This window comes from Nicotiana tabacum, chromosome 17 (genome assembly GCF_000715075.1).
Source record: "Nicotiana tabacum cultivar K326 chromosome 17, ASM71507v2, whole genome shotgun sequence".
NCBI lineage: Eukaryota > Viridiplantae > Streptophyta > Magnoliopsida > Solanales > Solanaceae > Nicotiana > Nicotiana tabacum.
The window spans coordinates 104623672-104695358 of NC_134096.1; the positions used below are offsets into that span (position 1 = coordinate 104623672).

The following is a 71687-nucleotide window of genomic DNA, read 5'->3' on the forward strand; positions in this document are numbered from 1 at the left end:
GGAGGTTTCTGTAAGTGAGAGTGAAGGAGGTGATGACGAGAGTGAGGAAGAAGAGGGAAATGTGAGTGAGGAATCTGAAGGTTCCATGACAATTGGAAACACTGTCATTGATAAGTGCATTTTACTTAATTTTTAAACATATAATTTCTTTGTAAAAATACAAAGAAAACTATCATATTTCTTCTATTCTTTTATTTAAATCATGCAGGAAAGGTTAAAGAAGGATTGGTCTGAGAGCGAGAAGATTACAGGGGAAAAGGTAGAAAAACAGACAAGCTAAAGCAGAGTAAAATATGGTGCTAAAGAAAGACATTGTATAAATGTGATCTACCATGACAAAGGACAACCGAATCACTAGCGGCTACAACAAACTATAACTGATCCATAACTAAGCTACAACAGAAAATCATAACCAAGCATAACAAGGCCACAACCAGCCATGACAAGTTCATATCCAGAAGTGTAATGAAAACTTTGTCATGGCTCGCCTATAAAAAGAGGCATCAATCGTGAGATGAGGAGGGACGGGAAAAAAAAGAAATCTTAGAAGTGTAGTATCGAAAATTAAGTTTTAAGCAGAAAGTTGTTTCCTTTATCTTTCTTCTTTAGTTTCTCTTCTTTTTCATCTTTTAGCCATTATATTGGCTTCATCTCTAGTTCCGAATAAATTGTAGTGTCGAAAATTACTCTAGTTCTTGTTTTTAATTAAATAGAGAAAAATATTCTTCTTGAATATTTCTTTCTATTTTCTTATTTAATGGGCAAGAATATTTCCGTTTTTGGTATTAGCTCCAATATGGAGTAACTTTTCTTATGTTGGGAGAATGACAGATCTTAATATTTCTATATAAAAATAGATATTATTCTATAATTTCACATGCTTGAGCTAAATTCTATTTTATATTTATCTGCTTCAGTGATAGATGTTCATATTTATGTAGTGATATCTATCTACATTATTTTATAATGAATTCTATATTTATTTGTAATCGAGAGAGGCAAATACTGTAGTAATCTATTATAACAAGTAGGGTAACCGAAAGGGACTTACTAAAATGAGCATTACTCAGTTCAAGCTTTTATTTCTGGTTCTTTAATATTACTATTTTTATGATTAATTTGTATAACCGAAAGAAGTGCAACTAATTGTTCAAATTAAGTAATAATATATAAGTGTAATCGTGAGAGACATTTATACATTCGCGAGAAATAAAAATTAAAGAATAAATATATCTAGTATATAATAGAAATATTAAGTGAAGTCACGATCCCAACATATTTTTATATTTGAAAAAACAAATATTTCTCCATTGCTTCATTTACGCATTTTTATTTAGTTAAATTACAACTCAACTCTTTCTAATTTTCTCAAATAGTAATTGAAACAAGAAACGTCTGTAGAATAGATAAACCAATCTCTGTGGGTTCGACATCTTTCTATACTATTATTTGACAGAGTACGAGTCTAAATTATATATACTTCAGAGACTCATCAGTCATAGCCCCTTTAAAAGAAATTGGTGAAGGGACAAGGGCTCAAGAACTTGGGTCTCTGTTAACTCCTTTCACTAGAGATGAAGAAACTAGCAGTGATGAAGATGATATGCCACTATCTAAGGTAGGAAAGAATACTAGAAAGACAACTGTGAAAGCTACAAAGACAGTAATCTCAACAAGGAAATGAGTGGTTCCTCCTGCTAGAACTCCCCTCACAAGGAGTAAAAGAAAGGTTGTTGATGCACAAATCATGAAGGAGTCCAGAAGTGCAAAGAAGCCAAAGAAGAAGGTTTCAATTGTGGAACCTGTTGTTGAGGTGGGTGGAGAAGATGAATGTGACTCAGCCTTGCAAGAAAAGTCTACCACACCAAAGAAAAAGGGAGTCAAAGTCACCAAACTTGCTACCTCTTCTGCAAGGGCCAGTAGGGATAAGATAAGAAAGAATGTGCCAGCTGTAGTTGATCGACTCATAGAGTTCAGAAACAGAAAATTGCTAAATGGGAAGATTCTTGCGAACACAGATGAGAAGGAATGGCTCAACTGGTTGAGAAACATGAGCTACATGGGTGGAAGCACATATTTGTCAAAGCTTTTCCCCTAGTATATGTTCCTGTTGTGGTGGAGTTCTACACAAATTTCACTTTTGATGGGAAGGAAGTTAAGAGTAAAGTAGGGGGCTTCGACATGGAGTTTGATATTGAGGAACTGGGGCTGCTTCTGAATATCCCTTCTTTGGAATTTGACAATTATTTGAAGAAGTGGCCAGCCATAGACAATGATGTTGACACTGGCATTGTGGTCACCCGGAAGTTCTCCCAAAAGTTTGAATTAGATGCTCTCCAGAAAGTGTACAAGACTAATATGACTCTCTTTCACAAGCTACTGTTTCAGTTTGTCAACTCCTGCATTCTTCAGAGGTCTAAGAGAAGGCATGAAGCCACTCTGCTAGACATGGTTGTGATGGAACTGCTTGACACTGGTCGGCCTATCACTCTTCCTAGCTTGATGATTCAGCACATGGCAAGAGCTGCAAATACTTCCAAACCAAAGCATGCTATGCCATATGATATCATGTTTACTAAGTTATTTGACAAGCTCAACATTGCCTTGCCTAAGCTTAAGTTTGGAAACCACAATGATATTTTGGATGCTTTTACCCTCAAGCAGTGTGGCTATGAGGAGATCAAGGCTAGAGGACCCACAGGATCTGCCATTCTTCCTGGGAGCAGTAGTGTTGTAAAACTCAACAAGAGGTTGGAGTTGGCTGTTGAAGAGAATGTCAAGCTTCGTGAAGACAATAATAAGCTGAGAAAGGAAACAAAGCAACTCAGGGAAGAGCTCAGAAGAGACAGGGAGGCCCATGCTCAACATATTGCTACCCTTGTGAAAGCCTTGACCCCTTCTACTTCTCACCCTTGAACCAGTTCCTTCCCAGTATCCTTAGTTCTTTTGCTATTTTCGTGATGCCTTATATTTTGTTCCTTTTGTCTTAGTCTGAGTAGTTGGTAGTACGCTTAGTTTATTTTGTTCTATTGATAAAGGCTCTGGGCTTCTTTTGGCACTACTTAATGTCTCTTATTGCTCGGCTTTACTGCTTTGTACTCTATTGGATCATCAACCTAGTTTATTTGCCTTTTCTTATGCTTGTGTTGTCACATGTTTGGCCTTGAATCTTACATTATATGTGCTTAATGTCTAACATGTGTCTGTGTTCTTTCGATGATGCCAAAAGGGGGAAGATAAGGTTGGAAGGTTGGTGGGTTGTGAACATACATGTATGTCAAAAGTACTTGTTGTGATCATCTGGTTCTTTGATATGGTTACCTAGTTTTGTGTACAAAGTTTATCATCATCAAAAAGGGGAATTTGTTGAGTATTGAAGTTTTGATGATTAGCAAAGTGTAACTACCTGCTCAAAGAATCAGGTCCTCAATGTAGCTGCTTAACTGTTGTGAAGAACCAACTCCTCGTGGTTGATACTTGTACGTATGAATAAGACAGTAACTTTATCTCAAAGTTACCCAGGTCCGAGTTTGGTGGAAGATGGCTGCTATAAGTGATAAGGGTCGTTGCTAAAGAAGATACGGATAAGTCAGTCAGAGACAAAAGTCCCAAAGCTTGTGGAATCCTTGGAACAGTAGGAGTCCTATCAAAGAGGAAGCTGACTATGAGTAGGACTCCTAGAAGATCTCAAGTCGTGTTTAAATAGGTTTGACTTTGGACTTCTGAACTATCCTTTTACACATCAACTAAAGTGCCATAAATTATTTTTACTTGTGTTGAGTACTTGCTTTGTATTCTTCCGAGTCAGTCTAGTGAATGTGTTTTAGGAAATTGTGTTGTAATCAAACGTCATAAACAGGTAGTGAGTTGGAGTGAATAATTTGCTTTACAAATTAGAGTAACTTGTGAATCAAATAGGAGTAGTATGAGTACTAGAGAGTATTGAATTACAGTCTTGTAATTGATACATTTTGGCTCATTGTTTTAGTGGAGTTGGAGTTGAAAATCCTACGTGGTAGGTCGTGGTTTTTGCACCTTTTGAGACGGGTGATTTTCCACATAAAAATTACTGTGTTCATTGTATTACTTATTTACTTTACGGCTTTACGCTTAAAGAATACGGTAAAGAACCAAGTTATTTAATAATAAGTATGGACACTCAAACTAACATAAGCTAACTAGAAACTTTTCGTGCTTGATCGGAAATTGGATTCGTTATTACTATTAATGGAAGTGATAAAATCAAGTAGGGTCAAATTTTTTATGGTGGCAGATCTAACGTTCCATCATAATGTCAATCAATATTCAATTATTGTCCTATCCCTGTTAAGTCCTCCTTCACTTATAATTATATATTTACTCATCTTATCCAAATTTAGCTGAAATCTTAATACTTATAAAATAACAGTGGTAGATAAGAAAGCAGTTCAACAACATGTGATTTTATTAATATATTTTTCTTTAAGAATAATGGATATAAAGTGTTTCTTACAACAAAGCATAATTCATTGATTGGGACAGAATTATGTTACTTAATTTTAATTAATCAAAATTTTCAGATTAATGAGCATTTAGGCGACGTAGTAGATAGGGAAGCAACTCAACCACATGGGGTTGTATCATTATATATTTTTTTTTTCTTATAGAATAAGTGGATTGTATCTTACAACAAAGCATTATGATTGACAGGGACAAAGAACTATAAATGTTACTTTTGTTTCAATTATTAATCAATTATTTATTCAGATTAATGAGCATTTACGCATTTACTAAAATACTTTGAAATGAGACAGAATCTTAGACTGCTTAGTTTTTTTTTTAGTGATTGTTCTTTTTCTGGAAGATTACTTCATGTTTGGAGGTTGTCAAAGGAACATAGTTAGGACCGGAGATATATTGATTGGGAATTAGGAAAACTAAGTTGGCGAGCATACTCAATAATGTTATATAACTAACATTATAAAGAATTAAATTTTATTGGGCAAAAAGTTTGATGGTGAAATGGTAATACATATGATATGTGTTGACTAATTCACATAAAAAAATTCGCCGCACAAGATAAACAGTGTTTGTGAATATTTCTTTGTTTGAAGCTGTATTTAATCTTCATTATGTCGTTTTCGGTTGCTAAGATGGTGACGGATTATGAACTTCAATTACTGAATAAAGGAAGGAAGGAACAACATAAAATAAACAAAAGAAAGCATTTAGTTAACTATAATATTTTAGTTTAGTTCTTATATAAGACTTTTAAAGAGTGCACAACTATTTGGTTATGTTTAATAGAGTATATATTAAGGGTAGTCCGAAATTAATTTCTTTTTCAGTTTTTAAGTTTTCTATATTATATTATGTATTCATTTATTAAAAATTTATTTCTGTAATTTAAATAAAATTTACACCAAAAGATGAAATGTACGGAAACTGGAGTTATGGGTCAGACATCCACTAAATTCGTCGCTTTCTTCAACCACAAACAAAACGCATCCTATTTTCCTTCGAATTTTCCTTACAAACAAAAGATGAGCACATGAGCTCCATTATATATTCGGATGGAGTTATGAGCTGGTTATTTTAGACATCGGTCTGGTGGCAGTAAGAGTATGTTTTTTCTTCCTTCGATATTTACCAATGTCCTCTTTCTACACTAGCCATTTACAAGAAATGTGTGGATTCAAACCGTAAGGGGTACTCGTTTGGTTCAATAACAACAAACACAATATATTCCTACATATAGAGATCGGGAAGATAGTGTGTACACAGACCTTACCCCTACCTAATGAAGGTAAAAGGGTCGTTTGGTTCCTAAGCGAGATATCCCGCCTCCGATGTAGAATAGTTAATATCAAGATTTTAGTATAAAATGTATATCGTTATTAGCTAATATTCATAACTAAATATGGGATACAAGCAACCCCAGTTTTATCCTGAAATTAGTGTCCTAATCCTAGTAACCAAATGATCCCTAATGTCAGTATGCGCGCATATACTGAGATCTAATACCAACTGGTTAGGTTTACACACATGTTAGCTAGGTCTTGGTGTTTGTTGGAGTCTTTTTTTTCTTTTTTAAAGGAAAAATTCTAGTTAAAGATTTATATGTCTGTGCATGTTTGAAGACTTTATAATTTCAAAGAACTTCTAATCGCCTTTTAAAAACTATCTAGTTTGATATGAAATAGGAAAGGATAAAGAAGATTCATACAACTAATTCTAACTAATTTCAGATCGAGGGGTAAGATGATTAAGGCCCTAAGATTAATTGATTGTTTGAACATGTATATAGTTTGAGATTTTGAATTGAAGGCAGTAAGCGCATATATACACTGTTACAATATAAACTAGCGGAGATGCACTCAAAAAATTGGTATTATGTTATCTACAAGGATATTATGATTGTGTAAGGAATTTTTATACAATAATCACTATAATTTAATTGATTATAGCAGGTTTTTTTAATTTATTTCTTAGGTTATCATATTATGGGTTTCATGTATAGATAAAGTCAATTTTACTTGAGAGTGTAAAATGCATAATATACTATCAATGCAAAATTATACTTTATCTAAAAGTAGTGACGGGTCCCTCCCTTCCTTTGTCAACTTCATCCTATTCTCTAAAGAAAGAGGTTAGAGGTGTAGAAGACGACAAACCTCTTTGTTTGGTTGTGAGTTGTTAAATGTTTCAATTAGGTTGGTGGATGTAGGCCCATTAGTTGATCATTTTTGGCTGGATTGACTCTTTCGCCACCAAAAATTAAGTATAAAAAAAGGATGGTCCGATCCTATAATTTATCATGCTTGGAAAGTATAATGATTCCATGAATAATTATGCTAAGCACTCCTATCAATGGCACCTGAAAAACAGCAATCACGTAGTGAAAATGAAACCAAGGCATGTTCCACAGTACTACGGCTAAATGATTAATACATGCATTGCACCTGGGAAAAGCAATCACGTATTGAAAAATGAAACCAGAACATGTTCATAAACACTACTATAGCCAAATCATGAGGTGAAAAGGCCCAAGTGTACTGATATCATAAATCATGGACTCTTTTGTTGATCTCGGATAGGTATGACCAACATGGGCAGATCCGACAGAATTGAACGCATAGCTTTTATCTTAGACATGAATTTTCAATATAAAATTCACTAAATTACTGAAAAAATTGAGCTATGAACCCACAACTCAAATAAGATAATGGGTTTCAGTGGTTAAAGTCGAAATAAAATCTTGAACCCATAAAAATAAAATCTTGGAAATGATGACGGGAGTCTCATTGCATTATGTGCATGTTCAATAGGCGTCAATGGGCGTGTTGAATAAGACTATGAACTGTCTCGTTCAAAATTTGAAAAATTCAGTGTGAACTAAATAGCAGAGTGATAACCAAATGCGCCCACTTCAAGACTGTTTCTCAATTTCTTAATTTATAGTTTGGGTTTTAAAACTTTTTCCCTCTATAAATATATTTCACAAATAGAAGTTTGAGAAACAACCATATAACTTCCGATCATTTATAGCAAACTATTACACCTTATTTATTATAAATCAAAATATTTTTATAATATTATTACTTATAGCTATCTTTTCTATTTTATAGCAAAATATGTATTTATTTATACATACCATTGAGGCATGAAATACGCTAACTGTGTTCTTTCTCTCTATCAGCAAGATTCTCAAACTTCTCTCTATCAGCAAGATTCTCAAACTTCTCTCTTCTCCCTCAAAATTAAACAACGTATACAGCTTTTTGCTCGTCTCCATTGAAATGGATTGAACAGAGAAACGAACAAAATACTCCCTTTTCTGAACAATTGAACAGGGAAACGAACAAAATACTCCCTTTTCTGAATATTGAACAAAATGCTCTCTCGTCTCCCTCAGAATCGTCGGCGTCGCCATCTACTAATGGCTAATCCTTTTAGGCGAACAGATCTGGCCATGGCTACGCCGGAGAAGATTTGAGGGCCGAGTTTTTGTTCGTCTCCATTTTTTGTTTTAATACAATATATACAGTATTTTGCTTGGCCGGAAAACGCCATCTCTGGCGAACTTTTCTTCTCATTTTTGCTATTTAGTCACATACAATGCTACAAATACATTGTATTCTATACAAATACACTCAAATATATTATATTTTTGTACAAATACATTATTTTTTCGCCTGTATTTATGTATTCTAAAGGTCTGTATTTTTTTAATACAACTGAATATCACTGTGTATTGTGATTTTTTGTTGTTTGAATACAGTCGAATTGAATAGAACAGTATATACCTTATTTCTTGATTACCTCACTGTATTTATAAATACAGTCGCACGAATACATGGAATACATCACATTAGCAACGAAATTTATGTACAATTAATTTTATGGAGTTAAATTAGGAGTGATACACGCTAATTGATCCTCTTTCCGTTATTAAACAGTCGGGCTCCCCTATTTTTTTAAGGCGAATTCCGCTACTGTATTCATGAATACAATAGCGCGAATACAATGAATACAGTCGCACAACTGAACTCCCCTATTTTTTAGGCGAATTTCGCTACTATATTCATGAATACACTAGAGCGAATACAACGAATACAGTCTCGTAATAACTAAATAGTAGTTATAGAAAGTAATTATATATATGGTAGCTATAGAAAGTTAATAGTCACTAAACAGTAGTGATTTCTGAAAATTTCTCTACATATAATGCACGCGCTCACACACACATATAGATGCAAAAATGTGGTTGAGAAAAATTGAATTGTATAAATATACACACACACATAAATTTATTTATTTATATTAAATTGACGACCATTATCTCAAAGAAAAAGAAGTAGAAGGTGTAATACCTAAGTCCACTGACTTCAGATCCTGGGTCTCTTTTCCAATTTCTTAAGTAGTAGTTTTGCAAATGGGCCTCTTTTCCTGGCCGGTATAAATAGATTATATATTGATTATATACGGTTATACATATATTATATATACTAGTCTTCGCGTTACGCGTGTCCCTCGTGTTAATGAAAATAAATTTTTAAAAATAACATAAATAATATTCAAAAGAAGTGTTTGCATTATAACATAAAAGTTAACACGAAATTAAGTTCCAAAATGATAGATATTAATCATATTCGGGAGTTTGATCTACTTTAGTTGTTCTTCCTTCACTTTGTTCTCTTACTTACTTCATTCTACAAAAAAGTCATAGAAGTAGCGTTGATTGAAAGGTAAAAAAATCATTCAACTTTATTTGATCACTTGCATAGGTGCATTGTATGTATATTTCATGTTATTTACTACACAATTTGTATTAGATAGTTTACCAAAAATAAAAATTTCTTTACCCATATTTTACTTATTTAATTTTAACGGGACCTCTAAACTGTAACCTTATTCTATTTATACCTAAGTAATCACATAGGCATCCGAACTCGATTATTATTATCTGTTCTTATAAATTTTTAGCTCAACTGTTATCTTATTTTACCGATAATTTTTTTCTAATATGTACTACATGCACTTTTTATACGTGCCCTAGCTAAAACAATTAACTAATAATTGTTATGTCGTAATTGAACTATGTTTATTTTACATCCTACTATAGTTAACAATTTAAATAAGAAAACGACTTACATAAGTTAAAAAAATCTTGATTTTGTATCCCTAAATATTAGGAGTTCCTACATAATTCAAATTAGGAAAGAAAATTTTAGTTGATTTTAAAATCCTTAAAATTAAAAAAATTATTTAATTACGATTTTGTCCAACGTGAAACTTATTTTTAAAGGGTAAAAAATGCGAACAACATTTCGCTAAGGGGTTTCTTGCTTTTAATATAGTGTATAAATATTATATATTTTCTGGCTATTTTTAGTTTACGCACTGGGTGGGTGGCTATTTAGGTTAATTTTTCAAAAGTAGTTAAGGCTAAAGTAGTTCACAAATGAAATGATCAAATGATTCTGAATTTCTGATTTCCACTTTCGTCCACTCCAAGTAAGATGGACAATAAATTCTTATTTTGGGCCTCTCGTACTCAAGAAACTGGGCAAAAAATGTACAAAGCAAATTAAAGGGGGGAAAACGCAAATAGCCGCCCACTATTATTCTCAACTCTGCATAGCCCTAAAAATTAAACTACACATAACCCTATAATAGTGTAGCCAAATCAATTAGATATTCCAATAAAATCCCTGTATATCAAAAAATAAAATTCTTGTAACCAACCAAATTTCGAGAGCAGTTTTGAATTCAATCAATTATTCTACCCAATTCTTTCTAGCATGCCTTTTCCACCACTCCAAAAGCCTCTCACATAAAATAAATATTTCTAGCTTTTTCCTCATTGTCATTGAAGCTAGAACCCAAAACTTTTTGGTTCTTCAAAAATCACTTTGCCATTGGTGAAATGAATAGAACGACGTATACAAAAATATCAGGAAATTTAAAAAATCAAGAGAAACAATTGGATTTAGAGTCTCTCATACTTCAACATCTATCATAGTTTGAATCCATTATACAAATGCTTATACACATTATACACTTGGTATGCAGTGTATAATTGATGCATAATCTATGTATAATCAGTGTGTATAAATTATACACTTATTATACCCAAATTATACACTTAATATGCACCAAAATAAAATAGACCCAAAGCCTCCACCTATACACGATTCTACTTCAAGCAAAAAATTTCATCCACTATATCAATCCATAAACAGTAATACATATTTTCAGTAATCACCACCGACAAGAAAGAACAGAATTCCAGATCCACCATCCAAAAATCAAGTTGACAGTAGAGATAAAGAAAGAGAAAAAGCAATTAGGTTTGAGGCTGAGAGAAAGAAGAGAAGGTATGGGTGGAGGGGATGAAGGACGAGAAAGAAGAAAGTGAAAGAAAAAATAAAAAAGAAAAGTCAACAGACTTTTTAAGAAAGAGCGAGACGATGCAAAGAGAGGATGATGGATGTGAGCGTTAGGGTTTTTCTTGGGAAAGTGGGAATAGGATAAAAAAAGTAAAGGAAGGATACTAATTGTTTAAACAGAGTAATAAAAGTAAAATGAGGTTATTTAAAGTTTATATCCTAAATGTGGTGCTAGTCCAGTTAATTGAAGCAATTAAACCTGGCAAAGTGCACTAGTATCCACTTTTAAGCATGCTATTTAAAATATATCTATAATTTACAATATATTTAAAGATTAGTCAATTCACCCAAACTTAAGGACTAAGCATCCTGAAGTTTTGTATCCTAAATTTTTGAGCTGCTAATTTAAAATTCAAGACTTAATGTCCTAAATTTTTGAGCTGATAATTTGAAATTCAGGACTAAGTGTCCTGAATTTCTGAACTGCTAATTGAAAATTCAGAAAATAAAATTCTAATTTTTGGATACGGTATTCGAACTGTAGGACACGATGTCCTGAAGTTTGAATCTTGAGGTTTAACCTTCAGGACGTCATGTCCTGAAGTTTGAGCGAATTGGTTAATCTTTGGACCAGTTTGACCATAGATTTTGCCAAAATTTATTTGGTTTTTTTTTTGGCAAATACATGTTTGTTCATAAATTTTATCTATATTTTGGCAAATTTTCAAAACCCAAAATCCAAAATATTACTATTATATTTTTTAAAAAAAATTACCCCAAACTTTTATATTTTATAAAAGAGCCCACCATTTATTATTTTGTAACAATGTTGTTTCGCCTTCTTGGTCATCTGATAGTGTATTATGTAGTTCATTACAAAAATGATAATTTTGTACCAAATTTATTTATGTTCAGGACTATGGTTTGCGATAATATAATGAATGTTATTGATGAAGTTATTGTTGGGTATTTGTGATAGTTTTTAGAACTTGTGGGTATAAGTTATGTTTCATGTTTTTTCAAAAAAAAAATGAAATATGTTTTGAAAACTGATGTCCAAACACATTTCATCTTCAAACCAAACTTCACCCAAATCAGATTTTTCAAAACAAATTTGGAAATGTATGGCCAAACACTAGCTTTAAGTACATTATAAACTGTGGATATATTTCAAACATCATGCTTAAAAGTGGCTACCTTGTATCATTTCCACAATTAAACATGGTCTACTCGTTTGACACGATCAAATCGAGTATACAATCAATGGAAGAACCATAAGCAGGTGAAATATTGTTTTTTCCAATTGATGGATCCTATTTCCCCAAAGTTGATCCTTGAACTTCCAGGAAAACTAGTCCATGTAAAGATTAACTTCTCCAAATTCTGTTGCCAAGATCTAGCAGTTTGATGTACTTTCTTTTTCACATACACATATGTACACGCAGAAAATATTACACATATCTGCTCACACTTGGCTGAATTTTGCAGCCAAATGATCTCGATGAAAAAAAAGCACATTGGAAGGCCATAAGCCAGAATGTGAAATATACAGGCATATGAAGTTAAGTGAAAACACTCATTGGTCATTTAGACAATTGGAGCATTGTAAACCATCACACATCTATTGACAATTAGAGTTGTATAAATGATAACAAGTTTATATTTTTCAGTTTGATACAAGTTACAATACATCAAGAATCTATAAGGATATTCTGGTTGTTGTTCACTTCATCTTAGAAATTTGTCTTTTAAATACAAGTTATAATATGATACAGTACACCCTGATCAAGAATGTTCAGGAATTTGTCTAGCAAATTTGCTTTCCGTCTACTGTGCAGCTCGTATCCACTATATAATCCATCATAAGCTTTTTATTAGAATCATCCACCATCTGCAAAATCCGAAGATATAGTAGATACAACTAAGACACAGAACAGAAGTGGCAGAGGAGTTCATTGACGAGGTAAAGCAATAAACTTTGGGCTTTAACTTTTAAATACTAATAATAGTGTGAAATCTTTTTTTACACCATCAGGTGACCTTAAAGGTATAATCAATGTAATTAGCAACTTGAAAAATACATTGATCATTAAAAAGAAATCATATGCACGTCAGTGAATATTAGATAAATCCATAATCTTTTACCTTTGATGCTAAGCGCTTCAAGTTATCCCATTCAAAATCTTCCTTACAGTATGCTGATCGAACCTTTATTAAGATATATCTAATTCAGTTTGATGTCATAAATTGATATGACGAACAAACTAGGGAGGAAAAAAGAGGCTAGAGAGAGTAAGCCAACCTCTAAGATGCGCAAAGCTGGAAGAAGGAGCCACAAAGTTCCCACAGATTCCAGTGAAACATTTAAACAAAAGAAAGGTTAGGACTTTGACACATTGTATATAACTTGGTAAGAGAAATTACTCAGTTGATAAAGTCTGGTATTCTTTAATTGCAGAAACAGATTTTTATGTCTTGGGGATATTTGACAGGAAAACAAGAATCCTAGTAAACAGACATCTTGGAGAAGAATTTTGGCTTAAATAGTTACAAATAAATTTGGAAATTGTTGATGTACCTAGATTTTTATGTCTTGGGGATTCCCTCATCAAATCTGCGCAAAACTTATCACCATCACTCAATGGATTTCTATCGAGAAACTCCCTCAGCTCCTCATATGCCTCAGGATTGTAGCTCTGCCATGTGAAATTTTGGTTAATGACTAGTTTTAAGGGGATTTAACTTATAGGCAGTATAATTTTTTTTAAAACTAGTGCATTTTAATCTGTTTTAATAGGAAATCTCTCTTATTAAACTAGTGAATAATGTCATCTTTTAGGTGATCTGGTAGTGTAAAAATTTATTTTGTATTGTGGACGCATAGAAGTTAAACTCTAAAAAGAAAAACCTATGCTTCATATTTGTTCTAGTATATCCTTTTATCTATATGTAGAAATACCGAGACATGCTTATGAGATGAATTGTTCTTCAACTATTTGCTAAGTAGGAGATAATGAACCTGAAGCTGTGCAGCAACAATTTTAACAGCAATATAGTTGAAAAAGTCGTGTAGATGTTTGGCTGCAGTGGATTCTGGTGATGTCCCAAATCCTGCATAAGTCAACACAAATCCTGCATAAGTCAACATAAATCTTAGTATATCAAGGTGTAAACAGGCGAACACGAACACTACAGTTATTAAACAAATGCGCTTAAATCCGATAATTGCAACACAAGAAAAGGCAACTATATATATACTGATTACACACCAGGGACGTACATCTTGTGACACTGGAGACGGTTAGGTTGGGAAGTTCTCTGCATCCATGGCCATGGCTTGAATGGGTAAGCTCTGGTTTCTGTTTGAAGTCTTGAGGGAAATAAGGATAGCTGCGAAAATATGGTTGCTGTAGAGTACTCCATTGACACCAGTAGTTGTGCTAGATTGTTTGTTTGCTAAGCGAAGAGTATTAAAGCGTTGGGTAAGTTAATTTTCAAATGGCAGTGGTCCTAACGAATAAAATCTTAGGAAAACGAAAATAAAGAAAGAAATATCTCTGGTCCATTGCATAAATATCTCGAGACTCTGCAAAAGGAAAACAGCTAGTACTATAGTTTTTGTATTTTACTCTTGCGAAGATGAAATATGGATCCCACTCTATCCAATGCACATAAGCCGCATTGCCACGTTGATAAACTAGAACCAAGTGAGAACTGAGAAGAGGTCTTATGACTTTAAGTCAACGTTATCAACTAGAGATTTGTCTCTCTATAATCAACATCGATTTTTTGGCATGTTTGTTCAAGGGAACAAATAATACTTCTCCGGATCATGTGTTTATACCAATCCTATAAGTATATGATATATATCTTTACAAATATAATTATAACTAAATATAGTTAATTGATATTTACATCTTAATTTATCACTTAATCATGATAAAATAATATGATCTGATTTAAATACAACAATATAAGTAAGTTTTTACCGAACTACATGTTTGGACGGCAATTCAATTGAATTCCCTTAGATACAATGAAAGTTTCTAATATGGTGATTAATGTAGCTCGAAAGTTATCTTAAGTAGTAGGTTTGATTCTCAGTTCAAACACTTTATTTGACCTTGTTAAAATTTCTCTATTAGAATTCTTTATTCACCAATGGTCCGTCAGAAAAGGAAAACCGGATCCCCCGAGGAAAAAAAACATTTACACCACCTGATATATCATAAAGCTAATAAATGTTGACATTAAAAACCAACATTGATATTCAATAGAAAAATTTACAGCCTTTGTTTACATGGACTGCACGCTAGAAGAACGCCAGTATTTGTACAATTGTACTAACTTAATGATTTTTAGTTTGAACAGAGCTAGTATTACTTTGGTATGCATGGTTGTACCCCAATGAAACAAGTAGATAAATAAATGAAGTGACTTTACAATGTCTGAACTTACATTCTCTTATAATCTATATGATTTATATTTTCTAAGAAACCGTCACAATAATTTGTGCGAAAGGGAACTTGAACTTTAGACCATGCTTTTAACAAAGTCGCAAAGAGTGGCACTACCATAAGGTGTCGTGATCAATGATACAATTTCCGAAGGTATGCCCTTCTCTCGTTGGTGTACATAAGCAAAAACAGAAAAGAAGAACATTAACTTTTTTAGTAAAGTTTAAGTTATGAGCACCGACACTTTATAATGTTTTTACGCCAATAGGTTAAAGTTATTTGCACTAGCATCTAACTATTCCTAACAAACGTGATCTGATAACCCAAAAAATAAAGTGGATAATATGCTATTTTAAATTAAATTACATTGATAGGAGTAATATAAAATTATTCTTAACACCTTAGTATGATGACCCGCCATATTATCATGCTATATAGGTACCATTTGATATATATTAATATTATGTGGAAGCTTACATAGGAGGAAAGCTAGTATTTGTGAAAAGATTCTAGAGAAGTATGGACATTTCCTTTGAAAGACCCTAGATGTTTATGGATTTGCTAGAAAATTATTTGGAATCTTCTAGGCTTGTAGAGAATTTTAGAGAAAGCCTTTATCTTGTAAATATTAAGGACTTGTGTAACAATTAATATTTACACTCTAGCCCCTAGGAGACTAGTATATTAAGGGGGCCATTCATTTGTAATTCATCAAGAAAATAATTCAAGTTCTCTCTAATACAAAGCTTCCTTTAACAATTATGTTGTGTTCTTTCTACCATTCTCTTAGCGATCTTGAGTGTAGTAAGGTTGACTTGGCATAGCAAAAACGTGAACAAATTGTGCAAGATCGTGAGCGAGTTGTCAAGCGCCACACGTGTACTTAGTTAACGACTAAGGACATGACAACGTGGTATCAGAGCAAAGGTTGCAACTAAGGGAATGGCGAACGACGGAGAAATTAACGATGCCAACACCCAAGCCAACGTCATCCAAGATGTTGCTGGCAAGAGTGGCCGTAACAAAAAGAGGAATGACACCAACAAGAGCCGGGAGGTGCCACCCGAGGTTGTGTCAAATGAAGGGCTTACATCCCAAGAACCATTTGCCACTGAGGCGAGCGAGGATGAAGTGGAGGTCCTGCCCAAGGACGTCTCGCTCGGTAAAAAGTTAGTGATGAAGATGAACGCGGGGATGGATGACGTGGAGATCTTTGGCCAACACTTGGGGAAAGTGGAAGGCACCCTTAGCGTTCTTGAGGGGCACATTCTTGAAGAGATTGAGAGTATCTGAAATGACCTAGAGGAACGTACACAGACCGAGATGGAACTAAGGCAAACCATCACTGCCTTTGCAGACTCATAGAGGCTTTGATTACTATCGATGCTATGAAGGCAAAGATAGAGTCACTCGAGGAGCATGTTAGTGCTAGCGTGATCGAGGCAGCCAGCAATATTGTGGTGACGAGGGAGGCCAAGACCGATGCTCCCAAACCCCTGGTGTTCAAAGGTGTTCGTGATGCATAAGAAGTGAAAAACTTCCTTTAGCACTTGGAAAACTACTTCACGCACGGCAAAGTGAGGGACGACGAGGCCATGATCAACATTGCAGTGTTGTACCTCTCAAAGACTGTCATGCTTTGGTGGAGAAGGAATATGGCCGATGTGGATAAAAGTCTATTTACTATTAGCACGTAGGACCAGTTCAAAGCCGTGTTCAAGTGACAGTTTTTTCCAAACAATGTCCTGTACGAGGCAAGGCGTAATCTTAGGGAGTTGAAGCAAACAGGGAGCATACGTGTCTATGTCAAGGAGTTCACTACCCTTATGCTTCAAATACCCAACCTGACCAATGATGACTTGTTGTTCCACTTCATGGACGGGGTGAAAAATTGGGCTAAGCAGGAGTTGCAATGTCGGCAAGTCGCAGATATAGACCAAGCCATAGTGGAGGCCGAATCATTTTGAAGGATTTCAGGCATGACAAGCACGACAAAGGCAAATGCAAAGAATCAAAGTTTAACAATGTCAAAGGTGGGGGAGACCGTGGCAAAGGCAAGGAGATACAACAACAATACTACAAGACTCAAAATTCCAAAAAGTTGTGTGGCCGTGAGGGCTACGCCGAGAAGAAGGCACAGGCCGAGAAGAAGGGATGTTACATATGCGGAGGGCCGCACAGCTTCAAGAATTGTCCCGACCTAAAGAGCCTCAGTGCCATGGTCTGTGAACAGAAGGAGCAGCCGCAAGGAGAGAATTCGGGAACCGCACAGTTGGGTATGATCGGATTATGCGGTGCTGTCACGAAGCAATCTATCCAACCTACCGAGAATGGAAATCAGTACGTGGATCTCACCATCAACAACAACCATCCTCGTGTAATGGTGGATACTGGAGCAACTCATAATTTCGTGACTGAGGTTGCCGCAAAGAGACTAGAATTGAAGCTTGCTCCAACCAACTCTCGCGTTAAGACTGTGAATGCCGAGGACAGAATGCTCATGGGGTAGCTAATGGAGTTGGTGTCAAATTGGAAACTTAGAAAGGTATGACAAACTTTACTGTAATCGCTATGGATATCTTTGACATAGCTGTTGGCAAGAGTGGCCGTAACAAAAAGAGGAATAACACCAACAAGAGCCGGGAGGTGCCACCCGAGGTTGTGTCAAATGAAGGGCTTACATCCCAAGAACCATTTGCCACTGAGGCGAGCGAGGATGAAGTGGAGGTCCTGCCCAAGGACGTCTCGCTCGGTAAAAATTTAGTGATGAAGATGAACGCGGGGATGGATGACATGGAGATCTTTGGCCAACACTTGGGGAAAGTGGAAGGCACCCTTAGCGTTCTTGAGGGGCACATTCTTGAAGAGATTGAGAGTATCTGAAATGACCTAGAGGAACGTACACAGACCGAGATGGAACTAAGGCAAACCACCACTGCCTTTGCAGACTCATAGAGGCTTTGATTACTATCGATGCTATGAAGGCAAAGATAGAGTCACTCAAGGATCATGTTAGTGCTAGCGTGATCGAGGCAGCCAACAATGTTGTGGTGACAAGGGAGGCCAAGACCGAGGCTCCCAAACCCCTGGTGTTCAAAGGTGTTCGTGATGCATAAGAAGTGAAAAACTTCCTTTAGCACTTGGAAAAGTACTTCAGGCACAGCAAAGTGAGGGACGACGAAGCCATGATCAACATTGCAGTGTTGTACCTCTCAGAGACTGCCATGCTTTGGTGGAGAAGGAATATGGCCGATGTGGATAAAAGTCTATGTACTATTAGCACGTGGGACCAGTTCAAAGCCGTGTTCAAGCGACAGTTCTTTCCAAATAATGTCCTGTACGAGGCAAGGCGTAATCTTAGGGAGTTGAAGAAAATAGGGAGCATACGTGTCTATGTCAAGGAGTTCACTACCCTTATGCTTCAAATCCCCAACCTGACCAGTGATGACTTGTTGTTCCACTTCATGGACGGGTTGAAAAATTGGGCTAAGAAGGAGTTGCATTGCCGGCAAGTCACAGATATAGACCAAGCCATAGTGGAGGCCGAATCATTGATGGATTTCAGGCATGACAAGCACGACAAAGGCAAATGCAAAGAATCAAAGTTTAACAATGTCAAAGGTGGGGGAGACCGTGGCAAAGGTAAGGATATACAACAACAATACTACAAGACTCAAAATTCCAAAAAGTCATGTGGCCGTGCGGGCTACGCCGAGAAGAAGGCACAGGCCGAGAAGAAGGGATGTTACATATACGGAGGGCCGCACAGCTTCAAGAATTGTCCCGACCTAAAGAGCCTCAGTGCCATGGTCCATGAACAGAAGGAGCAGCCGCAAGGAGAGAGTTCGGGAACCGCACAGTTGGGTATGATCGGATTATGCGGTGCTGTCACGAAGCAATCTATCCAACCTACCGAGAATGGAAATCAATACGTGGATCTCACCATCAACAACAACCATGCTCGTGCAATGGTGGATACTGGAGCAACTCATAATTTCGTGACTGAGGTTGCCGCAAAGAGACTAGAATTGAAGCTTGCTCCAACCAACTCTCGCGTTAAGACTGTGAATGCCGAGGAGAGAATGCTCGTGGGGTAGCTAATGGAGTTGGTGTCAAATTGGAAACTTGGAAAGGTATGACAAACTTTACTGTAATCGCTATGGATATCTTTGACATCATATTGGGGAAAGAGTTCTTTAGACATTGTCGTACTTTGATCGACCCCTACCTCCAACATCTCTTGGTTATGGAGCGAGAAGGAGCTTGCATGGTACCTACAGTGACTATGCCACACGGACAGATCCAAGCACAACTCTCAGCTATGTAGGTTGTCAAGGGGATCAATAAGGGGGAACCGACGTTCGTGGCAACCATCACAAGTCTGGAGAAAGACAAGAATTTTCAAGAGACACTGCTGCCTTACATAGAGAAGTTGCTTGAGGAAAACAAATACGTCATGCCAGGGGAGTTGCATAAACACTTGCCGCCTAGGCGAGAGGTGGATCACAAGATTGAGTTGGAGCCAAGGGCTAAGTCACCAGCATTTGCCCCATATCGTATGGCACCGCCCGAGCTAGAGGAGCTCAGGAAACAATTGAAAGAGTTGCTAGATGCTGGTCATATTCGCCCATCAAAGGCACCTTTTAGCGCACCAGTATTGTTCCAGAAGAAGGAGGATGGATCGCTGCACTTGTGCATAGACTACCGAGCACTTAATAAGGTCACAATGAAGAATAAGTTCCTGATCCCGCTCATTGCTGACTTGTTCGATAGACTTGGGCAAGCCAAGTACTTTACCAAGGTGGATCTTCGCAGGGCTATTACCAGGTTTGCATTGTAGAAGAGGATGAGTCAAAGACAACATGTGTGACGAGATATAGAGCCTTTTAGTGGTTAGTGATGCCCTTCGGCTTAACCAATGCACTGGCCACATTTTGTACCCTTATGAATAAGATTTTTCATCCCTACCTTGATCAGTTCATGGTAGTCTACCTAGACGACATATTCATCTACATCAACACCTTGGAGGAGCACATGGATCACTTAAGGAAGGTTTTCCAAGTCTTACAGGAGAATGAACTATACATTAAGAGGGAGAAATGTGAGTTTGCACAATCAAAGGTGCACTTTTTAGGCCATGTAATTAGCAATGGCGAGCTACGCATGGACGAGGCTAAGGTACGTGCTATCCATGAGTGGGAGGCACCCATAAAGGTAATTGAGTTTAGATCCTTCCTTGGCCTTGTTAACTACTATCGTCGGTTCATGAGTGGCTACTCAACAAAAGCCGAACCATTGACTGAGTTGCTAAAGAAGAGCAAACTATGGGTTTGGACGGAGCATTGTCAAAAAGCGTTTGAAGGCCTTAAGGAAGCTGTAACAGAGGAACTAGTCTTGGCGCTGCCTGACTTTGCCAAGACATTTGAGGTGCACACAAATGCCTCAGACTTTGCCATTGGGGGTGTCCTGATGAAGGATAAGCATCCCATAGCGTTTAAGAGCCGTAAGTTAAATGAGACAGAGCGGCGTTACACGATGCAAGAGAAGGAAATGACTGGCATTGTGCATTGCCTTTGTACATGGAGACATTATTTGCTCGGGTCGAGGTTCGTGGTCAAGACCGACAATATAACTACTAGCTACTTTCAGACGCAGAAGAAGCTCACACAAAACAGGCTAGGTTGTTATACCCATGTTTTCGTACGTGGAAGTACGCCAGAAATAAATTGATGAAAGCTCGAAAATGAGATGTTACATATCGTATTTTCAGACATTAAAGTTTCGTCGTAAGTTTATCGACACAAGCTCGGGAATGAGATTATTTTGAGATTACAAATATTATGCTATTTCAAATAAGTGATGAGTAAATTCGTGAAGGTGAGAGGGTAAGCAAATCGAAGAAAATAAATTTCGTCGAAGTTTGATATATTGGGATAAAATACGGTACGAGCTAAAATACTCGGTATTTATGGACTAGTGCCATACAAGGTACCACATGACCATGATAGTAAGGTGTATAAAGGGTATTAAAAGTAAGTAATATTTTAAGTAATTATGTGGATAATTGGTTAATTATTGGGTAATGGGACATTACCTAGTTAATTAAGAAGTTGAGGGATAATTAATTGAAATCTTTTGGATAAGCCTTGAATCCCAACGTGGCAACAATACATAGTCAAGCAAGTGACTCTTTATTCACAAAGCAAGTGGAAAAGTTAGATTAATTTTTGTAGCCAAGTCTTGCTAAGTGGGGTCCACACTCAATTATTAAAAAGAAACCTCTCTAATTCATTAGTAAATCTCTATAAAGCTAAGAGAAACATTCAGCAAACTCACTCACAAAAGATGAGATGTTAGCAACGTGACTTCTTACCTATTTTCTGCAAATTCCCACAAAAATGTGAATTATTGCAATCCAAAGGGATCCAACAAGAATTATTAGCAACGTAAAATTTTGCAGTTCTAAAGGAGTACGGTGCAACCTTTTCCAAGAATATCATACTGATTTTTCCCTACTCCAGGTATGTTTAGGCTATCCCTTCTTTCCTTTTGGCATGATCCGTACTAAACAAACGAAACGAACAAATACACAACTTTCATAAATGACTCTATTGATAAAAATACTAGGGATGTCTATATTCTTGATTCTCCATGTGAATTATTATTATATCCTCTGTTCATGGGTCTCGGAAAAATACGTATGTGATAAAATCTATCCGACATGCATATTATTTTTATGACTTTCTGAAAAATCTTATTAACGTATTTCTTATGCATTTCATGCATTTATACATATACATTGACCCATGACCAGATGTCATTATATATACGGCGTTATATACGCACCACCACCTGATCAGCTGGTATACGTTGATAATTTGCCTATAGTGGCCGAAATGATATGATGGGATGCCCTCAGAGGCTTGATGATGTTATGAACGCATATACCTATGCATGGTATGACATTTATACGCATATGCATGACATTATAAAAAATAAAATGATTCACAGAGCTATGCAAACGTACATGCGAGTCTTTTACTCCATGTTTCTCTCATGTCTATTATTTACTGTTTTTCATTCCTTACATATTCGGTACATTATTTGTACTGACGTCCCTTTTGCCTGGGGACGCTGCGTTTCATGCCTGCAGGTCTCGATAGACAAGTCGAGAGTCCTCCAAGTAGGCGATCAACTCAGCAAAATATATTGGTGCACTCCATTCGCTCCGGAGTTTCTTGATTGGTCAGTATGATTTAGATGTGTATGGTTTGGTATGGCGGGCCTCTGTCCTGACCTTTGTGGCAGTTATATATTTTTAGAGGCTTGTAGATAGATGTCATGTATATTAAGAATTGTACGGCCTTGTCGGCCTATGTTTTGAGTTTATTAATGATCATGTTGACCTATTAGGTCCGTATGTCACGTGTATATGATGATGTAATAAGAAAGATACGTTACGTTGGCACTCGGTTAAGTAAGGCACCGGGTGCTTATCGCGGCCCATCGGTTTGGGTCGTGACAAAAGTGGTATCAGAGCAGTTCTATCCTAGAGAGTCTAGAAGTCATGTCTAGTAGAGTCTTGTTTATGGGTGTGTTGTGCACCGCACTTATAAGCAAGAGGCTATAGGGCATTTAGGACTGTTACTCTTTCTTCTTACTCTAGATCGTGTGGTAGAGCTCAGTTGCAGGAACTCAATTTCCTAAACTCTATCTTATTCATAATACGATGATGCCTACATCCAGAAAGACGATTGGTAAGGGATATAGTTGTGAAAGAGTTGAGTCAGAGGAACTCGATTTTTGCATCATGCTTTTGATGGATAAAGATGGGGTATTCAGCAGATCATGTGTATACTAAGATATGTAAGCTTCTTGATAAGGATCCCTAAGGCAAGAATGCCTATCCACTCTTATGATAAAAAGCAATGAAAGAATCAGAAGGTATAAGTTTCAAGAAGTAAAAGAAGCAAGATGAAAAAGGGTACGTGGAATCCACTTAATAAAGATTATCATTATTTACCATTCAGGAAGGGAGATATAAATATTTTGAGTTACTTTCAACAGTGACAAATGTATGTACAATCGGCCACACCGATCTCAGTTATGCCCTATGGGAGCTAACAGACATAGTTTAAGAGAAGGACGAGTTATCAGGATCCGGCTGGGGATAGAGTAACCCAAAACAGTGGATGGATTGGTGGAGTTAGTTGACGTTTTCGAAGGATATAGCAAACGTGGTAATGGATCTCCTTGTAAGACACCTCGATGGTGCACCCTAAAATAGTATAGCTAGATATGAGTACTACAAAGATAAGCACTGGAATCCTAGAAGGGATAAATATTATCTTAGTGTGACTCCCGTCCCTAGCAGAGAGAGAATGTCAGGCAACCCGAAGGGCCGGTGGATGGAGCAAGGGGAGTTAAAAGCAAAAGAATGTCTTGTTGGAGTTTTCAGAATAATGTGATAGACATAAATATTAGTGAGGGAATAAGAAGAGAATTAATGAAGCATTATGAGTAAGATATGATACATGCATGACAACGGTAGAGTATTACAGAATCTATAGTCAAGTGAAGGAAAAAACGAGAGGTGACAGGTTTTGAGACAACAAAAGAGTATAGGCCATAAAGTCATATCCTCACTTAGAGAAATAAGTTCGTGACTCCAACGCAACTACCGGAAGGAAAAGTTAGACTCCGGAGTAATAGAAATCAGTATGGGCTGGTGAACAAGATAAACTAAACGTGAATTAGGGACTCAGTGATTGGATAATACTCGGCATCATGAGAGTTTCATATTTTGTTCCGGCGATAATAGAATGGACAACAGAAGAAGATTCATGAGAAATTCAGAGAATAGTCATTCAGGAAGATGCTTCCCTAACGCAAGCAATGTGAGCAAAGTTAAGCTTAAGGGACTATGTGTGCCAGTTACACTAAGTGCCACTCTCGCGAGTAAGGAATTTCGTTATCCTTGGTACAGAAGGATTACTGCAAGGCGAGTAAGGGTCATCGATAATGCGAGAAGACGCCAATGATGAAGAGGTAAAACATCTATAGGTAGATTGTTGTAGTGCAAAATATTAGTACTTCCCTAAAGGGGGAATATGGAGTGATGTGGCATTAAGTCAGAATTAAGTGATTCCAGTAATTATGGAATGGTAAAGGAAGAATGCGATAAAAATGAGAAAGGGATGAGATTGCACTTATTCAAAGCCTACAGATAGGCTACGATTCCAGAACATTATGCAAACACGATGTCAAGGAGAGGAAGTGAGGGTTCCTGCTCGAGATGTTATTGATAAATAAGGAGCCAATACGAGACATAAGTTAAGACAAAGGAAATAACCCAAGAAAGATTACGCGGAATATTGATATGAGAGTGGGCCAATGAATAGTTAGTAGTTGATTCAAGAAGAGCCTAGTTATGGCTAGACAAGAGGATACAGACAAATCAATAGATCGTGCAAGATAAACAAAGTGAACCCCAACATGGGGAATTCAATCTCACATATATGATATCGCGACCTTGAGAAATATTCAGATAAGAGTTGGGGTAATTAAAGATACCGTATGAGTGTTATGAAAATAAAAGAGAGTCCCACTGGAAAAACAATCAAAACTTCAGTTCAGAAGATACCGTACGAGCACATGAGCGTGGAGGAAAGTAACTAAGGATAATTATATGTGATTACGAACATCAAATAATCTATCGGGTATACGATGTAATAAGCTCGCAGCTTTACAAGAGTCAGAGGGTCTTCCCTAAGTACTACAACGAAAGACTAGTTGAGGAAATAAGAGAGAAGGCTTCAACCTAAGCACAAGTGACCTAAATAGTAAATGGTCTTGTAACAACAATCTCACTACAAAATTATATGCACTCCAAAAGAAAGTGGCACCTACCATGGCTAATGAGCGGGGAGTAAAACCAAAAGTAATATTCGAGACCATATGAGTTGCACAAAAATTTCGGCATTCGTGAGAACTCAGTTAAGCTAAGTATGCACGCAACAAGGGGGAAAAAGACCAGGAAAAGAAATTGCTTACGTTGAAGAAACCTGAAATGGAACGAAAGGAATTATTCGATTAATGATCAGCCGTAGAAGACTCCGGTATAAGTTAAAAGAAGGAATTGGGTCCAGGTCATAGACAAAGGATTAAATTATTAGAAGATTGTATCATGGTTTTCCATAGCGTCCATGAAAGGCCAAAGCAATAACTAAATGTCATGAGCCGCATATCGGAAAATAGCTTAAGACTACATAAAGGATGATCAGAAGGAAGAGGAAACTAAAGAGTTACATCAACTAAGTAAATCAAGAATTTGATTATTGGACCCAGAAAATTATAGAAATCATGATTGAGAACATTACAGGATCACTCTTAATATCAGAGGTACCAAAGGGATAGTACAACAACCATATTCTATAATGGCTCTACGATAAAGTCAGTTAGAAAAATACCAGCCTCATAAGAATTCAGTATGGAGCTCCCACCGGATTGTATAGGCACCAGAGGTGCAAGTATTATAATAGAGCTTCAAATTATGGACGTGAATTATATCTATGTGGAAGGGAGGTCATGAAAGAGATAAAAGATACGATGCGAGATTTTAAGGTAAGTAAGGTAAAGGTGAACAAGGCACAATATACTCAAAGGCAGAAAATCGTGAATAGTCCATGCTTCGAATAGAAGGCTAAGGCACTAGGATTCAATATCCAGGAATGATAGCAGCGTCGTCAATGGCGTACCTTCCAGCCTATGGTTTCTAAGTAACGAGAGATCTAGTCAAGAGAGTAAAGAAGAGTTAGAGATGATGCGATGTCTCGCTTGATGTTCCAGAATAATACAAGGAAATATATGGTGCAAGCAAGATTGCGAGCAATATAAATGGATATATGTAGGTCGCAAGCTAAAGTATGGTAAAGCGACAAGGTTTTGGGAAGACATAAGTGAGGATAAGAAAGGGCAAGTGAGAAGGTGACGAAAATGGATAAGTCCTCAGGATTAAGCCCATGAAAACAAGAAGATTTGATGGTTTCTCTAAGTTATAGAAAGCTCAGTATAGCCTGAATGAACTCAAAGGAGTTTAAGACTAGTAACATTTAGAAGAGATGAAATGTTGCCCTCGTAGTAGAATGAGGGTGTAATCGTGGTAAATGGTACAAGATTAAAATACCCATGTAAGGTGAATAACATTGGGATGCTATGAAATATGGTTATGGAAGCATGGTATCGTCCCCGGGTGGATCAGTCTAATCATTTCAGATGTTCCCCGATAAGACGTAAGCCCTAGTAATAATGTTTTACATGAGAAGTTTCAAGATATCAGTGGTAGATTGTAGATCAACATTGAGGTAAATCAACAATGGATGGATAGAAGTTACAAAGTACGAAATGAGATATGGCAATATTCGTAAGTTCGACAAAGTACCGACCAAATAACTTCAATACACTTATAGATGCCCAGATGGACATCTTATCAAGTTCTGTATATGTTCCCAAAGTGAGGCTTAAAGATTGGATAAAAGCTGAAGGGAAGAGTCGCATAGGAGCACATGCAAAAAAAAAAAAAAAAGTCCTACAGGATGCATGGAAGAAGGTAGCAAGAGTTACGAAATTAGAAGAATTCCGACCACAAACCGTGATGTGAGAAAAAGGCCTAAAGGGGGGAATGCCCTGACCTTTGGAATTGTTCACAGAACAGTTACCTAGATGGCAATAAGAGTACTAAAGTATTCGAAAGGCATAAGTCATGAAAATAATAAGTGCATCAGTCAACATTCGAGGACGAATATTCCAAAAGGGGGAATGATGTTACACCCCATGTTTTCGTACGTGGAAGTACGCCAGAAATAAATTGATGAAAGCTCGGAAATGAGATGTTACATCCCGTATTTTCAGACGTTAAAGTTTCGTCGTAAGTTTATCGACGCAAGCTCGGGAATGAGATTATTTTGAGGTTACAAATATTATGCTATTTCAAACAAGTGATGAGTAAATTCGTGAAGGTGAAAGGGTAAGCAAATCGAAGAAAATAAATTTCGTCGAAGTTTGATATATTGGGATAAAATACGGCCCGAGCTAAAATACCCGATATTTATGGACTAGTACCATACAAGGTACCATACGGCTATGATAGTAAGGTGTATAAGGCATGTTAAAAGTAAATAATATTTTAAGTAATTATGTGAATAATTAGTTAATCATTGGGTAATGGGACATTACTTAGTTAATTAAGAAGTTGAGGGATAATTAATTGAAATCTTTTGGATAAGCCTTGAATCCCAACGTGGCAGCAAGACATAGTCAAGCAAGTGACTCTTTAATCACAAAGCAAGTGGCAAAGTTAGATTAATTTTTGTGGCCAAGTCTTGCTAAGTGGGGCCCACATCTCAATTATTAAAAAGAAACCTCTCTAATTCATTAGTAAATTTTCTATAAAGCTTAGAGAAACATTCAGCATACTCACTCACAAAAGATGAGATGTTAGCAACGTGACTTCTTACCTATTTTCTGCAAATTCCCACAAAAACGTGAATTATTGCAATCCAAAGGGATCCAACGAGAATTATTAGCAACGCAAATTTTTGCGGTTCTAAAGGAGTACGGTGCAACTTTTTCCGAGAATATCATACTGATTTTTTCGTACTCCATGTATGTTAAGGCTATCCCTTCTTTCCTTTTGGTATGATCCGTACGATACAAACGAAACGAGCAAATACGTAACTTTCATATATGACTCTATTCATAGAAATATTAGGGATGTCTATATTCTTGATTCCCCATGTGAATTATTATTATATCCTCTGTTCACGGTTTTCAGAAAAATACGTATTTGATAAAATTTATCCGAATAAAATTTATCTGACATGCATATTATTTTTATGACATTCCGAAAAATCTTATTAATGTATTTCTTATGCATTTCATGCATTTGTACATGTATATTGACCCATGACCAGATGGTGTTATATACGCATATATTATATGTATATGGGATATGGGAAAAGGTTACGATGTTATATACGCACCACCACCTGATCAGTTGGTATACGTTGATAATTTGCCCACAGTGGCCGAGATGATATGATGGAATGCCCTCAGAGGCTTGATGATGTTATGAACGCATATACCTATGCATGGTATGACAGTTATACGCATATGCATGATATTATAAAAAAATAAAATGATTCACAGAGTTATGCAAATGTACATTCGAGTCTTTTTTACTCCATATTTCTCTCATGTTTATTATTTACTGGTTTTCATTCCTTACATAGTCGGTACATTATTTGTACTGACATCCCTTTTGCCTGGGGACGTTGCGTTTCATGCCCGCAGGTCTTGATAGACAGGTCGAGAGTCCTCCAAGTAGGCGATCAGCTCAACAAAAGATATTAGTGCACTCCATTCGCTCCGGAGTTGCTTGATTGGTCAGTATGATTTAGATGTGTATGGTTTGGTATGGCGGGGCTCTGTCCCGACCTTTATGACAGTTATATATTCTTAGAGGCTTGTAGACAGATATCATGTATATGAAGGATTGTACGGCCTTGTCGGCCTATGTTTTGAGTTTATTAATGATTATGTTGGCCTATTAGGTCCGTATGTCACGTGTATATGATGATGTAATAAGAAAGATACGTTACGTTGATACTCGGTTGAGTAAGGCATCGGGTGCCCGTCGCGGCCCATCGGTTTGGGTCGTGACATAGGTGGCAGGATTTCTTGGCCGAATTTGATTATGTGTTGGAGAATAAGCCGAGCAAAAGTAACGTTGTAGCCGATGCCTTATGCCGGAAAGCCGAGCTTGCTGCAATCACTTCAACAAGATGGGACATTCGTGAGGCTATAAAATAGGCATGTAGCATGATCCAGCAGCCAAACAACTTATCGAGTTAGCCAACCAGGGCAATACGAGACATTTTTGTGTCGAAAACGGCCTACTGCTTACCACAAGTCGGCGGGTCTACGTACCTAAGTTTGGAGACATTATACAGCGGATCATAAGGGAGAGTCATGACACAATGTGGGTTGGTCATCTAGGCCAACGTCGCACTAGAGCCTTGGTTGAGTCAGTCTACTATTGGCCACGCATGCGAGATTACATATAGTGTTATGTGCAGACTTGTCTTGTCTGTCAACAGGACAAGGTTGAGTAACAAAAGCCCGGAGGACTTTTGGAGCCACTACCAGTTGCAGAGCGTCCATGGGAGAGCGTGACTATGGACTTTATCACTTGCCTACCAAGGTCCGACGGTTATGGTACTATTATGGTGGTCGTGGATAGATTTTCCAAATATGCCACCTTCATGCTCGCCTCACCAGGTTGCATAGCCAAGGAAGCCGCCAAGCTATTCTTTAAGAACGTGGTAAAGTATTGGGGCTTACCAAGACATATTATCAGTGATCGAGACCCCCGTTTTACTGGAAACTTTTGGAGAGAGTTATTCGACATACTTGGCACGGAACTGCACTTTTCCACTAGTTTCCACCCATAGACGGATGGACAGACGGGATGGGTAAATGCCTTACTGGAATGCTACTTGAGGCATTATATAAGCGCGCATCAAAAAGATTGGGCAAGGCTCCTGGACATCGCCCAATTCTCTTATAACTTGCAGCGGAGTGAGTCCACGGGGCGGACACCATTTGAGCTAGTCATAGGCCAACAGCCATAAACTCCACATTCATTACGAGTTGCGTTTGAGGGAAAGAGTTTAGGGGCTTATCATATGGCCAAAGGATGGGAGGAGCAACTTGACACTGCTAAGTCCTACTTGGATAAGGCAGCTAAGAAGATGAAGAAGTTTGCGGACCGTAATCGGCGTCCCACAGACTATAGAGTTGGGGACATGGTAATGGTGAAGTTTAACCCAAGACAGTTCAAGGCACTGCGGGGCATGCATCAGAATCTGATTCGCAAGTATGAGGGGCCATTTAAGATCGTCTCCAAGGTAGGCAAGATCTCATACAAGCTTGACATGCCATCTTATCTTAAGATCTATCATATCTTCCATGCCTGCATGCTTAAGCCATATCATGAAGACAAGGATGATCCGAGTAGGAGCCAATCAAGTCGAGTGCCTATTACTATCACTGCCTCACATGACCGGGAGATTGAGGCTATTATTGATTACCAGGCCAGGAGAAAATAAGGGCAGAAAACCACCACAATGTTCCTCATCCATTGGAAGGGGCAATCTCTGGAGGAGGCCACGTGGGAACGATATGAAGACTTATGGCAATTCAAATATAAGATTTGAGAGTTTATGCAGCAACATTGCACCGCGGTCGTCGCAACATTAGGTGGGGGAGAGTGTAATGACCCGCCATGTCACCATGCCATATAGGCACCATTTGGAATATATTAATACCATGTGGAAGCTTACATAGGAGGAAAGCTAGTATTCACGAGAAGATTCTAGAGAAGTATGGACATTTCCTTTGGAAAACCCTAGATGCTTATGGATTTGCTAGAAAAGTCCTTGGAATCTTCTAGGCTTGTAGAAAATTTTAGAGAAAACCCCTATCTTGTAAATATTAAGGACTTGTTTAATAATTAATATTTTACACTCTAGCCCCTAGGAGACTAGTATATAAAGGGGGTCATTCATTTGTAATTCATCAAGAAAACAATTCAAGTTCTCTCTAATACAAAATTTTCTTTAACAATTCTCTTGTGTTCTTTCTACCATTCTCTTAGCGATCTCGAGTGTAGTAAGACTGACTTGGCATAGCAAGAACGTGAGAAAGTTGTACAAGACCGTAAGCGAGTTGTCAAGTGCCGCACGTGTACGTGACATTATGTATTTAATTTAAAGCATTTTAAGAAAAGAAAGAGGAGTCCTTTTCCTTCTTCTGCTTGCCGCACCAGCAATAGAAATTCGCACGTACATCCTGTCAGGAAGCATAAGTTCACATTCCAAGAATCCAAATTTGACAATGGGATAGAGAGTTTGCAATTGGATATTTTATTTCGTCAATAATGTTAGAATAACAATGAAGTATTAAGCCACAGCAAGATGGCAAAAGACAAAAGAACAAAAGGAGATACTAATAGTTTTCGAAGACGGCATGACGTACAATACACAATATGCCTTCAACATTTTGTTATATAATATGGCATATTTGACTATAACTACTCCTCTTCTTCTCTCTCTCTTTTAATCTTCTCATGATCATAACAATGAGCATTAGAGCTGTAAAAACCATAACACTTACTCTGCAGCTTAGTCTTGGTTTTTTTCTCTTCATTTTTATTAATGGTGAAGCCAAGTGTGGAAATGGTTGTGACATGGCTTTGGCTTCGTACCATACTTGGCCAGGAGCTAATTTGACTTACATTAGTCACATATTCAACCGAACAATCCCAGATATTCTAAAATACAATCCTGAAATTACAAGCCAAGATAGTATCACTAGTGATACGAGGATTAATGTCCCATTTTCTTGTGATTGTTTAAATGGTGATTTTTTGGGACATACTTTTGTTTATAAAACAGTGTTTGGTGATACGTACAAAAAAGTTGCCACTATGGTCTTTGCAAATCTTACAACGGAGTATTGGCTCAAACGGGTCAACACGTATGACCCGATCAACATACCGGATTATGCCATGATCAATGTGACAGTGAATTGCTCGTGTGGCGATAGAGACGTGTCCGACGATTATGGGTTGTTCGCCACGTACCCTCTTCGTCGGGGAGAGAACTTGTCAACGGCGGCCATGGCGTCGGGTGTGCCGGCTGAGTTGCTGGAGAAGTTCAATCCGGGTTTGGATTTTGGTTCCGGGTCAGGAATAGTGTTTGTGCCGGCTAGAGGTTAGTGACTAGGATTTTTGTTGTTTATTTGAATTGGAAATTAGTTATTTAATACCTTGAACGTTATTGTTTCAAACTGGACCAGCAAATGAGCAAAAGATAGCATAATGGATTTCTTAGTTTATTTTAGTCATAGCAAGGGGTAACTGGACCTTGCCAGTTGCCAATGAAGTTTGAATTTGAATTCAGTGACCTTTTATCATGTTAACTTAGTTGGATGTTTTTTTCTTTATTCATTATCAATCGATTATATATGTTAAACATAAAAAATTTGATAGAAATGCTTTGTATTTATCTCGCTCTAATTACAATATCAGACAATTTATCATAGTAAAACTATTTTTACGCTAACATCAACCGACCTTTCTCTTTTATCTGAACTTAACACCAACTATATATTTTTGTGAATTCACATAGATGAAGTTATCTATTCCCTCATTATGTAAAAGAGTACTCATTGATTGTTTGGTCCATAAAGAATAGCGTGAACCTTCATCGCAAACTTCACGGCCCAAATATCTTAAAGTTCAGAGTACTATTCTTTAAGTTCAAACTCCACAATTTTTGAACTGCAGGACACTATTATGAAGTTCGATCTGCAAAAACTGAACTTCAGTACAGAAATTCCAAAAAACTTTGAAGAAGCGATCCTCTACTGTTCTTTTTTTTTAAAACTGTGGCTATGTTTTAAATTATCTAATGCTGAGTATGTTTTAAAAAAGCAATATAAATGTGGCTAAAAGTGCACTTACGCTATCTAAAAAAGAAAGGATAACCGACTTACCGACGGCACGGCATCCCTATTTACCTGCGCATCCATACGCTGACAAGGGAGCGGCAAATTTAAGAAGTGCACTAACTATTCACAAGGTAGCCATGGATGACAGCTTCAGAGTACGGGTGGACAAGGTCTTCGGCTCTCTGACTTCGACGGCCCCCTCCTCCAATTTGAGTTCTCTCTGGTGTTTAACCGACGACGAGATTCACAAAAGGGAATGGGACAGGGATAGCCCCTCCCGAGAACTACTCGACTTTGATTCCAAACCCTGCCCTCCTCATATTGACGGCTTCTTCGCTAAGCCCCACCTGCAAACCCTAGATTTCCCCAAACAGCTCCAGTCCGATCTGGAAGAGCTCAGTGACGGCCAAGAAGAACCAGATGCTGATGAACCGGATATCCGGTCCTGCATTGGTTTAGATTCCACTCTCGATTATGAGGAGGAAGAGGACGAATTTGACAAAGTGGCCGTCGGTAGGGAGAAGCAGCAGCCTAGTGACCGCTTGTACTTGCGGGACGTCTCCGACTACGGAATTCCTACGGATACCTACAATGAGCTTCCTCTTACACTTGAGGAAGTTGAGAGAGATCCTCGCGCTAATCACCTGGCCGCCAAGCTCAGGCTCCAGGAAGATGCTGCTGAGGCCGCCCTCAGAGAAGCTCATTTCACTTCCATGCCACCTCCTAAAGTGTTCAGGTTCAACGAAGATTCTAATTTGCCCCCGGATTCGTCCGTTCCAGATTATATAAGGAATCCGTCCAAGTATACTTGCTATGCGCTTGATGCCTCAGATAATATGGATGAAGCATCCAACCGGAAAGCCTACATGGACTTCTTCAGTCTCATGAAGAAGCGAGCACAGCTGGAGGATGATAGCGCCACTAATTTCCAGAAATTTCCTACATTTAACCCGAGAATGAAGCAGCAGGAGCCTGCTGGCCCCTCCACCAAGCAGCCCGCTAAGGCAGAACAAATGCAAGTGAGAAAAGCAATTCCCCTTAGCATTATTGCCGTGGAATCTGATAATGCTCAAGTCTCTGCATTGGAAGAAGATGAGTGGTATAATGCATCCCACAGAGCTAGACCTGGAAGTTTGCAGAAGCACAGCAGACGCTATAGAACTAGGGCCATTATGGACATTGACGACCACAGTGCTTGATTTTCACTTTTGTGTGATTCATTTTGGAAAGAGTCTACCCCGAGCAATTACATTGTGTGTGTGTGTGTAAAACCAAGAAAAGGAGAGCTTTTCGGCATTTTGGTGTTAATCTTTTTTTCAGGGTAGGACTTGAATCATGTGGTAATTATGGGGAATGAATGGTATCATCCATTTGTTGTTTTAATTTAACTGTTAATACTACCCTGTATTACCTGATATTGCTCTGACTAAATGTCACTATGAATTGTTTTGAGGATAGGAACCGATATAGCTCGGTTGTAGGCTTGTAGCTTGTGTGGTTTCGCCCGAGCTACACACAGTTGGAAAATCCTAAAATTATGTATATTTACAATAAGTAGATGTGACTAACTAATTACTGACTAATGCCTAGACAGCTAGACACTAACTGCCTAGTGATTGATACGTTTATTCTAAGTTGGTAACCAGATTACAAAAGAGTAGCGTGTGAGCTTGCAGTGATACTCTGGAGTCCTGATCCTAAAAATCTTGGATCCATCTCCGCTTGAGGACTACTGCATGTGAATACGATCTTATAAATATTCAGTGATTTAACTCCTCAGAAGTTGGTAGAGGAATAAACAAGGAAGTGAATTGGTTTTGCTCCTGCAAAATATAATTCATTTGTTTAATATACGAGGTTACACTTATATATAAGTTTAGTATATTCAAAATCCAATTGATCGAGAAATTAAGGCCGGCTATAATAAAGATCAGCTATTAAATTGGATGGAAGATTAGCAAGTAATGCATTAATACTTAAAACAATCTGGTGAAGTAGGTGGTTTATGGATAGGTTTTGCAAGTTGTTTTACTGTGCAAAAGCTCCAATTTTTTTTTTTCTTCGAATGATTTAATATGGATGAAAAAGGATTCATGGTAAAGAATGATTATTTATATTTGTTAAATTTGCCATACTGCTGACCTAGTAATCTTTTTTTTTTGTTCCTTTACACTATCATTGCAGATGCATATGGAAAATTTCCATCATTGAAGACAAGGTTTTATCCAATCTTGATAAGCTCTAGATATCTACTTAGTTTTTTTTGGTCTGAGATAGTCATCTGAGAACATTCTCTCTGCTTTGTTTTGCAGTTCAAAAGGTTGACTCTACTTCGCGTACTGCTCTGATGAGATATATTTCAACTTATGAGTTCAAACATGAAGTATGATCATATATTTTGGTATTACTATATGGTTTACTAAATGATGCCGTTTTGCCAGGAATCTCACGTGGAGCCATTGCTGGTATAATAGTGGCAGCTATTTTTGGGGCTACTTTCTTTGCAGTTTGCCTTTATTTTGTATTTTATAGGAGCAAGCAAATAGAGGAGGAATCATTTCTCCAAGGATCATCTGATGAACACTTTAATGAGCACTTTCGTAAGTAATTTTTTTTATTGTAATGTATCTTTTCCCCAATAAAAAGATGGTAGTTGCTTCTTGAAGTAGATAGATGTGGATAAAATATCCTTAACTAGTGATGCAGCGCTAGTTTCTGCTGTTTATGTTTCTTGTTTCTCTCGCTTTTCCCATGAATAATCATCATGTTCACTGTGAGAAAGCCTTAAATATGTTTCCCCTGCATATTTTGTTGAAAACGTCTATAGTTAAGCCAAATTTACCTGCCAAATCAATAATATTAACAATTGATGAAACACTGTCTTCAAAACCAAGTAATCAGAATGGTTTAATGAAATCCTTTATGCATCAGGTCCTCCAAAATTGGAGAAAATTACAGAATCAGGTCCTTTATTTGGTGTTATTTCTCCAAGGCCAACAGGGATCACAGTGGATAAATCGGTGGAATTTTCATATGAGGAACTTGCTAAGGCTACAAATAACTTCAGCATGGAAAATAAGATTGGTCAAGGCGGCTTTGGATTAGTCTTTTATGGAATGTTAAAAGGCGAGGTTTGTGGATATTCTTGTCATAGTATTTCACACAAACACTTAAATACTCCTACTACTTGTTGGTTGCTACTTTAATTTGTCAATGTCTTCTCATTCACAATACCGGTACAGGGCTAACAGCAAAGAGCATAGTAACTATTACTAATCAGTAGTGAGCATGGAGAACACTGTAGCTTAAAGATCTTGAGTTATGAATGAAGAAGATAAATCCATGACTACTAGATCATCTGAAGTTTACATGCAAAGTTACATGAGTTCAAAATGTGGTTGTTTTTTATATAGCCATAGCATCATATCTAAAGAGGTCATGGAGGCTGATACTCTTAGTCCTTAGATGTATCCACTGAATGAAACATAGGGTTCAATGATTCATAATACACGTTTAAATCAGAAAAAATGTATCTTTTGCCTTTTGCCATGTCTTTAGCTTAGGCCTTCTTCTGACTTGAATGCAGAGAGCAGCAATTAAGAAAATGGATATGCAAGCATCGAAAGAATTCTTCGCCGAGTTGAAAGTCTTAACGCACGTTCATCACTTGAACTTGGTAAGTTTATTCTTCTTATAATGATTGAAAGTATCAACATTCCTTGTATAGGTATTCTTGTTTATGTGCTTGTGTTTCCTGTAAAGATAGCCTGGCAGCTGGTTCAAGGTTTGAAGTTCAAACATGCTTCTACTTCCTTCGAGATCCAAAATTTTCTGTAATCAACTTTCAACTTCAGCTCATATGCCACATTCTCTACTAATCAAAATGCAGAAATGCCATGTGTGTTTGACCAAAAATATAAATCTTTGATTAAACTAATTAATTTTATATAAAAAGGGATTAAACCTAGTTAATAATAATATCCTCAGATTTATAACTAGTCAACTCAAATAAAACCGGACAGTGTTGGTGGAGGATTAAATGCTGTGTACATTCAATGTTTCAAGATGATTAATGATGGAAGAATATCAAGCAATAAATAAGAATAAATGGCATTAACATAAATAAGGAGAATGATTCACCAAATATTGAATGATGTGGATGATTCCTCCTTCTGACAGTGATGAGTGATAGACAAATGTAATAATATAGGAACTATTCTCGGATCTGATGGAAAAGTGTGGAATAATAGATAATCGAATCTTCTTAGAAAAGTATTGTTTGTATCTTTTATAGAGAGAAAGTCTTCTTCTCAAAAAGTGCTCTTATCAGAGAATGTTACCCCCCTTCCCCTATCTCTTTTTCTATTTATATGGGACATACCCCAGTCAACCCTAAAAGTACAAATACAAAGAATATTAAATGGAATATTCTCTTAAATATCCTATTACAAAAACTAGCCGTTAGCACTGCCCTTGATACTCGACCTCGGCCGTTATTGACTGCTCGGCTACGAGCCATGTTATCTACTAGTCGACCTCGGCCACAGCTCATATGCCACATTCTCTACTAATCAAAATGCAGAAATGCCATGTGACGTGGCTCTGTGCCATCAAGCTATTAGAATATGGTGTTGTCCCAGTGACTTAGGACTTTGGTCCATATGTCGAATTAACTATGCTTGGATTTATTCTTTCTATCCATGTTTAAGAAATATAAAAATAATGAAATTTACATATGATAATCACCACAGAGCCTCTTTGGGAGCCTGCATCACGTTATATCTTCTGTGCAATGATCAGAATATAGTTCATTTGTTTCATGCGTGCCTTTTTTCAACAGCCCCTTGGTCATTCCCTTGAAAAGTGAGCAAGATAACTTTCTCTGCCAATTTTAAAGGGCAAAAGATACTTGTTCTGATTGAGACCATGAAATGACATTTATTTTTAAAACCTATTGTAGGTACGCTTAATTGGATATTGTGTTGAAGGGTCTTTATTCTTAGTTTACGAATACATTGAAAATGGAAACCTTGGCGAACACTTGCGCGGATCGGGTAAGTGAAATTCTGTTATGCTGTGTAAACCATGTAATATAATCACTTTGCTGCATTTTTCTCACTTGTAAATCCATCTCGATCTTTGACTTCCAGGCCGGAATCCATTGTCGTGGTCTACCAGGGTACAAATTGCTCTTGATGCAGCTAGAGGACTCGAATATATCCATGAGCATACTGTTCCTTTATATATCCACCGTGATATTAAATCTGCTAATATTCTGATTGACAAAGACTTCCGTGCAAAGGTTGTGAAAATTGTGATTTTCAAATTAAAGATCAAAGCCTTGTCATATAAATGCATTTAAAGATCTTTTCTTTTGTAGGTAGCCGACTTTGGACTTACAAAGCTAACTGAATTTGGAAGCACCTCTTTGCATACTCGGCTTGTGGGTACTTTTGGTTACATGCCTCCAGAGTAAGCGTCTAATTCCAGGTGGCATTAGGTGGTATCTTATACCTGTATTTTTTCAGTTTTTATATTCTATGATGATATATGGAAATGGCATCAGTAATGCTTCTGTCTGCTAAGATATCTATGTGTTTCAACACTGAGATTCAGAACCACCCCAGTAGCAAGTAAATGCAGAATAAACTTGGTATTCTTTTCCTTTTCCTGTCTTTTGCTCACATCTGGCAGGTCATTGTATGTAGCTGTTAATCCTGATAGGTTCAGGATATACATTATTCTAGAGAAGGCATGAAAGTTGAGTATATTAGTTAAATGTACTGTGTCATAGGTCTGGATCGATGGCAGAATAGTGAAGTTGAAGGAGTTGCTAGTTCTTTCTTGCAAAACCTGTAAATGCATTCGCATTATATTACAGGTTCAAATTTGCTTTTGGGAATGACTATATCTTTCATGATATTTCTGCTAAATGCTAATAGAGTTAAGACATGGTTGCTAATTTTAAATAATACCATCGGAGATAAACTCTGCTCTATGACCATAATAAAGAAGCAGTGAGGTTCAACGAATTTTAAGGTTCGGATACGAACAGCAAGGAAGAAAAACTTATTTCATCATATGTTGCTGGATTCCGTCACCTGTAAAATACTGATATTAAGCACTGTCGTTCGCCCAATATAGTTGTCAATAGGAATTTTGCTGATTGGTTTGTGCATTGGGTTTTCCCTTTTATTTTATTTGTAGTTAATCTTGTTTAAATGGGCCTTGCATACAGGTACGCTCAGTATGGTGACGTTTCCCCGAAAGTTGATGTCTATGCTTTTGGAGTAGTGCTTTATGAACTAATATCTGCTAAAGAAGCTATTGTCAAGACGAATGAAGTTATAACTGAATCAAAGGGGCTTGTTGCTTTGGTATGCGTTGTCACCTTCTTGTCTTACCTATAAACTCCAGCCTCTAAACCACTTAGAGAATTTTGATCTATTCCTAACAATAATGCTATTTTGCAGTTTGAGGATGTTCTTAACCAGAATGGTGCTAGAGAAGGGTTACGCAAAGTGGTTGATCCCAAACTAGGAGATGACTATCCGCTAGATTCAGTCTGCAAGGTAAAGTATCATTGTTATTCTTGTAATAAAATGAAGCGTTTTCGCTTCTGTAAATTAGTTGGTTGTTTCATTTGCAGGTTGCTCAGCTTGCCAAGGCTTGCACACATGAAAATCCTCAGTTGAGACCTAGCATGAGGTCCATAGTTGTAGCTTTAATGACTCTATCATCCTCAACTGAGGATTGGGATATTGGTTCCTTTTATGAAAACCAAGGGCTTGTCCATCTCATGACAGGAAGGTAGCAATAGCAGCTGGTGATCAGTCCAGCATTCTCAAGGCCTAAGAACCTCAAAATGCTTGGAAGTATTATTTGTTTATATATACCATATTTGTTTTTTAATTTTATTTTCACCTTTCTTTCTGTAATTCTTTGTCTTTTGTTTCCCTCTTTTCTTTTGTTTTGTTAAGTTTAAGTTTTCAAGCAGAAAAGGTTTGGAAATTGGAACTTGATAACATTGTACAGCCTTTTCTTTATTAACCCTCCCCATACAACCCCCAAGGGATCAATTGTGGTCTCCATTTGTCCCAATCATCAATATACAGTCTACTAGCGACTCATGGGTAGTGGCTTGGTTGAGAGAATATTCTCTAGAGCAGTAGCAAATGCGAGTCTTCACAGGGCGAATGTCCTTGCCTTTGAATCCAAAATGAATCATTTACAGATAGCTTACCAACTAAGGCAATTTCTCTCATCCAATCTGAACAACATCTTCCTACCTAGCACCACCTACTGGTTTTCAATACAAGTATTTCCTGACTCATAGCCATCTTCATTCTTGACTGTTTTTTTAATTTCTTTTTCCATATGTATAATTTATTGCCATCTTCCAGTTTTAAGTTGTAATATAAGTAGGTTATCTACCTTTGCACGTTTCTCCTTCCCTTTAGCCTGCCGGGTCAAATTATTTGTATTTTTGTATTATCATGATGTAGAAGAAACAACAAGTAAGCCCAAATGACTGTCATTATATGTTTGTTTCATCGTCATTACTTGTGAAATTCTCATTAGTAGTGATAACTTATATTAATAGGGTCAATTGGAGTTGTACCCCTCTGGCAAGCAACAAAATCTGATCGGCTCCTACTACTTTGAAATACTTGATCCAGGTGTAAATTTTTAATAAGTATTTTTTTTACTTCTTTGTTTTATCTCTTGGCATGCCTTCTTTGATGCAATCTTGCCTTTGACGGCATGAATTGTTCAACTGTTTACTGCATTAATGTATTAATGTAACTAAAATCTCTCCATCCGTGTGAGATTTGTATTGTCGACCCCAAGTCCGAATAACATAGAAGCCTCTCATAGGTTGACGATCAACATAAAAATAGTTATAATATCATGAAGCTTCAATATTGGAATTATGCTCTTTCAGCTACACGTTCAGCTCCTAGACTGTATTGTTGAATGGGCAAAAGGTTCAGTACAGATAAAGTGGAGATAGACTATTCATATAATTGTCCCAACTATTTTGGGTTTGAATGTTACCAAAATAAGTTTAAGTTGTGACAATGCAGGCTTTTGTTAGCAGTACCAGCTGACGTACAACATATAAGTCCTCATAACGAGGCCTAATATGGTAACCTAAAAATTACAAAAACAAATGCTCTAACCATTAGATTGCACTGATTGTGTACAGCTTAATGTATGTAGCTTAAATCCTACTAAAATCACCTAAAAGTCATCGTTGTTATTGAGACATTTCAAATTCAAATTTCAACGCCATTGGCTATAAGTCAAGCATATAATGGTGGGTTGACTGACGGGGTCAACTAATGGAACATAAATATAGTATACTACTCCCTCGGTCCACTTTAAGTTATTTTTGGGCTCTTTTCATACATATTAAGTTTATCTTTTAATATTAATTATCAATAAAATTGACCATATTAACCTTAATTTACTCGTTGAAAATATAACAAACTACTCCTAGGCTCTTTTACTTCATCGTCAACTTTTAAAAAAAGAAGTTAATTCCTTCCTTATAACTGAAAAGATTACTAAATATTATGGACCACAAAACAAAAATAAAAAAATCAACTAAAGCGGACACGAGGGAGTACCTAATTTTCTTTCTACTTTCGAGGAAATACGATCTAGGCACCTTTGCTCCAGAACTCTGTCTCCTACTTAAAATAATGCAAAATTCAAAGCTAACTCTTTTATCTTTTCTGACTACGCCAAGTTGAAAAATGTTAAAAAGTCAAAAGAATTGCAGGCGGATCTGCTATTTTAGTTCTATGGTTTCGCAAGTTATAAATTCATATTTACTATTTATTATAATTTTAATAATTTTTTATATATAAATTTATGTGTCGAAACTATTGGGTTCAGTTCAACCCAAACCTGTCAAGTGTCAACTAACACTACCATAATACATCCATTGGCATCTTTACCATCCTTACCAGCATTTTCCCACCAGTAACTTTCTTCAAAAATCTCAAGCCATTTCTCAGCTAGTATTGTGTTTAAACACAGATGATTTTTCAAGAAAGTAGAATCTTTGAGTTAGTTTTAGGCATATTAGTGTTAAATATTTTGTGGGTGGGGGCTAAATCCCAGTGTAGTGATGATTGTGATGCATTAGCTTCTTATTATCTATGGAATGGTGCAAACCTTACTTTCATATCTTCTTCTTTTTCTACCACCATAAAAAATATTCTTAGTTATAATCCTCAGATAACCAAACCAGATACTATTCAATTCCAAAGCAGAGTTAATGTTCCCTTCTCATGTGGCTGTGTAAATGGGGAATTCATGGGCCATCAGTTTGATTTGCAGGTCAAGACTAGTACTACTTATCCGAGAATTGTCCGATTTTATTTTTCGAACCTTACAACAGTTGAAATGTTGCAGAAGTCCAACAGTTATGATCCTAACAATGTTCCTGCAAATTCTATAGTAAATGTTACTGTGAACTGCTCTTGTGGAAATAGTCAGGTGTCAAAAGACTATGGTCTATTCATAACTTATCCGTTTCGCCCTAATGAGACGTTTGCTACAATAGCCAATGATTTTAAGCTACCACAGAAATTGTTGGAGGACTACAATCCTGAAGCAAATTTCAGCAGAGGGACTGGTCTGGTTTTCATTCCTGGAAAAGGTAATTAATCTCTATTAAGGTATCTATATTCCTATTGTTAGCATCTTTTAAGACTGACTAGTCGAATTAGGATGAGTTGTTACAGAAATCTCAGCAGAAGCATTAAATTTCATTGTATACTATAAAGGGAAGAGCAACTTTTGCAAATTGTATTTACAAACAGTTGTAGTGAGTTTCCTGATGATTTGACATGTATGACAAATTAGTACTATAAAACTTGGGAATTTCACTTGAATATCTGTTACATGCTGAGTGTTTGCTGATCTTGTGGTTTCTTTCTCTTAAATCTCTATTTCTGAAATGTATTGCAGATCAAAATGGAACTTATCCACCATTAAGGACTTCTACAAGGTTTACTCCAACCCCAATGAGCTTTTGATTTTTGTTTCAATGCTATAATATTGGTAGCTAATTATGGTTTCTTGCTTTTCACAGTACAACAGGTTAGCCCTATTTTAGTGCTCTCGTGACATCTTTTTCAGCTTATCAAGTCTGAGGTATCAGAAAAGCTGTGAACGTGATTGTAATCTACTAAGAACTGCGTTATTGACAGGAATCTCGGGTGGAGCGATAGCTGGCATATTGGTTGCAGCGGTTTTTGTTGTAGCCCTTTTAGCGGTTTGCTTGTATCTTTTCTTAATTAGAGGCAGGAAAACGGAGGACGAATCATTTCTTCACATGGCACCTTACAAACATAGTAGTAATGAGCACGTTCATGGTAATTTTTTATGGTTATGAATCTCCTGATGTATACTTATTTACCCATCAAACTGTTGGTGAGAGTTTCTGTTGTTTCTTGCTTCTCATTTCTCTTGATTTTGGCATGAGGAATCAGCATCAGCATGACTTATTTGTTAAAGATTTTACTCCATTTTCCATTTGTTAAAAAATATAAGCTTCCTGCAATTTATAGATCCTGGTTAATGATGAAAGTATGTCTACTAACTGTTCTCCGGAAGTAATGTGTAGTTCATCCTTAGAATAAATTTATAACTAGCTAAAAACCTTGAAATTTTCCTTATATGACTCAGGTCATGCAAATTTAGAGAATTCTTCAGAACAAGGTTCTCTTAATAAGGATGCTTCTCCAGAGCCCCCAAGGATCACTGTGGATAAATCAGTGGAATTTTCATATGAAGAACTAGCTAACGCCAGCAACAACTTCAGCACAGCCTACAAGATTGGTCAAGGTGGTTTTGCATCTGTTTACTATGCAGAGTTAAGAGGCGAGGTTCGTTGTTATTCTTCTTTGATTGAAATGATTAGCAATTACTTATTTGGATACTCAGATTGATCATCAACTTTGTCGGAGCTGCTTTGTTATGTCACTATCGTCTCATTCACATAAGTGTTGGTTCAAAAGCAAAAGTTACGCTTATTTCTTATTCCGCAGGCATTTCTTCTTTTTCCTGGTTAAATTTTCTAAGATGAGCATGCAGAACAAACAATTCCACAATTGTAAAGGAATCTAAATACGTGTCATAATTGCATCCTGTTGTCTACATTAGAGGTCGTCTAATTCATTGAAAGAACCACTCGAAGTTTAAAAAATAGTATTGTTTGGTTTTGTATTTCATGCTGCTAGCCTGCTAATGTACTTTATCTCAATAATATGCAGAAAGCTGCAATCAAGAAGATGGAAATGCAAGCAACAAAAGAGTTCCTTGCTGAATTGAAGGTTTTGACCCACGTTCATCACTTGAACTTGGTAAATACGTACCTCTAACCTACGAACTTCATCAATCTACTAATGCAATTTTCAAAAATTTGGTGAACATTTCCTTTTTCGACCGATGAACTTCCTTTCCAGGATTTTGCATTGCTCAATATTTCCAATCCATTTAGTCTAAGTTGCTCCGACACGGTAGTTTAGGTGCCGCACCTGTGTTGACAAGACACTAGTATGGGTGTGAAAATGGGATCCGTACCGGATCTGGTCAAACAATTTTGGGTATTTTGACAACGACGGACGGAAAATTTCGAGACGAGATACAATTTGATTCCCGAAATAAGAACCAAAACTAGGGAAATTTTGAAGAAAATAGCATACCTTATCTAGGAAATCAATCATTTCCAAGCTATACGTAAGTATTCCATAAAATTCTCATAATTTAGAGATATTTTTATATTTTATTTTCTTGAATTATTTTTAGACGGATCCCCGCACCCGTATCCGTACTAGAATCCATATCCCCGAATCTTAGAATTTACATCTTGAAGGATCCGACCTCGATATCCGCACCCGTGTCGGATACCCGCACCCATGTCCGAGCAACTTAGCATTTAGTGGTTTGAGCCATTTAGCTTGCCAATGTGATATTTTCCTTGTGAAAGTCAGGATTGTTTTTATTATGAGAAATTCAGGATTGGTGATTTAGTTCTGCTGTTTAACCTAAAACATCATAGAGGACATGAGGTAATATTTCACATGTTGAAACCATTGCAGGTACGTTTGATAGGATATTGTGTTGAAGGATCTTTGTGCTTAGTCTACGAATACGTTGACAATGGAAACCTAAGCCAACACTTGCGTGGTTTAGGTAAGTTCGGTTCTTCTCAATTCTCATAATTTTTTTTTTTTTATGTCTAATCAAATTTTCGAATCTCTCACAGTTCCATATTGATTATGTACTTATTCAGTTCCAGGTAGGACACCATTGCCATGGTCTACCAGGGTGCAAATTGCTCTGGATTCAGCTAGAGGCCTCGAGTATATCCATGAACACACTGTTCCTGTATATATCCATCGCGACATTAAATCAGCCAACATTTTGATCGATAAAAACTTCCGTGCAAAGGTATAAAAGTTCCAGTACTAGATCTATGGAATCGAAAACGTCGTGTACTAATTCATTTGAAAATAATCTTTTGCCTTTCAGGTTGCTGACTTTGGACTTACAAAACTGATAGAAACTGAAGGTTCTATGCACACTCGTCTTGTTGGTACTTTTGGTTACATGGCCCCTGAGTAAGAATTTATTTCCTTGTGATATTAGTATTTATTCTGGATGCTTGTGCATAAGCTGCTGATAAAAGCATCAATCTGCTAAAGTAATCTGTAATATCATGAGAGTATCATGATAGATTTGTGTTAGATATTTGTGAACAAGAATGTTTATTCTCATTATTTAGGTCCATATTAAAATGCAATAGAGTGATTTATTTACTAATGGATTTTTAGTTGGGGTGAATCAAGGGTAAAAGCGATAGCTTTGTAGGTTTACATCCTTTTCTGCATCTTACAACATGTCCAAAAGATTGGTTAATAATCAATCTAGTTGGATCATAAGAAGAGGAGCTCAGTGAATTTTGAATGAATGTTCATTTGAGGCTTTCCCATCTTATGCTAATAACTCTCAATGTAAGGAATTAATAGTAAAAAACTGCAGTTTTAAGCATCATTTCAGTCCTGTAGAAAATGGTTTCAGATTTCCTAATTGAATTATGTGTGCAGGTATGGTCAGTTTGGTGAGGTTTCTCCCAAAACTGATGTATATGCTTTCGGAGTTGTGCTTTATGAATTAATATCTGCTAAACAAGCTATTATCAGGGCTAGTGAAATTGCTACTGAATCGAAGGGGCTCGTTACAATGGTACCTTAAACCATTTCTTAACTCACCAATTAATTATCAACTCTAAACCACTAAAAGATTCCAAAACTTAACTGTTAATTGGCAACATCTTGCAGTTTGAGGATGTGCTTAAAGAGATTGATCCTAGAGAAGGAATATGCAAATTGGTAGATCCAAAACTTGGTGATGATTATCCCCTGGATTCAGTCTGGAAGGTAAGAAATAATGGGATTCGTCAAATAATTTGTCCAAATATAGCAGAATGAAGATGAAAGATTTATATAGCCGACCACAACGTGTACTTAGTGAATTGATTGATTAATGTTAAGGGAAAAGCAGGCTCTTTATTGAAAGTAATTAGTTTTCTTTCACTTGCAGGTGGCTCTTCTTGCCAAGGCTTGCACACATGAAAATCCTCAATTGAGACCAAGTATGAGATCAATAGTAGTAGCTTTAATGACAATATCATCCTCAACTGCAGATTGGAATATAGCTGCATTTTATGAGAACCAGGGCCTTGCCCATCTCATGTCAGGAAGGTAACAAATTCCAATTGGAATTATTGTGTTACTCTTGACAAGGAAATTTACACAAGTAACACTTGTACATTTGTTTACATCAACCATATGAACAAACTATACGTACTTTTGCTATACTGTAAAATAGGGAGACCCTATATATCTCTCTTTCTCTGTCTCCTCTTTTAGTGTTTTCCTTTTTGGTTTTTCTTTGGAGAATTTTGGGGGGGATATTTTGCTCCTCTATTATGTCATTTTATGAACAAAGACAAGGGCATAAATGTTTTTTAGTAGCTGTCAAAATTTCCAGCTCTCCATGTCTTTATAAAGGAAAGATGACAAATACACAGTGTAAAGCAGGATATTTTCAAATTTCATTTTGTCATTACTATTGTATTACCATCTTTAGTAGTAATTGGAAAGTAAACTGAATTTAATTATGAAAAAAAGGAAAAAACATTTACTCGATATTATAAGTGTAAAACCCTTTAGTGTGAATTGAATTACTCAAATAACCTTCAAAAGCTGAATGACCATTTCACCCTTAAGCTAAATACTACTCCTACAATATTATTGCACCATATAGTAAATTTACCTTCTATTAAATAAGTAAGTTTGTAGGGGAATCTTTAAAGAACTTATCATGATGCCATATCTTAAATCTTTTTATTTTTCAAACTTAAACCTTTTGAGTTTCATACGTGTATCAACGTAAGATATTGATGAGTCGTTAATTTCCTAAGTTGGAGAACTAAATACTATAAAAGTAATAAATTTCATCCGACTATTGCATTATTGGTAGCCACTGAACTCCAAAGGATATCAGTCATTTGTATCTGAATAATCATTATTTATTGATATATTCAATGCAATTAAAAACAATTGCCGTTGCCAAAATGATAGGACTTCCACATTTTTTTTTTCTGAATTCTCATATCCCTTGTCATACTTCAAATTTTCAGATGTTCTACACCTCTAAAGAAGTTTAGTTTTCATGTGTTTAGTTGTGCTAGATGAGATATTTGGTGTAACAATCCTTAATGGTACAAGAATTATTAGTAGAAGCTTTGACAACAATGATTTACATGCAGAAATTATGATCGGCAATGTGCAAGCAAGCATGTCTCTCTCATAATTCAACTTTCAATAATGAAGTTGAATAGGCTCACCATTCATGACCTTGTATTTTTCCTCTTAAAAATTTGTGTTACTCATCACGTACATATTTTAATGTTATTTGTAGTATTTTATGCACTGATTAACAAGGGATACACGTGCAACGCAGTGTCTACAAACTAGTTAGTCAATAAGCAGCACGAAGAAATACTGCACTAATTTTCAATTCTTTTGATTTTTCTTATTGCACTAATTTTTACCATAAGTATAATATGGATATGAATTTTAGATCAGGGGACGAATGTCGTACTTGAGCAATAGATACAAATGTATACCGACTTCAGATTTCGAATCTCTCTTTTTTAAATATCTGAAAGGAAATCTGTAAGGCCAATAAAAAAATAGAAATGACATCAGGTAGCCACTTTAAGGACTGATATTTACGAATTAGCCCGTGCGTCCTAAATTTCAGTTTTTCAGTTCAATTTTTTCAGGATATCCTAAAGTTAAAATTTTTAGTTTAAAATTTCAGGACAAAAATAAATAATGACTAATCCCTAAATGATATCCCTGAAAATGGCTATTTGTGCACTTGCCCCCAATAAAAACTACACAGTTAATTGTTTGCTTTTCCCTTCATAGTGATTCTGAGATGCCCATTTCTTATGTATTCGCTGGGACCTTGTCCTGTCCCAACTAATGCTATCTATTCCACCTTTATGTCTCCATTCCCTGTGGGCCTTTGCATTTCAATTCTGTATTACTATCACGTAAATTGATAAAATTTTCTTAATTACCAACTAACCTCCCCATCCAATTAATTACTAAAAAATATCTCTTTCCAATTCAAACTGTTTTCACTTTGCTTTTCCGAGAGTTGTTACTCCCTCCGATCCACTTTAAGTGATTTTTTGCCTTTTTTTTTGTAGTTCAAAATATTTAATTTTTTCAAATATTAAGAAAGAATTAACTTCTTTTTTCCAAAGTTGTCATTGGAGTAGAGAATCTAGGAGTATTTGTTGTATTTTCAATAAAAAAAATTAAGGTTAATTTGGTCAATTTCATTGTTATTAATACTAAAACAACAAAAAAATCACTTAAAGTGGACCGGAATGAGTATCTCCTAATTTGTTAACAATTCTTTAAGAAATGTTTATAAATATTTTGAAACGAAAAAGTATATTGATGTATCATTTCATCTAATTTGTAAAATGACAAAATTAATTTTGAGACTCATAGAGAGCGAGAATCATGTGTTAGTCGATTATAAAACATATGATGAATAAAAACTTAGATATAGAAATTAGGGGTGTATATAGGTCGGGTTGATTCGGATTTTTCAATTATCAAACCAAACCAATGGTGTCGGGTTTTTAAATTTATAAACCAAACCAAACCAACAAAGTCGGGTTTTTTATCTTGATTTTTCTCGGGTTTTCGGGTTTTTTTCCGGTAAAGTTTTCATAACATAAAATATATAACTTGTGCTCCAAATATTTCTTAAGTCCTAGTAAAATACAACTATATAATGTATTTTTCAAGAAACTAATACAATAATATGAGATAAGCCATAGTATTATACTAAAATATTTAATAACAAAGATAAAATAATAAAATTATATAAAACAAATATTGCTAATTAATAAGCCATAATGAAAATTAACATAATCTAAAAATACTATATAGGTCATGCTAAAATAAGTATAGCTAATAAGTACTAATATTAATTACATAACTAAGCACTAAAGAAAAAGATAAACTAAGTTATGCATTTTTATTATAAACCAACGTAAAACTAAAAAAATAAACCAACACTATCGTCATTCCTAGTATTGAATTGAATTTCTTTTGTTAGTATTAGTATTGATTTGATCTTTGTTTGAGTTACTACATTTATGAGCTTTAAAATTTATTTATCATTCAAGAATGTTAAGTCTAAACTTGAAATAATACGTTAAAAGATAAAACTGGAAAAATATTTAAGAAAATATTTATAAATTAAATTACAATGAATATTTATATGTATAAATATTTTTAAAAATTATATAAATGTATTATCGGGTTGGTTTGGTTTCGGTTTTAACTTTTTTAGTTAAAACCAAACCAAACTAATTATGGTCGGGTTTTATTTTTCAATACCAAACCATATCGAGTTTTTTTTCCCGATTTGATTCGAATTATCGATTTGGTGCGATTTATCGGTTCTTTTTGTACACCCGTAATAGAAAATATTATATCATATTCACCGATAGAAAAGGAAGGAATAAGAAAGAAAAAAGATCCAGTACAAGAGGAATACTACTTTTTGGATGCTTAGAGACTAGAGTAGTTAAAAGTTCAACCTTTCTTATCCCTCAAGCTGTCTCTTCAAGAATGATTTTCTTTATTTAAAAAAATCCTATAATTGAAAAAGGTTCTTTAATTCCATTATTTATGAGAGAAAGGGTAGGCAATACAGAAGGATTAAGTTGGAGTTGTCCAACATTGATAGTCTCTTTTCCCTTTTTCCTCTCTGAATATTTTTTCACAAAATGCAAAAAATTATAATTAAATTTAGAAAGCAGTGGAAACATGATGCTAAAGACCATAATGATTTTGCTGACCATGCTTGTTGCTTAATCCCCAATTTCCCATTGAATATTGATTAGTCTCAAGAATGTTTTGTCTTCAACATAAAGCAATTTCAATCACACTGTTTCTTATTCTTATTTTATTTACAATATCACAATTAGAAACAAACAGAAAGGAAAAGAAAAAAAAAAAACGAAAGAAAAACAAAACCCAAATTCTAAATCAATGGCATGTCTTCGACTCAAGGCCAAAGAAGAACGCAGAGAAACTCGATTGAGGTCAGTGATACCTAATTTCTCAATACCTTTTTTCTAATTATTTTATAAAAGAAAATATCTGCCACTGCTAATTAGTGTAAGTTAGAAAACAAATAAGCAAAATAAATCCCAATAAATGCCAAATTGTTTACACTAAATTGTATATCCATGTCTATTCTGTTTGCAATAGTCAATAACCACTAATCATGCTCGTAATTGTATTGGTGGAAAAATAGACTCGACACGTGAATTAATGATATCTGACACATGTGGCATAAGAGTCAAAACGATAAAGAAGAGAGTAGATTAGAGAAAGTATGGATAAAACACCCACTGGATCATCTACAAAGTACCTGATAGTTGGAAAAGAGGAAATAGGTGAGAGATGGATAATTAAATACCACGAATAAGGAAGGTTCATTAATAGCCGCGAATATGAAAAAAAATAAGCATAATCCCTGATTATGCGCGATTGATTGTTATTGCCATAAACGTTATAAATTACTCATGAAACGAGTAATCAATTTAATAAATATTAGTAATGGACAGAAATTAAGTAGGGCAAGACAGTTCCATATTATACCCTTATTTAAACCCCTTTACCATATCTTGTAACCTCATCAAGAAATTCACGAAATTATACTATCAATTGCTTATATTTTTATTCCCTGCTATTTGAAGATCTTATACTCTCCTCTTGGAAGGAAGTTGCGATTGTCAATAAGATTTCTTTCCTTATTCTCTCAATATTTTATTTTCATTATTTGCTATTCATCTATATTAGGAAAACAATAATAATAATAACAACAACAACAACGACCCAGTAAAATCTCATTAGTGAGGTCTGGGGAGGGTACTGTGTACACAGACCTTACCTCTATCCCGAATGAGTAGAGAGGTTGTTTCCAAAAATTTATATTAGGAAAAATGAAGTAAAATTGGTTATTAGAAATCCGAATTATTCTTTTATTTGCTTTGATTACAATTTTTTTTTTTGGTTAAACAGTAATTACGTCATTTTTATTTTATTTAAAAGAATGTCATATTTGGTTTACAAACGCGATTCTAGAGTAGCTTAGTATTAAATTAAATAATACTTAAAATGCAAAGTCTCAATGACAAAATTAGATAGACTTTAGGATTAGTTATCTTAGATAATGGGAACAAACAAGGAAATCATCATATTCCCGCGTCCAACTAGTGGAATATTTTCCTGAGAGAAAAAGTAGAATATATATTAATTGAAACTTTTCATTGAGGGCAATCCCACGGGTAGAACACAAAATTGACGCGAGAGAACCACGGTTTTGGTAGCTGTCGTTTTATTTTTTAGTTTTTTTTTCACAAATAACAGAAAAGTCCAAAACTCCAACTGCCACACCGTTCACCAAACAAGAATCCACAAGCATTGGATGTTCAACTGCAATTGTTTAATACGTACTACATCATTGGAAATGGTTGGTTTAGGATAAACACCCTCCATTTTCAATCACTAGGTTGTGAGTTCGAGTCACCCCAAGAACAAGGTCCGGAGTTCTTGAAAGGAGGGAACCGATATTCTGTCGAAAACAACCTCTCTATTTCAGGATAGGGGTAAAATCTACGTACACACTACCATTTCAGACTCCACTAATAAAATTATACTGAGTTATTATTATTGTTGTTATATCCTACCAATCCACTGCCATTTTTATTTTGGTCCCACACAAGATGTGAAAGCTGGATTAAATATAAAAATAAGATTGTGTGAAATAGATTCAATTCAATTCATACATAACGAGAGCTTAGCCAAAGAAATGTTCTCTTTTTCTTTTTGTCTTTCTTTATTCCTCCGGAAACATTGAAATATGAAAACACTTACCTTAATTACTTTATGATTCTACTTAATCAAAAAAATTAAATCTTAAGAATTATAATTAAAAATAAGAATATCTATTTATAATAAGAAAATAATTGGACATGTCTGGCACGCCCTGGAAGAATCCAAAAACCTCGTCTCTGACTTTATCATTATTTTGTTTGCTAAAAAGATGATAGTGAACGATAGTATCACTAATCCCTGCCAATTTCTCATATTTGTCAGAAGCTCTTTGGAATTCCAAACAATTGTCCATATCATTGAATTATTAAAAGTTTTAGTGCTGGATACTTGATTGGGTAATGGTTACTCAAGTTTTTATTTAGTACTTAATTAATTCATCTTAAATTCGCATGAGGGAAAAGTTTAGCGTCGACTAATTCTCATTTCCATTAGATTAGTTAATGGGAAGAGGATTTTATAACTTTTATCAAGTATAGGGAAAAAAAGATAAAAAGACTTTCCGTGTTTTATCTAAAACTGGTAATTGTCCAAGGTTGAGAGTTGACTACGTATAAAGGTGAAGGCTCATTATGTGATTTTAAAGGGTAAATACATTGTAATTTTTCTGGTCTTAACAGATCACGTATGCTTCTTCTAAAGTTGCCACTATACGTAAGCTCTTATTTCGAGTTTTATATTAAAAAAAATATCGTAATCCGCAAATAAACATATTACCCCTTTTGCATTAATAACTTTACTCTTTTGTTTTAAGAAAAAAAATATGTTATATAATTCAGTTAGCTCATGCATTTAGAAATATATTTTAATAAACTCAATAGTAGAGAATACTAAATGCATACATATATTGCTGATAAACGGAATATAAGTTTGTTTCACATATGTAGCGGAAAAGAATGTCCCCTCTTTCCCAAATTGCATGTTTTGCTATACGAAAAGTCGAATAACTTTTACTTTTATTACTTTTCATATATTTTTTAAATACCTTTAATTTTAGAAAATTGTGCATGTTATCCGGTTTATAATTATGCAAAGCTTATTTTAAGAAGATAAAAGAATTGATACTCTAATTGAGATCGAAAATTAAAATGTTTCTCAGTAAAGGCGAGTATGGAAAGTGCGAAGGCTACTACGACAACTGTTGCCTAGAAGGCGAAAATCGCTTTTGCCAATCAAAGCCCCAAAATATGAAGGTAGTAGAGATAAAGATATTGATATGGATGTGCGGGCACACCAGGTTAGATAGCATAAAAAATGAGGCTATTCACGACAAGGTGGGTGTGGCCCCTATTGAGGACAAGATGCGGGAAGCGCGACTTAGGTGGTTTGGTCATGTGAGGAAGATGAGCACAGACACCCCGGTGATGAGGTGTGAGGGGTTGATATTGGAGGGCCTACGGAGAGGTAGAGGTAGGCCAAAGAAGAGGTGAGGAGAGGTGATTAGGCAAGACATGGAGCAGCTTCACCTGACCGAGGACATGATCCTTGATAGGATTAATATATGGAGGTCGAGGATTAGGGTAGTAGAGTAGGTAGTCTAGAGTGTTCATAACAGTAGTATTGGCATGCAGCTTCGCTTTTTATTGGTAGTAGATTCTTCTGACTAACCGTTGTTTTATTTTATTATTGATCACCTTACTACCTTGTTGTTTTTATTCTGTTTTTATATGATTTTTTGGTACTGTTCCTTCTTGTCTATATTTTCACTAGTCTCATGGTACGCGCTTTGCGCGTGTACTTTATATTCATGAACACATAACGTTTAGATATTACATATCCATATTGACCAATGTATATGAGTTATTAAAAATATTATAGGAAAAAATATAAGGTTCTGAAAATGATGAATGTTAATCTTATTTAGCTAGATTAAGAAAAAATCATGTCTTACATAAATTCTCCGATGCTTTATTATGATTTCTCGCTTTGCCCCCACTTATCGAAGTTATTTTACTGTCTTCTTGATTTTTTGATTAATTAGCATATGCTTGATATAATTAAGTAAAATGATAAGATAATATTTATATATCTCTTTATCTCCCCTTAAATTAAATTATTTGAATCTGAAGTACAATTGTCAAGTTTATTTTCAAAAGTTATTTGTCAATTTAAAAAATAAATTTACTAATATGATGAAGTTGAAAAAGAATTAAATTGAATATTTTCTTTGATCAGTTAATTAAGAGCTCCATTATTTATTTATTTTAATATAAAAATTTTGCTGCCTTTGTTAGTTTTCAAATTACGGTTAGGCTATTCTATTATAATTTTGGCCGCTTCCTTCCATTACATTATATGCACATCCTCTTAGGAAATATGACACGTAAACATTTATATTTTTAGTATTATAATATTATAATATTGTATATGGTAAATGTAATTAATTTTGATGTCCTAAATATTAGAATTTTTTGTGTAGTCGTTCAAATAAGGAAAACTTTAATAAGTAAAGTTTTAGTTGACTTTAAAATGCTAAATATTAGGAAAATAATTAAATGACTATTTTGTCTAGTATGAACTATATTTTAAAAGGGTAAAAAAGACGAACAACATTTTGCTAAGGGCATTCGTGCTTTTAATATAAATCAGATAGATATAGATAGATTAATGTGATGCTTATGCTTTCCTGAGCCGATGGTCTATTGAAAACCACCTCTCTATTCTCACAAGGTAGGAGTAAGGTCTGCGTATACACTACCCTACCCATATCGCACGGTGTGAGATAATATTGTGTACCTTGTTATTGTAAAGCGGGTCCAAGATATCTGGTCAAAAATTCCAAAAATGTAATTTTCAAAACATTAGGGGCTCAACTTAATATAAGATTTAACGGGGTCCGGGCAAAGAAGTAGCCGTTATACCCACGTGGTCTTTTGCCGACACCTAAAGTAAGTAAGAACTCTAATTTTCTCGACGATAGGTGCACAGAAATATTAAATTAAACTATTTAATATTTAGCTAAGTTATATAAGACACTCTTAATAGGACTAATTTGCTTTCCACAGAAAAAAAACGTCAACATCACGCCCCTTCAAAAGTGTCACTGTGTTGAAAAAACATTTTGCTTTCCATCTTCCATTATATTCTATCCCAACGCAGTACTTGGACTTCTGGGCAAAACTCTTCAATTTTTCTTGTATATTTTCCCAATTTATAGTTTATCCAAAATTTCTTATTATCCAAACCAGTGCAAGAAAAACAAAATTGCCCTTTTCTTTTCTTGCATAATTTCCTTTTATGGTGTGTAAAGTTTCATATTATCCAAAATAGTGCAAGAAAAGCTACATTACATAATTGTCGCTCGGTGGGTTTTAGGAGAAAGAAAGGGAAAAAGGGACAATTCTTGGCTTTTGATGGAGCTCTGAAGTAATTACAACTCTCTCAGATCAGCGTAGTAACTCACAACAGTATGATCTTCTTTCTGTATTTTCCTTTTGCTTGAAAATGTTGATGAATCTAAGTGTTTTTATTTCAAGAAAGAATGGAATTTTAATTAAGTTTTGGTAGTAGTGGGAGTCTTATGTTCATGAAAGGGTTAGCTTTTATGAGTTTAAAATACTTCTGTGTGGGTTCTTATTAACATTTGATATTAGGGTGAATTTAAAATGAACTTAAAGTGATTTTATTTCAGTAAAGAATGGATTTTTATTAAGTTTTTTATGTTAGGAGGAAACTTTGTATCCTTTCCCATTTTTGTCGTTTTGTTTGATGAAGTACTATCATTCATCATTGGGGTTTTGACTTTGCTTAATTCCAGTTGAAGAAGTTTTCTGAAATGTGTCTTAGATTTCATGTGTTTCTCAAGCTCTGAATCTCTGTTGATCTTTTGTGAATTCTGACTGTTAAAAAGACCTTTATTGTTTTTTTCCTTTTTGGGGAGCTGATTCGAATGATTTCATACCTCTTTGATTCGTGTACTATAAATTGTCTTTTTTCTTCTTCTTCAGTTTCTCAGAGTTATAGAAATAAAGGTGATCAGTTGTATTTTCCCTTAGTTCTCTTATCAATTATATGGTACTTTTGCCTAGATGTATCCATGCATGTACAGTATATTGCTTCCTTGACAAGCTTGTCTTGAACATACTGGTAATTTTGAAGTCAAAGCAATCCGAGTGAAAGTTGGCACACAGCATCATATTGTTGAAAAGTTTCTTATTATAACAGAAGGGGAAAGGAAGTGTTTGTATTTGTATTTGTCCATACATGTTAATACTATGAATTTGTTTGATTTTACTGTGTAGACGAGCAGAACATGACCTTCATCTGTTTACAGGTACTAGATGGCGACGCTTGGAGACATAGGTCTTTCAGCAGCAATAAATATTATATCTGCATTGATCTTTCTTGTGGCATTCGCAATTCTGCGGCTCCAACCATTCAATGACAGAGTTTATTTCCCCAAATGGTATCTTAAGGGGTTGAGGCACAGCCCAACCCACTCTGGGGCATTTGTCACGAAATTTGTTAATGTTGATTGGAGGGCGTATATAAGGTTCCTGAACTGGATACCAGATGCACTGAAAATGCCTGAACCTGAGCTTATTGACCATGCGGGGTTGGACTCTGCTGTTTATTTGCGGATATACTTGCTAGGGTATGTCTTTCTAATTATTGATATCACTTTTGGAGTCATAAAGCAATTTGTCTTGCGTTATCATATCTCTGCCATTGCTTAATAACCACACCGTCAATCAAGATAAATAGGTGAGTCACTTTCTTAAAGTAATATCTTTTTCATCTTCTTAAAAGAAAGGATGAGGAGGATCCTTACAGTCAAATATGCGTCAATCCCAAGCGAGGTTGACGACAGAAACAGGAAAAAGAATCAGCCTGATAGCAATTTTAATGCTGCATACTTTCAAGCTCCACTGTTTTCCTACTAAAGTGTATTGCCTTTGCTGGTTTTGGTCTACTGTGAGAAGCTGGACGGTCTATGATGTTCATTGCTTCTTGATTTCTGCAGGCTGAAGATCTTTGTTCCTATAACATTGCTTGCATGGGCTATCCTGGTACCTGTGAATTGGACAAATAGCACTCTGGCAAAGTCCAACTTTACTTACAGTAACATTGATAAGCTTTCTATTTCAAACGTTCCACTTGGATCACTCAGGTTTGGAGATTTATCTTTCAAAGCGTTTGAAAATTTTGATGCAGTGGATTTGCCATTACAAATTGTTTTATCGATATTTAGATCTTCTTTGGATGTAGGCCTTAAGCCTTGAAAACTTTTAGACGTCTTCCTCTTTCTTACTTATTTTTTAATTATTGTTTTACTAAGCTATTTTGATGACTTTAAGTTAGAAGTTAGAGGAGTAGTTTCAAGCGTTTGAAGACTTTGATGTGTTACTCATCTCAAGTTGTTATCCTAATGTTACAATAGCTTTACTTCTGGTAAGATGCTCTGTATAGTTTTTACTGTATATCTAACTGGGTCTTCTGCCAATGTTTTACTGTTTATTACAGCATGACGACGTCTTCCTCTGCCAATGTTTTAAGCGCCCAACTTATAACTTCACATGAATACTTCTATATCCGTCTCTCATATTTACCTTATTCAGCTACCTATATTAAAGATTATAGACTGGTGAAAGAGCGTGTTCAGGATTTCTTCTGTCATCATAGTATTACTATACATTTGCTTTTGGCATGATGAAGGGGAGCCTTGGCGTAACTGGTAAAGTTGCTGCCATGTGACCAGGAGGTCACGGGTTCAAGCCGTGAAAATAGCCTCTTGCAGAAATGCATGGTAAGGCTGCGTACAATAGACCCTTGTGGTCACGGGTTCAAGCCGTGGAAACAGCCTCTTGCAGAAATGCATGGTAAGGCTGCGTACAATAGACCCTTGTGGTCCGGCCCTTCCCCGGACCCCGCGCATAGCGGGAGCTTAGTGCACCGGGCTGCCCTTTGCCTTGCTTTTGGCATGATATGTTTCGTTTCTTATTTTTCCCTTCAGTTAGTCAAAGTCCTTTTTCCCTGGTCAGCCAGCCTCTTTTTTTTTTTTGCATCACCTTTAGATTTCTGCTTGGGCTATAAATTAAAAGTCTGCACTTAATGCTTCAAGTGGTTTTATATTTCTGGGCGAGACCGCCAAGTAACTTGCGAACAAGAGTGCCATGGACATGTTTTGAGGATCAGTTATGTGTGGGTTTGCGGTCCATATTTAATATTCCAGCTTTGAATTGTGTTAACCATTTTACATACTAGCTTAAAAGTCCATACTACACATTCAAGTGAAATCTTCTGCCAGTAAATGGCAATACATTTTGGGTTGCGTTAAAAACTCCATGGTGCAATTCGTCTTGACCTGGACTCTTGCAGGTTTTGGACTCATATTGTTATGGCCTATGCCTTCACATTCTGGACCTGCTATGTCTTACAAGCTGAGTATGCAAAAGTTGCAGCCATGAGGTTGCAGTTTGTCGCCTCTGAAAAACGTCGCCCTGATCAGTATACGGTGTGTCACCTTACTTTAGAAATTGAACATCTAACATTATTCAGCATTGACAGTTTTTCTCTCTAGAAAGAGTATTTAATCATTGAAGCATAAACACTCTACAAATGCATAATATTTTCGAAAATTCATATATAGAGATTGAGGCTGGCGCGGTACCTCTTCTTAAGTGTTCTAACTTAAGAGAGTAATCAAAGTTTCTATGTTTAATCTATTTTGTTTATTTTAATTATGATCTTCATCCTTTGCTTGATTTGTGATATGCACAACCTGGTTTGTTTGATTTAGCTAATGTGTGGACGAAGATCTTTTGAGCTTTCTGAAAGCAGTTTACAGAAGACAAAATTTTACTTTTTACCTCTTTGAATTATAAGGTGAAGTGAAACTTGTTGGTGCATTTTTTACAATGATATTCATAGCAATACTCCTTTATGTATTTGATTAAGCAGTAGAAAGGCAGCTCAATAGCCAGAGGATCTCACTATTTCTATCTCCCCCCTCCGTTGTGTTAACTATGTGGCTTTGTGGTGCATTTTGTTCGTATCTTAATTAATTCGTTATTAAGAGAGTTGATGGCGTCTGGGTAATTTGTTAGAAGGGAGTATAGAGTAAGTGTATTTGCATGGGTTTTTCAATTCATGTTTTACATTAGATGTACAAAAAGTGTATTTGCACGGATTTTACTTGTGTAATCTTTTACTCTTTTCTGGAGATCGTTAATCATAGTAGCATTCTTAGATATTGACACAGAAATGGTCCTTCTGAGAACTTTTTGAGGAACATATCTGCTAGTATCTGTATTCTCCCAAAAAAAATAAAAATAGAGCAGTGTACCTACAATGATTAGAGACCTCATTTCCTAGTGCCATCTAGATTTTTTGTGTCTACTATCCTGAACAATGTGACTGCAGCTTTTATCTACATTACTTCTTGCACTAAAATTTGATTGCAACAGGTCCTTGTTAGGAATGTTCCGCCTGATGCCGATGAATCAGTTAGTGAATGTGTGGAGCACTTTTTCCTGGTTAACCATCAAGATCATTATCTCATGCATCAGGTTTGAACTTACTGGAATACAAGTACATCATGCTGTTTTACTGATAAAAAAGACAAGTATCTAATGCTGTTTAGGTGTTAAAACATTTGAGAAAAGTGATATATTTTTCAATGTTGAAAATATGCTCCTTGTTGGAGCCCTAGGGCTTTGGGCTAGTGGTAAGAGCGTAGGGGGTGATTTGTGGGTTAGGCGCACGTCACGTGTTAGAACCCTGCCACAAACAAAAGCATAGTATTTAAGTGGAGAAGGACAGTGGGGCGGGCCTCCGAGTTTCGAACCGTGCGCCACTGGCCCTCAGGGATTTCTTGGTTATTGAAAAATTAAATACTCCTTTTTGAAATGTGTGACCAAGGAATCTAAAAGTCTAAGCTATTAGAAAGGGCACACTTTTATTTAGTTAACTATATCTTTAACACGTTTTAATGGGCTTAAGCACGTGGAAGTTTTTACTGCAGTAGGAAAAGGACAACTGAAAGTTGTCAGTCATCGTAAAAACTATGATCTTTTTTAGTAATTGAAAATTCAATGAACAAAATTTTCTGCTTAATTACCCTCCTCATCCTAATGCTTCTTTTCAAGGCTGTTAGCTGACTTGTATTCTCCCTTGTACTCCTTTTTGAAATGTGTGACCAAGGAATCTAAAAGTCTAAGCTATTAGAAAGGGCACACTTTTATTTAGTTAACTATATCCTTAACACGTTTTAATGGGCTAAGCACGTGGAAGTTTTTACTGTAGTAGGAAAAGGACAACTGAAAGTTGTCAGTCATCGTAAAAACTATGATCTTTTTTAGTAATTGAAAATACAATGAACAAAATTTTCTGCTTAATTACCCTTCTCATCCTAATGCTTCTTTTCAAGGCTGTTAGCTGACTTGTATTCTCCCTTGTAGAACAATTATCTGCTTCATTTTGTGTTGATAGGATGGTCTTAAAGTTTAGTATCCCTGCCCTATATGAAAAGTCACTGGCATGTTTAATATTTCAATTAGGATGAATTAAGATATTCTATTACTATATGGCATATGCAATTTTTTAACCTATGCTCTATTTTTTATGTTGATATACTAATTCATGTTTATTAACATTGTTGGATTCTACTGTAGGGTGTTTATGATGCCAATAAACTAGCAAAACTGGTGAAGGAGAAGAAGAGTAAGCAAAATTGGCTCGACTATTACCAGCTTAAGTACTCTAGAGATCAGTCAAAACGGCCTATGATGAAGGTATGAATGTGTAGTTGTGTGAGTCCCAAATCCTACAGATTGTTATTTCTAACTTCCGATATCATAAATTATTCTGTGAGACTCACATTAGTACCTTTTTGACAAGGTTTTGTCTACCTTTAAAGGGGTAAGGTGTTTCAATTTTTTTTTTCTTCTTCATATTTGCAGACTGGTTTTCTTGGCTGCTTTGGAGAAAAAGTAGATGCAATTGACCATCAGACTGCTGAAATTGAAAGATTGTCAGAAGAGGTAAATAGCACTTCAAAAAGTTGTGAAAAGCTTTGCAATAGGCAAGTTTGACCTCATTATCCTTCTTGGATCAGAGGTAGAGTGTCATGGATAATAAGGAATGAATTACTTTCAGCACTACTGAACATTGATAGGTTATATCTCTTTCTTTATAATAGGAAGAATCTCCGCTAATTCCCTTCCCCCCCCCCCTTTCTAGAAAAAATCTCCTATTGGACATAACTTTCCTTTTCATCAACCATTTACCAGACCTTGCTGCATTCAGAATGACGCTCATTCTCTTTTTCTTGTCTTTTGCCTCGTTCATTTTCTCTGTTTTTGGTTAATGCTGTTGGCTATAAATCAGCTCGAATTTAACTAATGCCTTGGGTCTGACTTTACTTGTAGATAGCTGAAGAGAGACAACGGGTGAGAAAGGACCCAAAATCTATCATGCCTGCAGCATTTGTCTCCTTCAAAACGCGGTGGGGTGCCGCTGTTTGTGCACAAACACAGCAATCCAGAAATCCAACCATGTGGTTAACAGAATGGGCTCCAGAGCCACGTGATGTATTTTGGAACAACCTGGCGATTCCCTATGTTTCTTTGACAATTAGGAAGCTCATAATTGCTGTTGTCTTCTTTTTTCTGACATTCTTCTTCATGATCCCAATTGCATTTGTCCAAACCCTTGCCAGCATTGAGGGGATTAGGAAGAGAGCACCATTCCTAAAAGTTATCATTGACGTGTGAGTAACATATTATATACTTGTTCTAAAGTCAGCACTGTATCTCGTTTTTAGTATTTTCTGTACTCATGATCCTTGATGGTGCTACGATACCTTTGTTCGTCTATTTTGAATCTCTTAGTGACAACAATTTCGAAAACGAAATCTAGTAGTTTCGTATTTATGAGTACTTACTGGAACTTGTTTGACATTGAAGCTAGGACAAATGTGAGTATGTGCATAGTGAATTCAGCTCTTTTATGCTAATAATTCTGCTGATCTATCATGCAGACCTTTCATCAAGTCATTCATCCAAGGATTTCTACCTGGGATTGCTTTGAAGATCTTTCTCATATTTCTGCCGACTATATTGATGATTATGTCCAAATTTGAGGGCTGGCTAAGCATATCAGCTCTAGAGAGGAAGTCTGCATCTAAATACTACATCTTCACTATTGTGAATGTGTTCCTCGGGAACATAATTGCAGGAGCTGCATTTGAACAACTAAATTCCTTTCTCAATCAGTCAGCAAACCAGTACGTTGTTTTTGCAGAAATATGTTACTAGATTTGCTTATCAGTCTTGATTTCTTCTACTTGTGAATTAACGGGGAAATTCTTGGAAATGCAGTTAGAGTATTTCTCTACGTGGGCATTGTTCTCGCTGATGCAGGTAGAACGATGTCCACTTAGAGATGTACGCTTTCAGGTCTGCTCTAATCAGTTATTCAGAATTGTAAAGCAACATCTTTGGACACACATAGGAGTTAAGCCTTGATGCCACTGACACTTTGTTTACACCTATCTTGAGAGATGTCTGTAACTAAGGAGAAACTACGTAGCACAGTCATTCTCTTATTGATCCTAAACATTTCAATCTCCTAGGTCAAATGTTAGCTTTCCGGAATGTCCACTCCGATGAATCAAATTAGAGTGCACAAACGTAAGCCCTGGTGTTTATAGCATAGGGAATCAGTTTCTAGTCCTGGTGAAGTTGGGTAGGTTAAAAGACAACAATTGATATGACCTATTAGAAGAAAAAGAGAAGGAAACAATTCATGTAGGCTAGGCTTCCTTGTGATAAGTGGCTTCATCCTATTTGTGAAAATGCTCCTGTAAACCATGCATGTCATCATGTACTTATGCTCTTTTACTGTCCTAAAACCCACCCTAATTCAGAAGATCGTTTTTGTTCAGCATGTCATGCCTGAAATCCAGTTAACTTAAAGCTCTAAAAGTATGATACATGGAATTCAGTATGAGTGTTGAATACATTTATGTGTTTGACAGTCTGTTCAGTTCCAAGAAGGTTTTCTTCGCACTTGAGAGGATCCTTAAGTTGTCCAATAGCTTCTAGAGATTAAGTGTAGCATGTTTAATAATGTTTTATGAATATAAGTAAATACATCTTTATGTCAAATTGTCAATGCTTGTCCTATTGATTCCAGCCAATATATAGTTGGTTCTTTATGTACACGTTCATATTGTCAATGCTTATCCATTGTTTCCATTGTTTGGCAATTCTTTAACCGTCCATATCCTTTTGCCTAAGAGTATAATGCAATAAACTTCCCTTTATTTACTGCAGAATCCCTAAAACAATTGGTGTCGCAGTCCCTATGAAAGCATCTTTCTTCATAACCTTCATAATGGTTGACGGGTGGGCTGGTATTGCTGGAGAGATCCTAAGGCTGAAGCCACTTATATTTTACCACTTGAAGAACTTTTTCTTGGTAAAAACAGAAAAAGATAGAGAAGAGGCAATGGATCCTGGAAGTGTTGGTTTCAACACAGGAGAGCCGCAGATACAATTATATTTCTTATTGGGCCTTGTCTATGCTGTGGTCACACCATTTCTGCTTCCCTTCATTTTGGTCTTCTTTGGCCTGGCATATGTAGTATATCGTCATCAGGTTTATCTTATCTCTTCTTTTTTTTAGTTGTTAGACTATATGGTGCTTTTACATCATATGGGTTTCAAGTGTTACAAACTTACTGACATTGCAAGAACTTCACGTGCACATTAGTCTACTCATAATAAGTACTCCCACCGTTCCATTTTATGTGTCTTATTTTGACTGGGAATGGAGTTTTAGAATGTAAGATACTTTTGAATCTTGTGATTTTAGACTAAATATACATCATATGGGTTTCAAGTGTTGCAAACTTACTGACATTGCAAGAACTTCACGTGCACATTAGTCTACTCATAATAGGTACTCCCACCGTTCCATTTTATGTGTCTTATTTTGACTGGGAATGGAGTTTTAGAAAGTAAGATACTTTTGAATCTTGTGATTTTAGACTAAATATATAATTAACAAGTCTACCACAGCAAAGTCTATTATTTTTGTTGTAGTGTTTTCCATCTCATTTGCTACTTCTATTGTAGGTTTGTGTACTTAATTTGTATAAATGATCATTATTTTGCATGAAGATGAGAATATGTTGGATTATAGATGAGTTTGCTGATGGTTGAGAAACTTTTCCATGACCAATCCCGCATCTCCTAGTAAAGTTATTTTCAGTCTTGCATATGCTACTTTTATGATTAGCTACATTTGCATGTTCCAATTTGCTTTTCCTGATGGATTCTTTTTCTGAGATTTTGCAGATTATAAATGTATACAATCAGGAGTATGAAAGCGCAGCAGCATTCTGGCCAGATGTTCATGGACGTATAGTTTTTGCTCTGTGCTTCTCTCAATTATCTCTACTGGGCTTGCTAAGTACAAAACATGCTGCTCAGTCAGCACCTTTCCTGATTGCCCTTCCAGTACTGACCATCTCATTTCACTTATTCTGCAAAGGACGTTATGAGCCAGCTTTCACCAAATATCCAATACAGGTGTGCAAATAAGAGTTTTCACTGTTATAATAGTATTCGCTCTTTTTAAAGCATTGGCGGCATTGCATTTTCTTTTCTTCAAAAAGGTTAAGGTTGTATGTTACAATTTCTGTGCCACTAGAAGCTTTTAGAGATATTAGCAAGTATACAGAGCTTGAGCTCCATGTCCTTGTAGTTTCTCTTCAGTTTCCTTTATGAACTGCATCGACATGGAATGCTTCTGCTAGACTAAACAGAGGTTCTATAAAAATTATTTTGAGAGGATTTAAGTCATACATACCGTCATTACAAAGATTTTTTACACTACCCGATAGTTAGGATAGTTATCATTTTTACCAGGTTATCAATTAATGCTTAGCATAGAGAGATCAGTGCATTAAACAATGAACTCATGTTGAAATTATGAGATTAGTTCAACTCAAAGGCTTCTTTTTCTCTATGAGTAATGTTTTCTTCTTCTCGATTTCAGGAAGCAAGGATGAGAGATACTTTGGAACAAGCAAGGGAACCGAACTTTAATCTGAAAGGCTACCTTCAAAATGCTTATGTGCATCCTGTTTTCAAAGGTGACGATGAGGACGAAGACGAGGACTTCCTCAACAAACTGGAGAATGATAGCATGATTGTCCCCACGAAACGCCAATCAAGATTAAATACACCAGTGCCCAGCAAAGTCAGCGCTGGCTCGTCTCCATCACTTCCTGATGCAGCTATTCATGAGCATTAAACAACTTAGAATGTTAGGTTGGAATACTTCACCTCCTTTGTGCATGAGAGTTCGATCGTGGAGCTTCAACGTTAGCAATGGCACAAAGGTCACATTAACACGGCATATTCGAGCTCTGCAGCTGTGGTTTACTTGGACCATTGGCATTGAAGTTCAGTGAAGAGTTGAATGTACAACAAGACTGTAAAGAACTCCACTCTCAATCGTTTAAGGTAATTAATAGGTGTAGCATTAGAAGTTTTGTACACTTAACAATGTTCATATTTTTAACACTTGGTGGTTTTTTAATACGAGGATATCTTGTACACAAGTGTTGTAGGGAAAGTTTTTTTTTTAATCGATCTTAGTTAAAAATAAACAAAATCGGATTTCTTTTTTGGTCTGTTTATCTAATTTGTCTATTTTTTAAATCGTTGAAATCATGGATGATTCAATAAAATAAGCAAGACTTATGTTATGGCATAGATTAATATGCGACACCAGAACCAATTACCTATAAGGTAAGATAATATGCCATTACATTATTGGCATTTTATAATCTCCCAAAATATTAGTCCCATCACAAGTTTTCGTAATATAATTTGCAAATTAATGAACCCTGGTTATTGAATAACCGATCCTTTCCTAAGCAGTATGGCTAAAGAAAACGAATGTCTAAATTAAGTTAACACGTATTATCACAAACGAGTAATTGATGTAGTGGTATTTAAAATTATGAATACTTCTGGGCACCAATCGCATCTTTTATTTGAATATATGTCGTCCTTCATACTTGCTGCACATTCCATCTACAGTAATACACAGCAAACTTTCCTCTGAATTCCAATTTTGAGAAATTAAAATCTTCACACTTAGTTAGCGTTTGGACATAGATGTTATGATAGGGCAGCTGAATTAGGAAAGAGGAGTAGAAATGAATAAGAAGAAATTAGAAAGAGGCGTGTATTAGGGTTAGCTGGTGGAGAGGTCATGTGACATCCACGTGACAACAACTAAGTATTAATGAAGGTAGACGGCATCATTTCATCATTTCATTAACAAAAGGGATGGTGGAGATTAGAAGTCACAATTGTGATCGAAAGGCTCAGATTAGACTCCAACAGATTAAATAAGTCGTTGAAGGCAAAGAGCGACAGTTATGATTCTAGTATTTTCTAACTACTTCCTCCTCTCTCTTTCTCTCTCAACCTCACTCTCTTCTTCTGTTCTATCTCTTCTCTTCCTCTATTCACTTTCTTCTTCCTTCTTTCAGGTTTATACGCCATTGGAGCTCAGCTGAGTTAGACACTTAGATTTGTAGTCAAATTCTATTACATTCAACTGTAAATTCGAGTGTAATTGAGATTCCCATCATATCAATAATATAAAGTGTTGTTGTTCTATTTCTCTCTATTCTAGTATATTACAACTTGGTATCAGAGCTTACTCCTGGCCCTAATATGACGATTCCAGAAACTCGTTCAAAATCCACTAAAGAAACAGTTAAGAAAATCGAAAATCAGCTTCAAAATTACATTGAGTCCAACGATTCAAAAAATGGAGGAACTGGGCAAGAAATTGGACTTGTTGATGGAGAATTGGTTTCCAACCATGATGGAATCCTGGGTAGTGCACAAGAGAGGGACTCCAGCTGGATAATTCAAGTAGTCGACCATACAAGAGAGAGTACACTGATCCGGGTAGACCACAGAGAAGTAATCATCATGCTAAGTATGAGTTTCCATATTTTGATGGAGTGGACCCCTGTTCATGGCTGAGGAAAGGGGAAAGGTACTTTCACTACCACCATATCCTTGATCCAGAGGAAAAATTAGAGATTGCAGCTCTTCATTTGACTGGTAAGGTCAAATCCTAATTTTTCTCCTATCATATTAGCCAAGGCACAATTAAATGGTATGGGTTTACTGAAGAAATATATAAAAGATTTAAGGGAGCCAACAACAGTAAATTTAATCTAGTGGGAGAATTCAAAAAAATTGAACAGAAGGGAACAATTGATGAATATTTGGAGAAATTTGAAGACCTTAAAGCATGGGTACTGATCAGGAACCCTACTATTCCTGAAGAATTTTTCTTGGAATTCTTTGTGGAAGGGCTGAAGGAGGAGATTAGGCATACTGAGAAAATGCTTAATCCTTTCTCTTTAAGCCAGACTGTGGACAAGGCTATAAACCAAGAAAATTTGCTCAATGCATTAAGTAGAAAGGAAAAGGGACAGTGGGGCAAGGCTACTACTTCAAGCTACCATCAGAACACTAATGTGAACACTAAAGGTGTAGGGTTGTCAATGGGAAATGCATGGAATAGGTTGTTTGAGACTAAGAGGGCCTAGGGTTATGCTACAAGTGTGGAGAAAAGTACCATCAAGGCCACCAATGCAAGCAAAAACTAAATGTCATATCTACTACTACTGAGCAACAAGAGGTGGAGCAAATTGGGGACACTGAAGGGGGGTATTGTGGACTATGATGTGATGCCAAATGAAGATTCAATGGATGAGGCTATTTGCTTGAATGCCTTGTCAGGAACTGAGGTTCCCAATACTATTATCTTGAGGGGGGAAGCCAAAAGGAATAAGATTACTATTCTCTTGGATTCAGGAAGTACTCATAGCTTCTTGGACCTAGAGACTGCTAAAAAGATAGGATGCACCATTAGTAATGCAGTTCCTATGAGAGTTACTGTGGCTAATGGAAATCACATCTTCAGCCTCCATACTTGCCCAAAGCTGCAGTGGAAGATTCAAGGGGTGGAGTTTGAGGACTCATTCAGATTGGTGAGATTAGGGGGTAATGATATGATATTAGGGGGAGACTGGATGAGAGGACACAACCCTGTTCTCTTAGATTTTGTGGAGTATAAGGTGCAGGTTACTCATAAGGGTAAGAGAATAGAATTGAAAAGAATTTATAGTCAAGCAGAGCTGAAAAGTATGTCAACTACAGGGGTTAAACAGATGTTGAAGAAAGGACAAGCTATATGGGCTCATTTATTTACTATAACTTCTCAATCAGTACCAAGAGGTGCAGAAGGAGAAGGAGTACCTGCAGCAATATCTGAGGTCATTGCTGAATTTCCAGATGTTTTTGCTGAACCCAAAGGTTTGCCTCCCAAAAGAGCTCATGACTATCACATTCCTCTGAAGAACAATGCAAATCTAGTCAGCCTGAGGCCTTATAGGTATAATTACTTTCAAAAGAATGAAATAGAGAAACAAGTTAATGAGATGCTAAGAAATCAAATAATACAGCCCAATCACTCCTCATTCTCTTCTCCAGTCTTATTGGTAAAAAAGAAGGATGCTAGTTAGAGATTCTGTATTGACTATAGAGAGTTAAACAAACTTATTGTCAAGGATAAATTTCCTATTCCATTGGTGGATGACTTAATGGATGAACTGAGTGGCTATTTTATTTATTCTATGATTGATCTTAGAGCTGGATATCATCAAATTAGAATGAAGGATATTGACATCTACAAGACTGCCTTCAGAACTCACCTAGGTCACTATGAATTCAAAGTCATGCCTTTTGGTCTAATTAATGCCCCTGCCACATTTCAGAGTCTTATGAATGATGTGTTTAAGCCATTTCTCAGGAAGTTTGTTCTGGTTTTCTTTGATGATATACTGGTTTATAGTCCTACAGTCTATAGCCATACTTTGCATCTAAAACAATTACTGGAAATTCTGAGACAAGAGCAGCTATTTGCTAAACTATCCAAATGTTCATTTGGACAAGGCAAGGTCGAATATTTGGGGCACATCATTTCAGGAAATGGAGTGGCCACTGATCCTTCCAAAATTGAGGCCATGACCAACTGGCCAAGGCCTAAATCTGCTAAAGATCTGAGGGGTTTCCTAGGGCTTACAGGTTACTATAGAAGATTTGTAAGGTCTTATGGCATTATCAGTAGACCTTTTATAGATCTTTTGAAGAAGAATTCATTTCAATGGTCTGAAGAAGCAGAAGCAGCCTTTCAGCAGCTTAAAATAGCTATGTCAACATCTCCTGTGTTGGCCTTAGCTGACTTGAATAAACCCTTCATTGTAGAGATAGATGCTTGCTCAACAGGTATGCGAGCATTAATATTACAGGAAGGCGGGCTTGTTGCTTATTTTAGCAAAGCACTATCACCCAGAAATATGGGACTATCCACTTATGAGAAGGAATACTTGGTTGTATTAACTGCAGTAGAGAGGTGGATACACTACCTAATGGGGGGGGGATTTTATTAAAGAACTGATTATCAAAGCCTCAAGTACCTATTGGAGCAGAAGATTACTACAACACTACAACAAAAAGGTCTGACTAAGCTACTTGGTCTAGACTATGAGGTTCAATACAAAAGGAGGACAGAGAATAGAGTGACATATACTCTCTCAAGAAGTCAGGGAGATGAGTCTACTCTGTGTGCCATTACCTCATCAGACCCTACTCGGATGCAGAAAATATGTCAAAATTATGAACATGATCCCACTGCACTACAGTTATTAGCTGAGATAATAGCAGATCCTTCTAGCAAACCTAAGTTAACTCTGCAACAGGGCATTATTAGATTTGACCATGGAATTTGGGTGGGTAGAAGGGCTAATTTGAGAGCCAAGATATTTGAATCACTCCACCAGTCTCCTTTAGGAGGGCACTCCGGCTAATTGGGGACATATAGGAGAATCAAGACGGTGTTTTATTGGCCCAACATGAAGAATGATATTTCAAGATGGGTTTCTGAGTATGACATATGCCAAAGGATAAAAACTGAGAATGTACACTCTCCTCGCTTACTCCAACCACTGCCCATACCTGAGATATCTTGGCAAGACATAGCCATGGACTTTGTTGAGGGCCTACCCTCTTCTGGCCATAAGGATGTAGTCCTAGTGGTGGTAGATAGATTGCCCAAATATGGTCATTTCTTGGCACTAAAACACCCTTCCGCAGCAAAAGAAGTAGCTGAGGTATTCTTACAAGAAGTCTACAAGTTGCATGGGCTACCTAAATCTATTGTCACTGATAGAGATGCTATTTTTACCAGTCAATTTTGGCAGCAATTATTCAAAGCTATGGGAACCAAGTTAAACAAGTCAACAACATACCATCCTCAATCGGATGGACAGACATAAAGAATCAATCGATGCCTACAAACTTACCTAAGATCTATGGTCTTTGCTAATCCTAGGAAGTGGCTGAAATGGTTGCCTTTGGCAGAATGGTGGTACAACACCAATTATCACAGCTCACTACAGACTACCCCTTTTCAAGCACTCTATGGGTTTCCACCTACCCAAGTTCCTATGGGTTCATTGCCTCATTCGACTCACACTATAGTTGGAGCTAATTTAGCTCAAAGGCAACATATGCTACTCAACCTCAAAGAAAACCTGGTGCAAGCTCAGGCTCGAATGAAGTTTTATGCTGACAAGAACAGGTTTGAGAGGGTCTTAGAAGTAGGAGATTGGGTTTATCTCAAGCTTCAACCCTATAGACAGTCATCTATTGCAGTCCGACGAAATTTAAAGCTCAGTGCGAGATTCTATGGTCCTTACATAGAGCTGCCGGCGACTTCTTAGATCCATCCCGTGTTTCATGTCTCACAGTTGAAGAAACGGGTAGGCCCAACCGTCAATCCTAGCTTCAACCACCGATTTGCGATGCTAACAGAAGAATACTGGCCCAACCCCTTGTAATTCTTGAACGACGAATGGTTAAGGTCAACAATGCTGTGAAGGTTAAGGTGTTAGTTCAGTGGACAAATCTCAGCCTAGAGGAAACCACATGGGAAGATTGGGGTTATTGTCACGCCCCAAACTAGGGGAGGCACGACTGGCACTCGATACTGTATTCGATCAATTAGCCACTAAACATACTAGCTAACTAGACTGGGGGCCTAACAGATCGGGCAGCACAACATCTGAAATACTAAGCCTGGACCGTAAGGTTATGACATGAATAACAATAAGCCATATAAACATAGGTAGACAAGCCAAAATAATAAAATAC

At 36.3% G+C, this 71687-nt stretch overlaps 6 protein-coding genes across 7 annotated transcripts; 5 read left to right on the plus strand and 1 right to left on the minus strand.

The window, feature by feature from the left end:
* Window positions 1-12493: 12493 nt before the first annotated feature.
* On the minus strand, window positions 12494-14455 carry LOC107783517 (chaperonin-like RBCX protein 1, chloroplastic). 2 transcript variants are annotated; one of them, XM_016604493.2, is made up of 6 exons: window positions 14141-14453; window positions 13891-13982; window positions 13450-13567; window positions 13174-13190; window positions 13017-13079; window positions 12494-12762 (listed from the first exon to the last, which is right to left on the minus strand). In XM_016604493.2, the coding sequence occupies exons 1-6, from the start codon at window positions 14292-14294 to the stop codon at window positions 12679-12681; spliced, it is 528 nt and encodes a 175-aa protein (XP_016459979.1). In that variant the 5' UTR covers window positions 14295-14453; the 3' UTR covers window positions 12494-12678. The 2 variants fall into 2 exon arrangements, with proteins under 2 accessions (XP_016459979.1, XP_016459980.1); XM_016604494.2 differs by lacking the exon at window positions 13017-13079 and having other exon boundaries at window positions 14141-14455.
* A 17039-nt stretch (window positions 14456-31494) lies between these two features.
* LOC107783516 (chitin elicitor receptor kinase 1-like) lies at window positions 31495-39921 on the plus strand. The gene is made up of 12 exons (XM_016604492.2): window positions 31495-32160; window positions 35084-35117; window positions 35212-35219; window positions 35341-35499; window positions 35831-36030; window positions 36486-36575; window positions 37860-37953; window positions 38050-38201; window positions 38280-38371; window positions 39138-39276; window positions 39373-39471; window positions 39549-39921. Exons 1-12 carry the CDS (start codon window positions 31515-31517, stop codon window positions 39711-39713), a joined length of 1878 nt encoding a protein of 625 aa, XP_016459978.2. The 5' UTR covers window positions 31495-31514; the 3' UTR covers window positions 39714-39921.
* LOC142171598 (uncharacterized) lies at window positions 32903-34330 on the plus strand. Its single transcript, XM_075234779.1, has one exon. The coding sequence runs from the start codon at window positions 33037-33039 to the stop codon at window positions 34096-34098; it is 1062 nt and encodes a 353-aa protein (XP_075090880.1). The 5' UTR covers window positions 32903-33036; the 3' UTR covers window positions 34099-34330.
* A 1718-nt stretch (window positions 39922-41639) lies between the features above and the next one.
* Window positions 41640-46842, plus strand: LOC107783515 (lysM domain receptor-like kinase 3). Its single transcript, XM_016604491.2, has 12 exons — window positions 41640-42572; window positions 42884-42923; window positions 43008-43015; window positions 43126-43290; window positions 43604-43803; window positions 44191-44280; window positions 45019-45112; window positions 45213-45370; window positions 45452-45540; window positions 46027-46165; window positions 46261-46359; window positions 46523-46842. Exons 1-12 carry the CDS (start codon window positions 41948-41950, stop codon window positions 46685-46687), a joined length of 1872 nt encoding a protein of 623 aa, XP_016459977.1. The 5' UTR covers window positions 41640-41947; the 3' UTR covers window positions 46688-46842.
* An 8573-nt stretch (window positions 46843-55415) lies between these two features.
* Window positions 55416-66051, plus strand: LOC107783514 (hyperosmolality-gated Ca2+ permeable channel 1.2). Its single transcript, XM_016604490.2, has 12 exons — window positions 55416-55832; window positions 56699-57019; window positions 57389-57535; window positions 58744-58879; window positions 59832-59933; window positions 61038-61157; window positions 61326-61406; window positions 61794-62134; window positions 62405-62650; window positions 63702-64026; window positions 64728-64961; window positions 65431-66051. Exons 2-12 carry the CDS (start codon window positions 56706-56708, stop codon window positions 65686-65688), a joined length of 2304 nt encoding a protein of 767 aa, XP_016459976.1. The 5' UTR covers window positions 55416-55832; window positions 56699-56705; the 3' UTR covers window positions 65689-66051.
* A 4795-nt stretch (window positions 66052-70846) lies between these two features.
* On the plus strand, window positions 70847-71257 carry LOC142172020 (uncharacterized). The gene has a single exon (XM_075235772.1). The coding sequence runs from the start codon at window positions 70847-70849 to the stop codon at window positions 71255-71257; it is 411 nt and encodes a 136-aa protein (XP_075091873.1).
* The last annotated feature ends 430 nt before the right edge of the window (window positions 71258-71687 follow it).

Excerpts from the sequence above, each read along its gene's own strand:
- LOC107783514 (XM_016604490.2), top strand. The coding sequence starts at position 56,706 with ATGGCGACGCTTGGAGACATAGGTCTTTCAGCAGCAATAAATATTATA. Across the intron at positions 61,407-61,793 it reads TTGAAAGATTGTCAGAAGAG|ATAGCTGAAGAGAGACAACG; the intron begins GTAAATAGCACT and ends CTTTACTTGTAG. Across the intron at positions 64,962-65,430 it reads TCACCAAATATCCAATACAG|GAAGCAAGGATGAGAGATAC; the intron begins GTGTGCAAATAA and ends TCTCGATTTCAG.
- LOC107783517 (XM_016604493.2), bottom strand. The coding sequence starts at position 14,294 with ATGGAGTACTCTACAGCAACCATATTTTCGCAGCTATCCTTATTTCCC. Across the intron at positions 13,568-13,890 it reads TTGTTGCTGCACAGCTTCAG|AGCTACAATCCTGAGGCATA; the intron begins GTTCATTATCTC and ends TTCACATGGCAG. Across the intron at positions 12,763-13,016 it reads TGAAGCGCTTAGCATCAAAG|ATGGTGGATGATTCTAATAA; the intron begins GTAAAAGATTAT and ends CGGATTTTGCAG.
- LOC142172020 (XM_075235772.1), top strand. The coding sequence starts at position 70,847 with ATGGTCTTTGCTAATCCTAGGAAGTGGCTGAAATGGTTGCCTTTGGCA.
- LOC142171598 (XM_075234779.1), top strand. The coding sequence starts at position 33,037 with ATGGATGACAGCTTCAGAGTACGGGTGGACAAGGTCTTCGGCTCTCTG.
- LOC107783516 (XM_016604492.2), top strand. The coding sequence starts at position 31,515 with ATGATCATAACAATGAGCATTAGAGCTGTAAAAACCATAACACTTACT. Across the intron at positions 36,576-37,859 it reads ACGTTCATCACTTGAACTTG|GTACGCTTAATTGGATATTG; the intron begins GTAAGTTTATTC and ends AACCTATTGTAG. Across the intron at positions 37,954-38,049 it reads CGAACACTTGCGCGGATCGG|GCCGGAATCCATTGTCGTGG; the intron begins GTAAGTGAAATT and ends TTTGACTTCCAG.
- LOC107783515 (XM_016604491.2), top strand. The coding sequence starts at position 41,948 with ATGATTTTTCAAGAAAGTAGAATCTTTGAGTTAGTTTTAGGCATATTA. Across the intron at positions 45,541-46,026 it reads TTTGGTTACATGGCCCCTGA|GTATGGTCAGTTTGGTGAGG; the intron begins GTAAGAATTTAT and ends TTATGTGTGCAG. Across the intron at positions 46,360-46,522 it reads CCCTGGATTCAGTCTGGAAG|GTGGCTCTTCTTGCCAAGGC; the intron begins GTAAGAAATAAT and ends TTTCACTTGCAG.